Source organism: Ictidomys tridecemlineatus, chromosome 4, assembly GCF_052094955.1.
Source record: "Ictidomys tridecemlineatus isolate mIctTri1 chromosome 4, mIctTri1.hap1, whole genome shotgun sequence".
NCBI classification, from domain to species: domain Eukaryota; kingdom Metazoa; phylum Chordata; class Mammalia; order Rodentia; family Sciuridae; genus Ictidomys; species Ictidomys tridecemlineatus.
The window spans coordinates 12191020-12263108 of NC_135480.1; the positions used below are offsets into that span (position 1 = coordinate 12191020).

At 39.3% G+C, this 72089-nt stretch overlaps 3 protein-coding genes across 3 annotated transcripts; all 3 read right to left on the reverse strand.

Moving 5' to 3' along the window:
• Window positions 1-2097: 2097 nt before the first annotated feature.
• Ms4a1 (membrane spanning 4-domains A1) lies at window positions 2098-13884 on the reverse strand. The gene is made up of 7 exons (XM_005331643.5): window positions 13723-13884; window positions 8192-8357; window positions 7641-7760; window positions 6324-6380; window positions 4486-4722; window positions 3663-3764; window positions 2098-2791 (listed from the first exon to the last, which is right to left on the reverse strand). The coding sequence occupies exons 2-7, from the start codon at window positions 8339-8341 to the stop codon at window positions 2570-2572; spliced, it is 888 nt and encodes a 295-aa protein (XP_005331700.1). The 5' UTR covers window positions 8342-8357; window positions 13723-13884; the 3' UTR covers window positions 2098-2569.
• A 4707-nt stretch (window positions 13885-18591) lies between these two features.
• On the reverse strand, window positions 18592-36365 carry Ms4a5 (membrane spanning 4-domains A5). Its single transcript, XM_005331644.3, has 5 exons — window positions 36213-36365; window positions 31611-31739; window positions 30127-30183; window positions 28977-29129; window positions 18592-18693 (listed from the first exon to the last, which is right to left on the reverse strand). Exons 1-5 carry the CDS (start codon window positions 36363-36365, stop codon window positions 18592-18594), a joined length of 594 nt encoding a protein of 197 aa, XP_005331701.1.
• A 3871-nt stretch (window positions 36366-40236) lies between these two features.
• Window positions 40237-58807, reverse strand: Ms4a14 (membrane spanning 4-domains A14). Its single transcript, XM_040284278.2, has 6 exons — window positions 58670-58807; window positions 56727-56855; window positions 52875-52928; window positions 50354-50503; window positions 45555-45653; window positions 40237-42090 (listed from the first exon to the last, which is right to left on the reverse strand). The coding sequence occupies exons 1-6, from the start codon at window positions 58805-58807 to the stop codon at window positions 40237-40239; spliced, it is 2424 nt and encodes an 807-aa protein (XP_040140212.2).
• Between the last annotated feature and the right edge of the window lie 13282 nt (window positions 58808-72089).

Below are 72089 nucleotides of genomic sequence, written 5' to 3' on the forward strand. Positions count from 1 at the left end.
TATAGTGAACTAGTAGAATATTGAATTAATCTTGATTGACTCTTGAATATTAAGTTGCAATTTAAAAATGATGCTTGTGAGAATAAAGAAAATTATGACAGATTGTTGCACATAAAAAGTAGATTATACTGTAACTACTAAAGTGATTGTAACTTGCCTAAATTGTGTAGAACTATGAACTATGCTGATCAGCCACTTAGTTTACTAGGGACTATCTTGGTTTTAACATTGAAAATCCTACATCCTAGGAAATCCTTCAGGCCTGGATAAACTGGGATGGATGATTACCTTATTGTGAATAAGGATTATTAAAAAAACAAGGAAAATTGAAAGGATGTAAGTCAATCTCCTAATCAGTGGGTGCAATTTATTTTTGAAATGTTTTATGGTTGTAAAATTCTTTATACAAAAGAAAAATGGAAAGGAAAAACTAAAGCTATAGAATACATCTTTCACTTTGGGACAAAGCCTATTTTCTATTGGCCAGTGTCATTTGGTTCCATATTGATGAAAGGACTAATTAGGAAGAAGGTTATGGCAATAATTTTCATTCTTCTTTTGGACCTTGATGGTGTCTTATAAGGAGTTATGTGAATTCAGTAAAAACAATTACTTGAGATCATAAAAATGAGCAAAATAAAATTCCTAAGTAAACCATGGGTTTGGAGAGGGGTCCTCATGTATATTTCAGAAGTGGGGAAAATAAGAAATAAAATCTTGTGTTTTTTTGAGTTTTTTTTCTGATTTCATTATTGTTTTCAATAGGTCTGCCACTGCCATTCTCTTTTCTTTAATCAACGCAGGAACGATGGTCATGTATTCTGGTCGTGCTGTGATTGCTGAGAGTGAGCCATACATTATTAACAACAGTCCACGAAGATATTACTCAGGATTTACAAATGTACTGTCACAAATACTAATGACCTGACCCCTCACCATTCCAGCTCAGATTGAGTGCATGTGAATATGATGAACTGCCGTGGTCTGACATTTCAAGATTAAAGAAGGATGGGGAGACACTCACCTGAGAATCACCTACTTCAGACAAGAACACAAAGCTTTATTCACTTACAGCTAATTTTGAAAACTTAGCCTAGAAAAATGGTTAATCTCCCTTTTTAAAATTGTAATTACAGGAAATATCTTCCACAGATAGTCCTTAACAAAGTGGAAATATCGCAGGAAATGAAAATTACCTTGTCCCATACACCTACCACATTTGGAACTGGTAGATTACAGCTTTAGGTTGAAGGATGATCTCAATGTCTTCCTAGGTTAACATTCTTCCTAGGTAAGGTCTTGGTATCTCTGAACATGAACAGGAATTGAAAAGCAGGATGGCTTTTGCCTGAGACTTGGCACTTTAATTATGCTGTTTTCACACCTGGTCTTCTTCCTGAGGATGTCTATGATACTTAGTGTCTGCATTATATAGTCTGCCAGCTAATTAAATACTCATGCCATAACTAGTTTTATGACTGTTGTGAATTTCTAAGGTTTTTATCCAAAGGGGTAAACTCTGATTCTGACTCTCTTTGTAACTCTCCTAACATCTTCTGGTCAGAGTAGCTTCTTGATAACAACTGATGACATGGCTCTGGTAATTTATGCAGACACTGCAGTCTGGTTGCTATGAACATCACCAGGATTTGAATATGAAGATCTGTGAATGAAACAAGGTTCTCAGGATTGCTAGCTGTGACTGTGACAGGTATGTGTTCACCTCTTTGAATTACTTATAAAATAGGGATAAGCATTCTTTCTTGAACATAGATAATTAAATGAAATTATTTTATGAAACAGTCACCTGTAAAGCATTCTATAAATACATGTTTTGACTATTACCTGAGATTTGAGTACTCATGGTATTTTCTCTAATCATTCTTTCTTCTTTTGCCTATAGGTTAAAAGGAGGGAGACAACGTAACCGAGGGTCAGAGTAGGAGTTGGGGAACTTTAAGAGACATGTTCAAATATAAGCTGTACCATTTGGACAATTAAGGGACTGGGTAGTGACCACTTAGAACTTCCCTAATGGAATGCTGATTCTCCAAGAATGTGTCATGGCGTCAGCCCTGTGAGATATTGATGGATTGATTCTTTATTGCGTATCGTTATCATTTTATTTCCCTTAAAACAAAAGGAACTTCAACAAAAATGTAGATGGGGAAGGAGTTAAAGATAGCTTAAAGGAATGGCATGGGTCAGTCATGGACCTTTTCTACCAGATGCTGAGTCGTCCTGTTGCTAATGGAAGAAACAACCACAAAGCACTACTACTGAAAAGCCTAGCCAAGGGAAAATCTAGTGGGAAATCATGTTCTGCAGCACTTATTCTGCTTTTTTCCAATGTATGAAAGTTTCTCCAAACAAGAAATAGGACATCACAATCTGTTACAATTCCCACATTTGCTGAATGCGCTTGAGATGGGGCTGTGGTTATTCCATGCAAAGACCAGATGGAAACATGGAGAACCAGTTCAGAGTGCCTCAAGAAATGGGGTAACTATGTCTCTTAGAAGCTAAATACTAATGCTTAAAAGAGGCAGCAAAACCCACAAGAAATAGTTTAAGGAAAGCTATCATTTTCTATTGGTGGGGATTCCTGATCATGGGGAGGTTCTGGAAAATTTATTTCTGTTTCTTCTCCTCCTTCTTCTTCTTGGACTGGAATAATTTCAATGTCTTCTTCATTCTTTGTTTGAGAAGGAACTTCAGTTAGCTCAACCACTTCTTCTTTTATTTCAATTGTCTGTTCTTTCTTGTCTTCAGCTGACAGAAGAACCACCTTCTAGAACACAAACAGATTTTTCTTGACCTTTACCATTGGCACCTCTCTCAAACACCTTTATACATATTTCTCAAAAGCCTTCAAGTTTTTAGGCTACTTATATTGCTTACTATATGCCTCCCAACACCAGGATTAATTTCCCAAGTGGTGAAATCCTTATCAAGTCACTTATCAAAACTGACGTCTGAGTAAATCCCCTGGGCTGCAGGCATTTGCCACTGTGCCTGGCATGATCACCTAGCAGGGGAAAGGAACACTGCAGTAATAGAGGATTCAGACCCTGGTTCTAATTTGCTCTTAGTGGTTACAGTCCTGACAGAGCAATTTTCTCTCTCTGATCCTATTTTCCAAAACTACACAATAAAGGGATTAATAATGATTTCTAAGTGCTGTTCCAAATCTAATGGGTTGTGGTCCAAAGCAGCTGTTACTAGATCTATCACTGGGATATTCATATTTCCCAACTTTGAGCCTCTTTGGACCTACCTACAATTTTGGAAGAGAAACTGGGAGAAATGGGTGGGAGCAAGAGAGGATTACTGAGAAATGGAATCAAAGAACTAGTGATTTAACCTTCAACCATCATTAAACATCAGGTATGGAGTCATGACAGCAAGTGGAAGAAAAGGTTAGAGAGAAGGTTCACATATTATAGAACTATCCCTTCTGTCTGGCTATAGACATATTTCTAATTTCAAAGACAGTTTTCTTCATTGCTAGTAGCTAGAAATACAGCAAGACCATTTTTTTTTTTTTGGTGTGTGTGAAGTTCCCAGTTCCAAAGTCTCATTGGATCATATTAACCACATATGATCCTTTGTAGATGTGAATTTTTGAGAGGGGCGTTGTGGACAGAGTGGCTCCTACTTACAGCTTGGGGCCTGGAGCAGGTTCTTTTCCACTCATTCTCAACAATGCCGGCAGTCACAAGTTTCTGGAAGAAGGCAAAGATCAGTAACACTGACAAAACGCCCTGAAAAACAATGGAAGAATGAAGGTGAGGATGTAATAATGGCACAGAGAGTATGTTTGGTGTTCTGTGAATGACTGATAACTAAAATCAAATAAATGATTAAAAGATCTGTTCTTTAGCTAAGTAATGACTCCCTGGGAAAACCATTAGTATGGAAGACAGTGACTTTATAACCTGAACCCTTAATGCAACTTCAGGCATATAGCAGATGGTTAATGCATGTTGCTGACAGAAGAACTGTCAGCTGAATAATCAGTTTTAGGTATGAAATAGTAAGTGCCGAGTCCTAAATTTAAACTGTATTCAGCTTTCGGTGCAACCCTCCACAATTGAGGGATGAACATTTTTTTCCCCTCAAACTCTGATATCTTAGGAATTTCTTCCATGTTTATATTAATGATCATGATAAACATTAACACCACAAATGATATTAATAATTAATATTGAAACACTTAGCACTCTTTATATTCTATACACTGTTCTAAGTGCTTTGCATATATTAACTCATTTATTCCTAAAAAACAAACAAAGAAAACACTGTAAAATGACTGCTGTCACTATCCTCATCTTACAGTTGAAACTGAGGCAGAGTATAAGTAAAATTCTTGCCAAAGCCACATTTTCAAAAAGTAGCAGACTTAGACATTATGGATCTGAAGTTTATAATTGGAATAAAAATGACATATTTCTTCTCTGGAGAGAAATCTAATTTCACACTTACCAAGAACATGGATTGTATGCTGTAACAGTATTTTGTGGATGGAGAGTTTTCCTCAGAGGGTTTAGTGGGTTTACAGTTGTATATGTCAATATACGACACAGGAGTTTTAATAATATTCAGACTCTCCATTTTTAAGAAATGTGAAATCGTAATATTGAGTATGTCCATGATCACAAGAATTATTCCAGAAATGGCAGCAAAGAGGCTCAATGAGTTCATTATTACTTTCGCTTGGACCTAAAACAGACAAACAGATCCATTAACTATGTTTGACTTCCATTTGGGAATTATCAGTGAGGAATCCCAGATGTCATTTCTCTGACTCACAAATTACGACACCTAAAGTCACCAGAGTTCTTCTCTAAATGGTTTTTAGCCTCTTTGTCTCTCTAAATAAAATCTACATTGTATATATGTAAAGAGAAAACTCAAGTATCTTGTTCCTTTTTTCAGTCTTCTCCATCTCATTTGATGATATGACCATCCATTCAGTTTACCAAGCCAAACACCTAGGAATGATCCTTGGTTCCTGTATTGCATAACCTTACACTTATTTTACTGCCACCCTCCTACTAGGCATTTGATTAAGTATTTGTTGAATAAATGAAGATGAATGACACCCAGATGATTATCTCTCTGCATAAGGAGGCATAGGAGAGAGATTTTTGCATTACACTTAAGTATGGTACTGTGGGTATAGGTTTGGAAGGAGCGGATAGCACCCTCCAGGACTGTGGTGTCAAAGAGAAGCAAGAAGTAGCAGCAGCAGCTATGACACCACTGCCTACTCCCTGTTGACATAGGATTCAATCCACCCTGGTCAACCATCTTTCAAGATACAGCTAGGGCTGGTGTCTCTGGGTAGTATAGGTGAGAGACTGTCAGTGTGGATGTCCTGCCTTTCAGGGATGGTACAAGTTTGAAACAGGAAGATATATGTGACAAGTGCCACAGTGGCATGGGATTATTGATGATGACTTTACAACACACACATTCTATCCCTGGCCATGTGATCTACAGAGGGCTACTCAGTGGGACTGGCTGCATTTGGATAATAGAATAATTGTTCTCCCCAAACGGAGTTTGTTAGACCACTTCTAGAGGGGACCCATCTCAGTTCACGCAACCCCTCACTGACTTTACAAGTGACTTGGCTTAGTAAGTGCAAGTGTTGGGAGAGGATTTTTTGAGAGGAAACTGGCTGTGAGCTCCTCATCACCCATCCAGAATCAGGTGCTCCACAGGGCAGAGTCTTCCTGGGTGTGAATTTGTAGGTGTTATATGAACAAGAGCACATGGAAGCTCTTAGCTTCTAAAACACTGTCACATGTTACTCCATCTCATCCTCATACTGATTTCCCCTAGTAGACACAGGAATGGTAACCGTTTCCTATGGTACCATCTCCATCTAGTAGGTGACAACTCAAGAGGTTCAAAGAGAAACAGACTTGCTCAAGATTATAACTTAAGATTCTAACTGAGCTAGAGCATGAATCAGTCACAGTGTTGATGACACAATGGTCCTCAGTGCTGGTCTAGAAGAAATGGCATGGCTTTCAGAAAGGTCTGTTATTTTCACACCGCACTTAATGCTGACTAGATTGTAAGCACAGTCTTCATAGCTCTGCCTTTAGCTGTGCTTCTAAGGACATGCATAAAGTAGATCTCACTTTCAGGTTTTGCAGGAATGAAATGACAGCCAGCATTGTGGAGGATCCTTTGCTTTTGAGAGTGGAGAGTCTGTGATTCCAAAGCTCTTTAAAGGTCCTTCCTTGTTTTCAACTGAGAAAACAGCTATTTCTCTGATGTGTGGGAAGGAAGGACAGATGGTTACTTGCCAGACTGTTCCTGGAGGTTTTCTCTGCTGCTGCCAGGAGCGATCCAGAGGTAATATACTATAAGAAGAGAGGTGGGGAGGTGGGTGGGGGGAAGGGGGAGGGGGTGGGAGAGTTGGGAAAAGGGGGAGAGAGGGAGATCACATTTTAACATTGAGAACTGGTTGTAAAGAAGTCATGAACATTTCCAGCCATTTTCTCTGAACCATTAACCCATTTTAATCAAGTGCATTTGTTTATCTTCAGTCATATTTCTTCCTTATTCAGGTTGGCCTGTGTTCAATCCATGTTATTCAACCACCTGGGAGTGTGTAACTTGGACTATAGTAAGGGCAAAGAAAACCCACATTTTCTTGTCAATCAGCACCCCAAGCAGATAGACATGCCTTAGTTTGTTCCATCAAATTGAAATAAAAAGCAGCAGCAACAGTAACACCACTACTCATTATTGGTGTAGATTGTAGTCAGCCCCAGACCACCGTCTTTCAAGCTACAGTTAGGGCTGACGTCCCTGTGCAGCACAGGTGAGAGGGTATCAGTGTGAAGACAAAGTTTGAGGAGTTTTCTTTTCTTTGTGAGAATGTTCTTTGGGGCCACAGTGGTTCCATGAGGTGTGAATGGACAGAGAAGGAAGAGATGAATGTGAAGGCACTTCATTAAAATGTCAGCGGCCCCGGGAAAGAACCAGGGTTGTTTCTCATCTTCCTTTCCTGATGTTCATGCTGCAAATCAGTGGGAAGCTCTTATTCTAACTCATTTCTATTTGTTCTGAAATTCTCAACTCTGGTCTCACAGTGGCAGCCAGGAAAAGTGCCCTGGGGAAATAAACATCATGGATGTCCCATGCCATTCTCAGATGGGATTTCAGGTTTGGAAAACCTGCAAATGATACAGCCCAAGGGAAAGTTGCTGAGCTCATAAAGGGAAATTTATTTGGGTTGGGACTAATTTCACCAGGGGCCATAGTAAGTAAACAGTTATAAGGAAGAAGAGCAGATGGGCGGACATGCTGCCTCTGGTTTCCTAAACACCAAACATCGAGTGCCTCCTCACCTCCAGAATCGACTGGGGAGGCCCAGCTTGGAACACTCTTTCTTCCCAGTGTGGGTCACACAGAGCATCTTTTTCTGAACTCATCTGAAGCATGAGCACTAACCCTCAACCCTGGGAGCTGCGCTCCCTCTGTTTAGCCAACCTCTCTTCCCACCGAACCAATAATCTATTTCCTGCCCATGCACTTTCCTCAGTACACAAATGGTCTACATTTTTTTTAGTACTTTTTTCACCATTTTACAAGGGGTCATTATATTTTTCACTCACCAGAATGCCACCCCAGAGGGGGTACCACACTGTCACACAGATGGGAGCATAGACCCCCGTGGGGATCAGCAGCAGCCCTCCCAGGGCCATGTGGAAGAGCCCATTCATGATCTGGACAGCCTGGGAGAGAAGAGGAGGAGGACGGCGGATGAAATCATCACTGTTGGTCGGCAAGGGCAGGTGGGAAGCCTTGGCACTAACTAGGAACCCTGCCACTTGCCGATAGGAAGAAGCAGTGGTGCCAAGGATTTTGCCTTTTTCTTCTTCAGATACATTTTTCCCATCATTAGAGGACATTTCCAGGAAACAAGCATTCTAGCAATAGACTGAGATGAAGGGCCCTCAAAACTACATACTTCTAAAGCAATGGTGACATCAGACCCCCTACGGTGACCCGGTTGATAAAACTTCTTTGGCACATCCCTGAATGGACCTGCTGTGTCACATAGGGAGCATGCCAGGTCGGATGACACCCCTTCACTTTGGACTGAATCCCACACATGGCCTGCAGCATCTGCTCTAGGATTTGGAGTGTAGGGTGACTGACTTACCCCCAAGGCCTTAGATTCCCTCATGAAGAAGCTTTGGGTGGGGCCCGCCAGCGGCAGCGTCCCCTTGAGGTTTACTTTTGGAGCAGGTTGCATGGAGATAGGGCCCTTGGTAGGGAAAGTTCCACTCAAGGAATTTCTGGGTGTTGTCATTTTGTTCTCAAAACTCCTAAAATTAAAAACAGTAATAAAATAAGAAGAGCGAAGACAAGGTCTCTGATAATCTCCTGTCACGCATCTGAACACTTCTCTCGGCCTTCCCTCTGTGTGGCTTTGAGGGTGGGCAGCACTCCTCCCTGCTGGCCTGGGGTCTGAGGCAAGACCTGCTACTGGGTTCTGAGAACCATCTGCAGGGGCTCTTGGGACACACCGGCCTAGGAGTCTCTGCCAGCATTCTTTCTCCACCACCTGGCTTGGGGCATACTTTACCTTAAAAGAAAGCTCCATGCATGTCTGTTCACATGTCCCAGTTGTCTTCCTTCTTCCTAGTGCTGGGGTTCAACCCCAGGCCCTGTGCATGCGAGGCCAGGCACCACGACCACGCTACACCCCAGCCCCATCCACGACTCGTTTGTCTCTCAGTCCTGGATGCCTTTATTTATGCTTCACTATTGGAAAATGTACTTTATATTGACTTCTGTTGCTTAGTTTCCCCTGCACATTGCAACAGGCCAGAGAACCCAGTCCTTAGAATCTGGAGGGGGCTCTAACTCTGTGACCTTGAGTAGGTCATGTCAGGAAGGTTCTGTGATGCTGCATGCGAGACTGCCACCTCCTGAGTCTGATTGCCTGGGTTTACATACTAATCCACCTGTTTGCTCTGAGGTGTTGAACAGGTCCTTTAAATTCTCGGGGCCTCAGGTTCTTCAACTATAAAATGGGATCGATAATAATTGTTGTTTTATAGATTGCTGTAAGACTCAAATAGGTGCTTTTGCATGCAGATGTAGCTCAGATGTCATCTCTTCAGAGAAGCCTTCCCTGAACCTTCCACCTACAGTGCATACTCCTCTTTCACTCTCTCCCTCACAACATCGTGTTTTATTTGCTTCTTGGCATTTATCCTTGAGGGAGATTAGCTGTATTGTGTATCTCTTCCCCAGAAGGTAAGATCCAACAAAGTAGAGATTTTTTTTTTCTGTCTTGGTCAGTATCTATAATAATGCTTGAACTTAACACCAGGCACTGTGTCTCCTTTTTGCAGCTATGAAATGGCGGCTCAGAAAATTAATCAATTTTCCTGAGGTCCTTTGGCAAGTATGGAATGAGCTGGAGGTTACTATGGTCCTCTCCAAAGGAGTGACATTAGGGAGATAAAGTATAGAGGTCATCAATTGTTTGGACCAAAGGAGATGATTTGACTCTCATTGTTTACATTTCTCCTTGTTTGTCAGCTGCTTGATGAAAACTGTGTCTGTATTATTGGTGAGGTAATGTCTATAATGGCTATAATGGCTAACAGCAGCAGTGACCACGTATGGGTAGATGTTTTATTTTTCTCCTAAATAGTATATCACTAGGGCAACTCTATTTCTACAAATTCTTCAACAAATATTACTATAAAATAGCATCATATAAAAAAGCATGACCATATATATATATACATAAAACTAGAACCAGTCCACCTATTCCTAAGAATATTGTAGATTCTCATAGCTTTGCCTTATCATTAAAATAATTATACTTAATGACTTCCATAGTATCCAACTCACAGTAATGCCAAAAGGTCAGCTGGTAGATTAGCAGGAGCTACTAACTAAACTTGATCAAAATGTGTTGAAAATAGGATTTTATTTTTACAGGTACTATAATCAGCACTGATACTAAAATGAAGACTCAGTTGATCATGCACTACCCTATTTTATTACAGCAACTTCTGCAAATGTCTTCTGGTTTTTGAAGGTGCTGCCATTTCCATGTCTATTCACTAGAGATCTTACAGCCAGTGCAGGTCTGGTTTGCATAATGACTTTTAGGTCCACTAACTCCATCATGTACTGAGAAGTTCAAAGCCACCTGACTTCCTCTGCCACTCAGAATAGCTTTGCATTTTTATCCTTTCTGCCCGCCTGGGTGCTTGTCTCTGAGGATGCACATTCTGACTTTTTCCCCTCTGTGCCCTTCTGTCCATCTCCTTCTACTAGGATGTTTGCTTTTCCAAAAAATGGGTTCTTCCTTGCACCCACAGTGTCTTGCTCCATTTGTGGCCTTACGCTGCAGAAACAGGTTCACCTCTGTTGCCTGTCACTGTTGTGATGATCTCTGTATAAATTTAGGACATTAGCTACCTTGCTCATTTTCAAACTATTGCTTTGAGAACATAAGATAATTTGCAATCCATAAGGTACCAAATATTCAAAAACCATTTGTTATTACCAGATTGTTCTTATGACTAAAATGGGCTACCCTGCCCCCAGTCCCAAAGTTCCCTTTCTTAAGTGGGCCAATGTCCCAGCCATGACCCTTTATCTCCCTTTCCTTTACCCCTGCTTATTCAATCTTTGCACTCTGCTCTCTTCTTCCTGCTTCCTCACCACTTACTCCTCAGCGATTTGTGACTAGTTTCTGTTGGAGTCACTCTGCTGAAACTTCTCTGTTTAAAAAAAAAATGTGTGGCAAAGTCAATGTTCCTTCTAAGCAACATGCCTCAGATCACTTTAATTCCCCTACTTCCCAGGTTTCAAAAGTTGGAGCCAAATTTTACTCCATCTCTTTTATTTTCCTTTTCAACCAATGGCCAAATCATGCCATTTCTCCCTCTGCAAGTTATTTTGCATATGGACCTTTTTTCTATATTCAAATATTCTATGAGTTTGGTTCTCATTTAGCAGAAAATTCTTTTGTGTGTGTGTGTGCTCTGTAGATTGAACCCAGGGCCGCATGTAGGGCTGGTGCTCTACCACTGAGTCACATCCCAATCATTTCCTGTTTTTTTTTTTTTTACTTTTATGTAAGATGCAACAATCTGCAAAATACAACAGAGTATATTCAAGATTTAAGTAAAAAATTACCTATTTTATCTCTTTTTAATTTTTTTTTCAGGCAATAAACCCTGAATCTTTTTTTAAAAAGTTTGTTCTTAATACTTACACATGACAATAGAATGCATTTTGTTACATCATACATAAATGGAGTATAATTTCTCATTCTTCTGGTTGTACATGATGTAGAATCACACCAGTTGTGTAGTCATATATGTACATAGGGTACATGTCAGATTCGTTCTACATTATATATCTTTCTACCTCCATATTCCTTCCCTTCCCTTCACTCCCCTCTACCTAATGCAAAGTAACTCTATTGTTCCCTAGCTACATGTCCCTTATTGTGAATTATCATCCACATATCAGAGACATTCTCAGGAAAGGAAACAATCAATAATGCGAAGAGAGAGCCTACAGAATGGGAGAAAATCTTTAATACATGCACCTCAGATAGAGCATTAATCTCCAGTATATATAAAGAACACAAAAAAACAAATAACGGAATCAATAAATGGGCTAAGGAACTGAACTGACATTTCACAGAAGAAAAAATGTGATCGATCAACAAATATATTTAAAAAATTTTCAACATCTCTAGCAACTAGAGAAATGCAAATCAAAACTACTCTAAGATTTCATCTCACTCCAGTCAGAATGGCAATTATCAAGAATATAAGCAACAATAAATGTTGTCAAGGATGTGGGGGGAAAGGTACACTCATACATTGCTGGTGGGACTGAAAATTGGTGCAACCACTTTGGAAAGTAGTATGGAGATTCCTCAGAAAACTTGGAATGGAACTACCATTTGACCCAGCTATCCCACTCCTTAGTTTATACCCAAAGGACTTTAAATCAGCAAACTACAGTGATGCAGCCACATCAATGTTTATAGAAGCTCAACTCAAAAGAGCTAAATTATGGAACCTCAACAGATGAATGGATAAAGACAATGTGGTACATATACACAATGGAATATTATTCACCCTTAAAGGAGAATGAAATGATGGCATTTGCAAGTAAATGGATGGAGCTGGAGAATATCATGCTTAGCGAAATAAGCCCATCTAAAAAACTGAAGGCCAAATGTTTTTTTCTGATATGCAGATGCTAATCATTTTCTTTTCTAATCTATTCTTTAGAGGCTCCTAGATCAAATTCTCTAAATCTCTGCTCAATTCATGCTTTTCCTGAGCTTCAACTCTTGCTGACCTGTTATTGCTAACTAGAGAAACCCTCTCCAGGCCTCTCCAGAGCTTTACAGATCAGCTGCAAGGACTTCCAAAGCTCATGTGCACACCAGAGCCACGGGTCTGGACATGTCTTCTGCCTTCTGAGGATATTCTCCATTTTGAAATGCTTCTCCCTCCCTCCCTCCCTCTTCAAGTTCTTTCAAACTCTGCCGTAGACAGTCACACCCCCCGAGACTATTGCTTTTTCTCTGCACCTGATTGCAAGAACTTCCCCCTTCAGAGCCCACAGCTCTTAGCATTTGTCACGTCTCACTCAATACTTTCATCCTAATATTTATTCTAACTCCTCTAATGGAGTGTGAATTCCTTACGGGAATTATCTCTCCTACCAGGATCACACAGGGAACCTGCTTCTTGCATATTGTGAACTCAGTGAAGTTTAAACTGAACATCAAATTCAGTTACTTCCTCTGAGCAGGTTTGCAAAAGTTCAGGATGCAAGCTCAAAAGGTGACTAGTGAGATCAAGTCATTTTAAGGGATATCAGGAAAGGAAATTCTCTCTCTCTCTCTCTCTCTCTCTCTCTCTCTCTCTCTCACACACACACACACACACACACACACACACACACACACCCTTCCAGGAAACCATTATGACATTGTTAAAATTATTACTTGCTGCTGTCAATAGAGCTTCCTCCTGTCTCTAGGGCCCACTCCTAATCCCGGCTTCTTAGGTTATAGATTGGAGGTGGGATTTTGTAGTCAACATCTCCTGCAGAAATGTTAGCTGAGGAGGTTTAACATCACCAAAGTGTACTAATATTTAACAATATATCTTTGAAGACAAAAGCATTTAAAGCAAAATTCATGGAGATATTTTCATAGGACTGTGATTGATCATTTTCTTATTTGGTAGCAGGCAGTCCTAAACACTTCTGTATTTTAGTTTATCCAGTCATTATAATGTGAGGAGTATTTCTCTTGGCCCCATTTTACGGATGAGGAAGCCAAGGCACATAGAGGTTTAGCAACTGGCTTAAGGTAGAAGGCTTGCACGAGGCAGAGCTCCAGCTTAAACCCCGCAGGTTAGAAGCCATGCTTTAAGGTACATGCTCCAATATGCCACTTTTGTAGAGTGACTCTGAGTTGATTGCCCATGGTAGTTCTGAAGAGAGAGAGAGAGAGTAGCTAAGGGTGTGGGCGAGCAGCAAGCCTTGAAGTCAACCTGGCTTAAATCAAGATGCCATGACGAAGTCTGACAAGAGAAGCCCTGGAGTTAAAACAGAATCTCTACTCTTTAAGATCATCTTATGCCCCTCCCATAGTCACTTTATCAAGGGAAACGGGTTTCTTACCTGGCTCTTCAGGGCTCAAGGGCTGATGTGAATGCTTGCCGCTGGGTTCAATCCTTGCTTTGATTTCTCGAGAATCGAGGCCTGGGGGTGGTACTTCCCATAGAAATCAGGTGACAGGAAATCAGTAGCTTCTGCTACCTTGAGTTTTGCTCCAATTATTTAGGTTTGATATAAACTGACCAGAGCCAAAGGAGATACAAAAAAAAGTTTCTGCTTCACCAGGAGGTTTCACTTCCCGAAAAACACCCCAGGGGACCGCCTGGTACCCTTCATGGTACCTCAATTAGAAGAGCTTTTGCAGTCCCCACCCTGTGAGCAGGTGTGGACGGTGGGTCCCTAGGGAAAGAAGGGCTCTAGAAATTCTCCAAAGATGGGCTTTAGGGCTGCCTTTTGCCCTCATGTTTCACTTTTATCAGTGAGTAGGTGGGGAGGAGGTATCCATGCGGAGAATTAAGAATTATTGAGCACGTACACTTGGGAGTGCTGTACTTTTGTTTCCCAAACACTGGCCTCATTTGCTCACGCTGAGGGTGTTTGCAGACGCTATATGTCTTGTATCAAATTTAGCAGAAATGGCCTAAGAGTCTAATTTGGTGCCCAGAAGCTTAAGTCCATATTTGGGGATATAAATTGAAACAGTACTTTTTGCACGGATCTGGCTTTTTTCAGGACGATGCATGGCCATCAAGCTTGGTGCTAGATCAAATGGAGAAATGGTGGAAATTGGTGGCACCAGGAAAGTCATTTGGGAGATGAATCAAGGGAAGATTTGCTTAAAGGTATTATCACCCCTCGTATCCATATATAATCTTTATGTTCATAAGTTGGATTTTTAGTCACCCTTGAATGTCTGTGTGTATGGCTTTATTTCATGAGAAACACAGAGCTAGAGTTAGCTAATTATTCATTTAACCTAAGGGGTTGAAATATGGCAGCTGTTGAGTAGTTTTAGGTTAATACCTCTGTCCATTCTTCTTCTGCCTCTCTTTTCTTTAAGATGGTTAGAACATAGGGTAAGATTCCAAGTGGGTCTGTGCATATCGGCTGGTGATAGGAATGATAATTACATAATGTCTGAATCTGTTTTGAGGCTGCTGTAACCGAATACCTGAGACTATGAGGTAGTAACTGTAACCTATGAGGAACAGAGATTTATTTCTTACAGTTTAGGAGGCTGGAAAGTCCAAGGTCAAGGGCCCTATATCATCTGACAAGGGCCTTTGGTCTGTGTTATTTCCTGGTAGAAGGCATCAGGGCAGGGGTGGGTGCATGCATGTGAGAGAGAGTGTGGAAAGGGGCTGAACTCATCCTTTTATCAGGAACCTACACCTGTAATAACTAACCCATTCCCATGATCATGGCATTAATCCATCCATGAGGGCTGAGCCCTTGCAACCGAATCACCTCTGGAAGGTCCCACCTCTGAACACTGTTGCACTGAGGATTAATCTTCCCACACACGAACTTTGGAGGACACATTCAGATCGCAGCATGTGGGGTCCGAATTGTGGATGATCCTGAGGCTTAAGGTTGGAGTCCAGGATGGCCGGCTGGTTAGAGGTGTGTGTCTTCATTTTAGTGAGTGTGCGGTCAGGGTCAGGAAGTGGCCAATGTGTGGCCTCAAAGAGGTTTGAGTTTAGTTTGTGCAACCCAGTCTTTGGCATTTTTTTTTTCCCCCTCTGATTAAGCGCTTTTCTTTCCCCATTGGTCTTGGGTTGTTTGTTGTTTTGATCTTCGTGGCCAATGAGAAAACAGATGGCTGTATGGGTGGTGCATCCTAAATGAACTTGAATTAATTTTATACAAATAAAAAAACCTTTCATTTTTCCATTGCTAGTTTGGATGGATGGCCCTTTCAGTGTTTGAGTGTGTTGAAATTCTCACTTACACTCAGGGCTTATCAATAGCATCTTCTTGGATCTGTCAGTTTCTTCTTCCCTTTGAATGTTTGAGGATATTTTGCTGCTATGTAATATTCTATTACACATTTAAAAGTATTTCTTTGAATTAGCCTCTTGTCATTACCTACCAGTCTTCTCATTTCTAAAAAAAAAAAATCGACATCATGAAGTTAACTTAAAAATGACACCAATTTTATTTAGTGTTTGCCTGATATGAATTTTTCTTTTATTTATTCCCCTATGTCCTATTACTTGTGTCCTTTCCTTACTCAGCCCTTGGTCTTGTCCATGTCCCTTGAAAGCAGGGATAGTTTTTCTATTGTGTGATGAGACTAACAGCTCTCCTGTTAGTCTCCAACCGATATTAAGAAGTAACAATACTACCAACTTCTCAGCAAGGCCTGGGCATCCAGGAGTATCTGCTGTTGGAAGGTTTTTATTTCAGAAATGAGGCAAAATATCTAACTGAAAATAGAATTTGGTTACAGATCATAAAATCCCAATGTTGTGCTTATAATTATAATTCGTACTAAGGAAAGTATAAATTCAAGTATTTAAGAGCTTTATAGTTCTTTTGTCCTGTAGGACTACTTTATATTGTTCACAGTAAATAACATTAATTGAATACCAACTTATATGCCAAGCACTTCCCATGGAAAAGTATCATAACATGTATTGTAGAGATTCTGTTTAATAATTGCAGAAACTATAGTTCAGGAAAAGAGAAAAACTGGCCCCAAATCACAGTTAGTATATCACCCAATAATTGATGTTTTAAGAGCAAGATAATCACAATTATGTGTTTAAAAAAACCTACTATTAGCCAGGTGTGGTAGGGCACGCCTGTAATCCCAGTAGTCAGGAGGCTGAGACAGGAGGATGGTGAGTTCAAAGCCAGCCTCAGCAACAGTGAGACACTAGGCAACTCAGTGAGACCCTGTCTCTAAATAAAATACAAAATAGGGCTGAGGATGTGGCTCAGTGGTTGAGTGCCCCTGAGTTCAATCCCCAGCACCAAAAAACAAAACAAAACAAAAACATTACTATTTATGAAGCGATTTTTTAAGTTCTAGATACTGATAAAAATCACTTCACATATTTCATTTAGGGGTCACAGCAAACTCACTAGGTAGACATTATTATTACTGTATATTATTCTAGGAATTTAAAGCCCATAAAGTTTAAATAGCTGGTTCAAGTCACAGTTTTATGGAGCAAAACCAATATTTAAATCTAGGTCTGACTTAAAAACCATTATCTTTACCTACCAGGGGTTCAACCTTAAATATTTCTCACACCTCACCCATCTGAACATCACTCAGTTGCCAAAATATTTTTTATCAGATCCTCACTCCTGGAAATTTTTTAAAAAATGGACCGTTTTTTCCTCCTGCCATTTCCCTGTCCTTCACCTTCATACCCATACCTATAGACACAAGCCTGCTAATTTATTTTCTTTGAGTATGCTAAATTTTTTTGTTTGCTCAAAGCCCATGTGAGCATAAGATAATGGGATTTGGAGTTAGGCAATCTTGATTCAAATCCTGGTTCTAAATCATACTCCCTTTGTGATCTCAGAAAGTTAGCTACTTAGAATGTGGGTTTCACGTCCCTGACAAAGGCACAGCTAGCTCAGAGGGCTGTCAGGACAATCGAGATGGCACAGGCAGATCCCTAATGTCCAGAAGATATTGTCAGCAGAAGGCAATGATTCCGGAAGTGTAGTCTGGGAATTTCCTGGGGTCCTCAAGACACTTTTAGGGGGCCCATGAGCTCAAAGCTATTTTCATGTCAATACTAGAACTTATTTCCATTGTTCACAGGATTGCAATAGGGCACCCCATAGGCTCCAGAACCCATACATCAGAGTATGCAAAAGCCACGATGAGAATCCAGTTGCCTTCCATTGTGCCAGAGTAAAGCAATAGTTTCCAAATTTTGCTCTGCATTGCAAATCCTTTGTAAATCTTTTTTTAAAAAAAGACTGATGCCTGGCTCTCACCACATTCAGATCCAGTTGGCTTGTGTTTGCATTTGGTGAACAGGAATTTATGAAAGTTCCTCAGATGATTTGAATATTCAGTTGAGTCTAGGAACCAGTGCATTAAAGAGCTTACTGAAAACAGAAATCAATATCATCCTCCCTACTAATTATTTTATTTTGAAAAGTATACTTTAGGAAAAATTTTATTTGTACTAATGTGTAAAGACTCCTTTATAATTTTTAATAAAGTGATCCTGAGACCAAAAACCTTAGCAGAGATTGGTTTACAGATTAAGACCTCTACACTCTGCAGCCAGACTACCACTGAAAGCTTTGTGACTTTGAGAAAATTACATACTTTTTCTGTTCTTCAGCTTCCTTGTTTGGGTATAATATTAAAATTGACTTCTTTTGTGAGACAAAATGAGCAACGGGTGAAGCATGCTAAGTTCTAGCATGAAGCCTGGAGCAACACAGTGGCTCGATAAATATTTATTTTCTTTGTTTTTATCGTTCCCATTCTAGTTGGTCAGCTTACTGCACAGATGATCTTTCAGCATCCACATATGTTTTGTGGGCCAAACCGTTTTTGCCTCTAACTCATCTTCCCGCAAAACAGAGTAGGAATCACGGGACAGAACCTTAGAGAAACTGGCAGATTTTTCTGAATCAGAAAAGTGAGAGAACTTGGTCACCCTGACCTGGGGCTTTGGTTTGAACCTTGGCTTGTCCTGGGGCAACAGCACTCTGCTGTCCTGTAGGTGAAAGAATGCACGAAGGACAGCTGAAGGCACCGAGGTGTGGACAGGGGAGATGCCCTGGCCAAGAGGCAGGTAGTGTTTGAGTGCCAACGGGTCCTCACCCCCACCCTCCCTGTGAGTCACAGAGTTGGCAGCCTGAAGATTTTATGTTCCTTTGGGGCAGAGCTCATCTCTCAGAAATATCGCAACACATTTTATTCTCACAGTGCTAGAAACGACAGTCCTAAAAGTCATGATCTTCTTCTGAGTGGAATCCACAAACTGAGATAGGCAGAGAAATGAGTAATTCGATAACGTTGAGGATCATCAACATGGTGAATATTCCCTGAAACACAGAAGATAAAGAAGAGTCATCGTATTAGCATATTATTTTTTTCTGATTAGAATGAGGCAGTGATGCCTATGTAATAACCTTCCCCCCCACCCATTTCTCAAGTATTTCTCATGCTCTGGAATCAAGTCAGCAGAGAATACCGAGAGCATACAGTTATTTCATCATAGCATAACACAGGATAGCATAAATCATACATTTTCTAAATTATGCATGGGCAATACTCAATTTCATAAATATGTCAAATACAAAAATATATCCAAAAAGTGATCTATTAAAGGAGAAAAAAAGAAGGTGGTAGAGATAGAAAAAGGAATAAAAAAACAAAAAGCCTTAACCCAGTCAGTGAATTAATACCCTGATAGGAATTAACTGAGTGGTAATTGAAGGTGGGTAGGGTGTGGCTAGAAGAGGTGGATATTGGGGAGCATGGCTTAGGGGTATATATCTTGTAGCAAGCGGAAATTTCTCTCTGCTTCCTGATCATCATGTGAGCCACTTCCTGCCAAGGTCTCGGCTTGGCACCAGAATCACGAGCCACCACACACCTTTGTAGGTTCAAACAGCAATTCTTTATTCCAGCTCTCACACCGCCTCCACACAGGTCCAGGGGCAATCGCGTTCTCCTGTCTGCCGCACAATTCACCTACTCCACGAGGCTCTCTCCAAATCCCATGAGGCTCTCTCCAAATCCCATTTTAATCTCACGAGAACTCAATGGGAACAAGCAGCAGGAACACCCTAATCCCAGCAATAATCTTCAACTTCCAACTTCCCTAAAACCCATTATCTTAAACTGGCAACGCCTTAAACTCAAGGAGCCGGTTACTTCCTCAAACCTGATCAGCTCTAAACCTGGATCTGCCTTGGTCCTTGAGCAAGGTCACCTTATTAAAGCATGCATGCAATGTCCCATCGAATGTCCTCTAAGCAGCATGGGGTACGCTTGGCAAGAAAATTTCGATGCGTCATTCCTACTTGGTAATGGCCCTCAGCAACTTCCCTCTGCCACACTCTTCTGCCATGATCCTCACCTTGAACCCTGAGGAATGGAGCCGCTGTCTCTCTGAGACCTCTGAGACTGGGAACCCCCAGATTAACTTTTCCTACTCTATAATTGTGCTGGTTGGGTCTTTTAGTCACAGCAAGTAAGTGCATGACTAAGAGGGACACACACTTTGTCATAGCCCAGAGGCTGGACACAGGGGCTGTGCCAGCCAAGGTGTGATGTCTTCTGGGAGCTGAATCTTACACTGAAATTTTTGCAAAGGTTAATACAATAACATTCTGTTCCTCAACCAGGTTTTTCTACTGCATTTTTAAATGACTATTTTAGAGCCACATGTTTTTAATGGCCAGATAATGTACAAAACCCATAATCACTTGCTGTGGAGGTGAATATCAGAGTTAAAAGGTATATGCATCTTTCATAAGAGTAATCGCTGTCTCCTCTCTTTCTAAAAGGGTATAAACATCTTATATTTCTATTGCTGATACATAAGATCATCCTATTCACCATGTCTCTGCCAGTAATAATTGTGGTATCTTGTTAATTATTTCTAGGCTAATGAATGTAAATATTAGTCCATTGTTAATACATTTGTCATTTCCCTGATTACTAGAGAATTTGAGTTGCTTTTGTATAAACTCCTTCCCTTTTTAATAATGTTTTTTACTTTTTTCTTGAGTTATATGCACTCTGTACATAAAAATATAAAACTGTTATCTGCTTTAAAAATATTTTCTAATATTTTTAGCATCAGAGTTTACACATAAAGAAGTACATCCTATCTATCTATCTATCTATCTATCTATCTATCTATCTATCTATCTATCTATCTATCTATCTATCATCTGTTTGCTTCCTATATCAAGATACAGCACATAGCCATCACTCCAGTAAGGTCTCTGTTTTCTCCCTGTCAATCCTCCGACATCACCTAGAGGATCCTCTCCTCTGAATTTCTGAGATCATTTATTAAATTTGCCTGTTCACTTTTGTATCTGAAATTGTGTGTTTAACATAATGGATTGAGCGGATAGGAAAAGGAAAGGCAGTGGAATGAATCTGACAAAATTTTTCCATGAACATGTATGAATCCACCACCAGGTACAGCCACAAGAATGGGCTCCTAACTAGAATAAGACATATTCCATGCTTGAATAATTACTTCAAAATGGATTCTACTGTCATGGTTCTAAAAAGAACCAATAAAAAACCATAAGGGATTGAAATTCATCCGTGTTGATCCATGTATCAGTCAGCCATTCTTTTTTCTTGCTGAGAGATACTCTGTTATTTGAATAATCACCACTTGTTGAGCTCCTTTGCTGTTGATGGACATTTGAATTGCTCCTGTTTTCACCATGATGAACAGAGTTGCTGTGAATATTCTCATGTGTGAGACATAAAATAGGTGTATTTTACCTTGTTAAAAACCGCTAAATAGTTTTCCAAGGTGAACACCTCATTTTGCCCCCCACCAAAAATATGTAAGACTTCCAGCTGCTTCACATTCCTTCTGACACTTGGTATTGCCAATATTTTTAATTAAGATCATTCCAATGTATGCATCTCACTGTGATTTTAATTCGTGCTTCTCTGAGGACTAATGGCATTGAACACACTTTCACATGCTCACTAACCATCTGTCTATCTTCTTTCTGATGTGCTTGTGAAAGCCTTTCTCATTTAAACTTTTTGCCAGTTTATTACTAATTTTCAAGTGTATTCCACATATGGGTCATTTGATAGATATACATATTGGGAAAAATTACCCCCACTGTGTGCTTTGATTTCCACTCTCTTAATGATGACTTTGATGAAGTTTTAGTTTGTTTGCTCCTTTTACTTAAAATAATTTTTTAAAAAAGCATTCCTATTTATTTATTTATTCTTGTTAGTTTCTTTCATGCTCTGAGTACCTCCAGTCATGAAAATGTTCTCCTAAATTCTCTCTCCCAGTCTAGAAGCTTTATAGTTTACTGTTTCACATTTAGGTGTATTACTGATAAATTTTTGAATGTGAAATCAACTGTAATTCTGGTTTTGACTGAGTAGCCCGTGATGAATTCTCACGTTCATCACTCAGTTTGGTTCCTCATCTTTTATTTCGGATGTCTACACAAGGTTAATAAAAGAGAACTTCCTATAATCGTCTTATTCTTAGCAATGTCCTTGTCATATTTTAGTGTCAAAGATTGTGACAGCACCATTTAAGTGCTTGTTCAAGTTACTGTTACTCCTTTTCTAAATATTTGAAAGAACTAATCTGCTCCTGGATTGATTTTCTTTTTCTTTCTTTTTTTGGGTGAAAGTTTTAAATTATAGATTTGAATCTTTATTAAAGAATTTTCAGATGTTCTCTTTTCTCCTTTGCTGTGACAGGTGGGTTTGACATAATTTGGGTTGTTGGGCTTTTATAAGGCATTTGTGAATTTCGTCTGCAGCGTCAGATTATTTTTATAATATTGTTCATGATGACCTTGCTTCCTATCAGCCTGGCTTCTGATTTGGTATCCTGTAAATCTTAGGAGTCAGCAAATACCTCAAGGAGAAAAGTGGTAGAGAACACTGGCTTTGTGTGGACAATTCTTGACATGAGCCTTGCTCCTCAGATCCTAGTCACTGTGGTTTCCTTCATCTCCATTCCAACAGCCAGGTGTTTTTAATATGCTAATCAGTTTAAAAGTGGTTGTGCCTGTAATCCCAGTGATTCTTGCAAGGCTGAGATAAGAGGATCTAAAGTTTGAGGCCAGCCTCAGCCATTTAGCAAGACCCTAAGAAATTTAGCAAGATTCTGTCTCAAAATAAAAAAATGAAAAAGAGGCTGGGGATGTGGTTTAGTGGTAAAGCATCCTAGGATTCCATCCCTAGTACCAAAACAAAACAAAACAAACAAACAAACAAACAAAAAACACCTCTCCTAAGAGAGGTGTCCTGATACTACTCTATCATAACCAGAAGTGGAGAAAAGGAAATAAATTACATATTTTTAGCACTTTCCAAAAAACATTGTTGACTGTTTTGATCTTTACTAGTATGTGCACGATTTCTTTTCTCTCTTTTTCACTAATGTATGCTCTTGCTTTTGAGGGGTGGGGTGGAGGGGAGGAGCAATTTTCTGTCTTTTTTCTAATTCTCAATGGTTGGACCATAAATTTTTACATGTTTCCTATTTTATAGTATCTAGCTTTCGAGGTACTATGAATTGCCTCAATAGTGGTGCTTCTCTCTTGCCCACAAGTTTTTGATCTTTCCCTTTACAGCATTGTCATATTTATTTCCATTATGATTTTTTCCCTGGCTCCTACATCATTTGGAAGCATCTTAAAACATAGTCAATAGGGGTTTTGAGGTTATTATTATTGCTCAAGGTTTATTGCATAGAACATACACTGTTTGGCTTCAACTCTGGTGTTAATCTAGAATGATTTTATTTTTTAATGTGTGCTTATTTTCCTTTTGTTGTATGTTCTACAAAAATGTGCATTATGTTGAGTATAGTATTCTAAGTATATTAGGTCTACGTTTCTTTTGTTGTTTGTTTGTTTGTTTGTTTTGTTACTGGGTGCTTCCTTATGACTGAGCTATATCCCCAGCCCCTACCTATCCCTTTTTAAAAAACACTAAGTTCTCACTAAGTTTCATAGGACCTCACTAAGTTGCTAAGGCTGGCCTTGAACTTGCAATCCTCCTGCCTCAGCTTCCCCAGTTGCTGGGATTACAGGTGTGTGCCAATGTACTCACTGAGGTTCTTACTTTTGATGATACTGTATACTTTAAAACATACTTAGCTCACCAAAGTCTAAAGTTTATAAAACCTTCATTCTCCGCTCAGATAACACTATTATATTTACCTTTAGCAAATATAAATAGAAGAAATGCCATTTGCCCCTTACTCTACTTATATATTAGTATTTTCTGTTATTTTAAACATGTCCTTACAGTTTAATCTTAGTAGTAAGTATTACTACTTTCTATAAGCAATATCCAGTTACATTTGTTCACATATTCATGGCATTTCTTGATCTTAGTTCCTTCTTGCATCTGGTGCTGGTTTTTATTTTTTCCTATTTGGAGTTCATTCTGTTTTGTGTGTGTGGTGTTGGGATTGAACCCAGGCAAGCTCTCTCCCAACTGAGCCATATCCTCAGCCTGAGAGTTTATTCCTTATTATTCCTTTTATGCCTAAATAGGTCTTCAGGAGGTCGATTCAATTTTTTTTTTCTATCTCTGAGATTCTTTCTCTCTTTTTCTCAACTACATTCTTACAAGAATGGACAACAATGGGTGAGTGGTTGAAGGTTGTTTTTCTCAGCACACTGATGTCATTCTGCTGTCTCCTGACCCCTGTTGTCACTTGTTAGAAGTCAGCTGACACAGGAGTCACTTGACAATCTAGCTGTGTCTTCTTTTTCCACTTTGTAATTTCCATTGTCTTTTAATTTTTTTTCATTTTGGTTAAGATCACTGAGAACTGAACAGAAAGCATGAATTTAAAAACAACCGTACTATGAACCAGCAAATTTACAAAATGCACCAAAGCATGATGTGTGTAACCAGGTATCAGTTCCAGGTTTTATTTGAAGTCTTTTTAGGAGTAAAGATAAGGCAACAGTTTTTCCATGTCAATTCATGTTTTCCAAGAATAACACCATCCACTGGCCTTGTATACTCCCGAGTTTGTAAATTCTAACCAGTTTTTAACCAGGTCTAGCGTTACTCTTCCTGAAAACTTCTTTATGAATAGATTCAGTTGATGAAACCCTGCAAGTACCCGCTCTACTTTCCCCTGTTGAGCCCAAGACCCTACGTTCTTGTCTTCTTCCGCATATTTAATAAACCCAGCTTTGAACTGCTGTAGATTTCCCTGGTGGTCTGTGGGTGGGTGCTTGGTGGCTGTGGAGGCCTCAGGGAGGTCTAGCCAAGACCCCTCACCATTAGGGTCCTGCTCCTGGAGCTCATTTAGCACCTGTTCCACGGAAGCCCCTTGAGTTTCCCTGTTGGGACTTGCATGTCTATGCTGATGTGGCAAGTTCAGCACTTTCTGTCACTCAGGGTTTGTCCCCCCTGCCTCCCGCCCCCAGGAATCACATCTCCCGGAAGTTCTTCACCGTCTTCTCAGAGCTGTTCTTGTTTCGTTTTGACTCATGAAGGTCTGCTAAACCATTGCCTCTACCCATCCTTTCTGTCTATGCCTTTGTGTATCTGAAAGAATAAGTTCCTGGGGCAGGAGTCAATTTTATGATGCTGTTTTCTTAGCCAGGCACAAGGACCAATAAGTAAAATGCCTCCCAAACCAATATTCTTTCTAAAAGAAATAATGAGGCTATGCATTAAAACCTTACAGAAACTTTCCTCAGTCTTCTCTGTGTTTAAGAAATTGACTTTAGGAAAGACTCTTTTTTCCCACATTCCACCTCTGAGGAGCTGCTGATTTCTCCATCAGCAGGCATGGGACAATTTTTCAAGGTCCTCACAATATTTAATGTCTTCCTATTTTCTTGTTAATCCTTGACTAAATCCATAGAAACTTTGCATTATACCATGTCTCAATGCATGATTCGACTCTACCCTGTTCTGTTAACACTGATTCGCATAATACATTTGTCAGTGTTTTCCGCTAATGGTTATGAACCATCTTCCTTTGCCTGTCATCTAATCTAATAAATCTTGGTGATGTTAGGCAAGAAACTGGCTCTTTTGCATCAGAGGAAGACTGCACTGAGCCTTCATGGATGAGTTCCTACTTACAAAGACACCACCATCACTACCACCACCACCTCGGTGAAACATATTTAAAAACTAAATGAAATAAAGAGATATCTCAGGTTCATGGTTTAAGAAGTACAGCAACTTGTTATGCTAAGATGCTAATAACCCTCAAAATTGTCTAAAAATTCAACACAACCTCTTAAAAAAATTTCATCTGAAATTTTCTTTTGACAGAAATTGACAGGATGAGCCTAAAACTCATATAAAAATCAGGGACTCATAATAGTCAAAAATAATCCTGAGAAGGAAGAGTGAAGTTGTAGAACTTGTACTCTGTGTTTTCAGAACTTATTGCAAAGCTATGGGGATAGAGGCCCTGTGGTTCCGACGTAGGGTAGGCTATAGAGTGATAGAATGGAATTTAGAGCCCAGACATCAGCCCTTTCAGTCATGCTGTATTGATATTCATCAGTGTGGCTTGGAATAGAATAGGTTAAACAAGTCTTTTTAGCAAATGGTGCTTAGATGACATACAGAAGAATGAAACTGATCCCTTTCCTCACACCACACACACACACACACACACACACACACACACACACACACACACACACACAACTCAAAGGACAAATGGAAGACCTAAACCAATAAAAACCTTAGAAGAGGGTATAAGAGTACATCTTTGGTCAGGCAATGATTTCTTAGATACAACACAAAAAGCACAAGCAAGAAAAAAACAAATGAGTTAATTCCATGAAGATTAGTAACTTGTTGAAAAGACTGAACTTTAATGTATGCAAGTTAAAAAAATGGTATATTTCAGGTTATTGGGTGATTCTAGAATGTAGATGACTCTAGAATATAGACTGTGGCAAAGTCATCTAATTGTATGACAAGCAGATGAAATAAGCTCACTGAAGGGGTGAGGGAGAAAAAAAGGTGTTTAGCAGAGTTTTGTGGGAAGCTGAAGAAGTCCATTAGCATGAATGTAAAGGTGCTGCTCATCGTCACTGTGTCCAGCATGGAGATGCCGGTCAACAATTCTGACACCACTCTGCATTTACAGAACATAATCGAAAAAAATAAGTGCACAGCTGGAGGATGGTGGGAGACAGGTTTCCCACTGCTGGGAGGTAGTTTCCCAATAACCAGTTCAGAAGCTAAAATGATCCACACGGTAATGCATCGTTATGAACTCATGTCCAGCTCAATATAAATAGTTATGAGCACATTAAGAAATATTTATAGATATGTGAATAAGTTGGGTTAATGCAGAGGTATTTCTTATCCGTCAGCTGAGAGGGTCTGTCTAAGAAACAATGGTACTTGGGTAAAACAAGCATATCTAGTACCTGATCTTGGTTTCTAGTACCGTTTATTGACAGAATAAATGTGGGCTCCTCTGGATGAATGAGTGCTTCTAAGGCCTTGTGCAGGGAATATACAAGAAGAACCTAGAGAATCTTGTAGTGCCTGAAACTATGGAAATGTTAAAACAAATAAATCCCTTCACAAAATAGGGGAATGTACAAGGATCACAGGATCCAAAGAGTTCACAGTGGCTCAAATTTTCTTAATTTGCACAATATTAAATTATAACTCAAAGTATTAAATAAACACTCATACAAGTCCATAATGATACAAATACACAATTGAGTGAATACATAAATAAATGGGAGAGAATAGGCAAATCTGTAATTTATAAAGATTTCAAACAATATATGTAGACCCTCTGCTCTCAAGAACTTGGTACTTAACCCCCTACTCTTATTGGTGTTTGGACATAGTGATTTCACAGTATAGAAAGAGAGAAAATAGTCACTTGGTATACAAATATGTTCATTTTAGGAAAATTCTTTAAGATCTACATATTTCAGTTTTAAAAGATGGTAAGATGTCGAGTGCTTCAACATTAGGTGAAGGTGAGCTTTTTAAACTTAAGCATCCTGGTTATTCCCTTGGTATAGAAGTCTGTGAAGCATTACGTGGGTCTAAATTAGCAAACGCCAGAATCGTTTTGGCTTAGTTTATTTGGCACGTTAAAGATGAAACAACACTCTGGAGATTCCAGCTCCCTTATTTTTCCTTCTAGTTACTATCTTCTCCAAGATAAAAAAAAAAAAAATCACCTATCTTTTGAAAACAACTGGCCTTCTTGTTGCTTTGAAATTTTCTCTGCCCTTGTTGTTTACATTTTCATTATGTGTCCAGAATTCACTAGGCTTCTGGGACTTGTGGGTTAATCATTTTATTGGTTCCAAAAATATTCTGTCATTATTTCCTCTTTCTGTCCTCTGTCTGTAATTCTTGCCTTGCCCCCTTGATGACTGACTACCGGAAGTTAAAATCCCAGCTGGAGTGGGAATGGGAAGAGGCTGACAGGGCATTTGATCTATGGCTATAAGTTCCTTACGTACATTATGCAGTAAGATTTCTCTGCCATGATGGGACAGGGTACTTTGTTATGTCCTTTTATCCTTGATTGGAGAAGAGTGTAGAATTCCATCCAGAGCTTAGCTCAACATGGAGAAGGTCTCTTCCAGGTATTTCTACCTCATGTGGACTTTGGGCCTCTGCTTGTGCTGGGAATCAGATTCCAGATGGGCAGTGTTGACAAACCAGCCAGAAAACATGGCAGCTTTGGTGCCCTTTAACATACCATGGCTACAGAACTCACCCTGCAGTTCCAGCTGACTTTTGATTTTTTAATATCTTTAAGATGGTTTTCGTTTGGCTTTTTTTTTTTGATTTAGCATTTTTGTTTTAAAGAAGAGTTGATACTAATAGCCCAATCCACCATTACCTGAACCAGTCTCCCTATTTTCTGTTCTCTGCCCTGATGTCTGTAGTTGAAGTGCATCCACCAGCTCAGTATTCTTAGACTCTGCTATGTGAAATATCTAACTTCTCTTAGGACCTCCTTTAGGTAGCTTTTAGTGTCTTCAGCAGTTTTTTTGGTGGGTACCGTGAGTTGATTCCAGTGCCCCATATATGCTAAATGCTTCACTCCATCAGGGACCTACATCTCTGTCCCTCTTCACCATTTTTTGATGTGGTGACTACCTTTTTATCTTCAGGTGGATTCACACCTTTTACATTCCTTTACACTAACTTTAGTGGTATTTTGGGAAGAGCAGAAATAAGTGCCCGTTTTCAATCTACCATGCTCCATCAGAAGCCTAACCTAAGTTACTAAAGCCAAATCAAAAATCAGAAGGACAATTTGGCTTAAAATTCTAATGTACTTCTAGGACTATGAACTGAAACCAAACTGCTGTGCCTGAATTTTTCTTTTAGTATATCACTTTTAGTACATCGCTCACTTGTCTCAATGTTTTACCTCTTTTCCACCCGTGTGAATTCCTAAAGGTGGGTGTTGTAATGTATTTATTGTTCTGTTCCATAATGCGTCATAGAATGTTTTATCAAATATTATGGATTTCCTGAATGTTTATGAGTAAAAGACAAGACATGTGTATCCACAGTATTATCTAGATGGTGCTAATTAAGTGTTAAGAAATCTTTTTTTTTTTTTACTCTAAAATTGCAGCATACTTACAACCAAGAGCGCAGTAATTTCACCGCACCGAATGCCTTCTGGAGAATAGCCACAAATGTAGTTTCGATCTAGAAGGAAACCAAATGTGAGGAGAATGATTCCAGCTGCTGCTGCCACGGCACTAAGAAAATTCATTACCCGGCTCACTTTCGCCTGAAATAGAATCAGAGCAAAACACAATGACTTAGGCCCGGCCTGTGCTATAGTCAAAGCAATGAGAGGGTGGCTGGAGAGCAGGATTCTAGTCAGTGTCACAGTGTCACAAGCTAGCTTCATTTCTTTGGGATTCAGCCCTCATCCACAGAATAAGAGGATCCAGTGAATTTTTAGTACATTCCTCCTCCTCCTCACATTCTGCACCCACGATGATTTCCATTTGAATGGGGAGGGGTGCACCTGGGACACAGGGCTTTGTGGGGTCGCTGTGTTCCACTGCATTTAGACCTCAGGGTCCACTAGCATTTTCACTTCAAGACTCTTGTGTCAAACTGAACATTGCATTTCTCTGCAATTTTTATTTCTAGCCACAAACTTATAGGAGATATTCTTTTTTACATATTTACATTTACTCCTATTAATAAGTCAATAAGTGGTTCAGAAAAATCATTTATTGGCTTATAATCAATATCTAATATCTCTGAATCTTTGGGTAGACCTATTCTAGTTATAATGAATCGATAAGTTATGATTTCACATTCTTTAGCAACACTTTTGATTTCTAGATTCTATTTCTGACTTAATTAGGTTTCCTACAGTATGTCTTTCCTGTGGGTCAAATAAGTGTCTGTCAGAGTGTCTGGCGTGCAGTAGGCACTAAATATCCAGAAAGACTGAGTGATGGACTAGCAGGAATATGGAGATGCATTCTACCACTAAGGGACTGAGGAAATTGAACCAGTTGCTTAACATTTCTGTGCCTCAGCGTCTTCACATGTAGAATAAGAATTCGGCTTGGTGACCCAGAAAACACTATTCTGGCACTCCGAGCTTACGATGTCCACGAAAGTAGAAAGCAAATGCCATTTTGTGGTATGAGTACTTGGCCGTTTGTGGAATTATGGTCACCTAGGGATTTTCAAAACTCACTTTCAAGGCTAGGATGAATAATTTCAAAGTTGTAAGTTTTTAATCAAGGGGAAACATCACTCACCATGGATTCGGTGGTTTTCCTTTTTAACGCAATGAGAAAGGCTCCAGACGTAATGAACTGTGGGAGAGAATGAGTATCTTAATGGGGGCCATGGTTAGCTGACGTGGAAGAGTCCCCACGCCATGGGTGTCCACACATTCCCTTTGCATCCTCCTCCTGAGTTCACATGGTCTTCCCAGGCCTGAGAAGGGGAAGCTGTCTGGATGACTGTCCACACAGGACAAAGGACAAAAACACGGCACTGGACATTGGCTCCGGGCTTCGCTACTTATTTGAGCATGAGATTTTCTTTTAACCTTACGGGACATTAAGCTTTCTCACTCATCTTCCTTTTACGGCTATTGTGTGGACTCAGCTTTGCTGTCATGACACACTAGGTGTCACATCCACTTATCACCAATAAGATCCGATTCCATCTTTCTTACAACCTAATCTTGGGGTTGGTAGCTAATATGCTGTTAATTCTGAACAACAACAATAAAAAATCCCAAGAATTTTCATGAAGGTGAGCCAAATATGATAGCATTATTGTCCAGTGGAAACTTCCCATCCCATTACAGCCCACCCAAGTTTAAGTTTCTAGCCTCCTTGCTGGCATTTCTCCACCCCTCTCCCTGCACGCTCACCCTCTGTGCTAAACTCTTGCAGAACATAGAATACACAACGCTCCCCACACCTCCAGCCTTTTGTATTTATTTCCCCCTTGGCATGCAACAAGACACTCCTATCCCTTGCTCCGGATGCCCTGGATATATCTTCATCATCCTTTAAAACTCAGACTGGAAGTGGCTCTGGACAATGTCCCTTACGCTTTTAGATGCTTTTCCTATGACCTCTGTCATCACTCATCACTCCATGGTAATTTGTCTGACTCTCCACTCAGCTGGGACCTTGAGATTGGGGACTGCCTGTATGAGCAACCCCTAGACTCCACCCATTCTCTGGTGCTAAATTAGATGCTAAAGTAACGTTTATTGAATGTGGTTAAATAGGTCCTCCATGCTCCCCTCTCTGCCTCTCCATTTCTCTAAGGAGGAAGTTGTTCCTTTGCCTCTATTTACTTGACTTCCTACACCTGTGTGAGATCATTTATTCATACTACTTTCATGTGATCCGTGGACAAGTTTTCTCCCTGGCCTGGCCTGGGAGCCCTTTGAAGGACTCTCATTGTACTAAGTTTTGGATCCTTGTCTTGCTCTATGGATCTAGATTATATTAGCAACAAATTTTGAATAAATCAATGAACAAATAAACAACTACAAGGCCCAAAGAAATTTTCCCAGAGGAATTTCAAGACTTCAAGCTGGGAAAACAGTCATTCTGGTAATTTAATGGGGAAGTAATTTCACAAAGGCTGATTTTTTTTTCTTGGTCATACTTTTCAAAGCCCACCATACTCCTGAATGTAGTTTATTTCATAACTAGGAATTCCCCGCCATCCTGGGTGGCATGGCTTCAAATTGAACTTGATTGATGATACTCACCAAAGCAGAGCCCCAAAATGGGAATCCTGAAAGAAGTATAAAAGGAAACCTTGGGTAAGGAGGTACCAAGGTGAAAAGAAAAATAATTCCAAAAAAAAAGTTTACAATTCCAATCAGGATCTGAGTAGCCTGTAAATGAGGGAAAAATCATAGTGAGAAAAAAAAAACAAAAGTGATGGGATTCCTTTCTGCTTACATCTTCTTTTGATTAAAAAGATTTGGCAGTTTACCTTCTTTTATGAAAAATAAAAGAATAGTCAAAGTCCCTTTATGATGCTCACAGGTATGTGCTTAATTCCTCTGTGATATTTGTCAATCGGGAAAATGATCTAAGCCAATGTTCCTGAAAATGTGATCTATGGATGGCAATCTCGGCATCTCTTGTGAGCCAGAAAGGCAAAGTATCAGTCTTCTCCTGTACTTATCAGAATCCCCAGGAGGAAACCAAGAAACCTGTGTCTTCATAAGCTGTCCAACTCCTTAGCACATATGAGTGAATGTTGGAGGAGCACTCAATTCTAAACTGCAGCACCAGCCTGTTTCAGGGAGAAGTGGACTGTCAGAAAACCCCTGCCTATGACCCATGCTCAGCCTGCTGAAGTACTGTCCCCCTCCCAGGGCTAAAGCTCTCTTGGACTCTGTATATTTTGTTCTGTTTTCCCTCCTGTGCCACACTTGTGATGCAATGCAGCACCAAGCAGCAGCCTGACAAGTGTTAGGGAAGACCGCGAAAGTGACATAAAGAACAGAAACTATGGCATAAAGAACAGGAGTCTATGCCCTCTGCCCTCTTTTACTTTCAGTCCACCTTCTCAGACTGAGTGATCTCACTTGCTGCCATAGCAACTATCACTTTTAGTAGAGCCCTAAGTGAGAATATTTTCATGAAGCCTGGACCCACACTTTTTAAAATCAGGGCTTTACAGCCATACACAGTAGTTGGGTTCATCCTGACAAACTCGTCCCTGAATGGACTTAGACTTCAGTTCATGGTGTCTCCATTTCCCTCCCCCTTCTCTCTCCCCTTTCTTGTTCCTTTTCCTCTACTAGAATTCTTTTCCACTCATCTATTAATTTATGTTTGGTTCTTTTTACTTATGCATCAAGATGAAATTCCCTGTGGTATATTTATATGTGCACATATTAAGATTTTTAAAGAATTCATTCTTCATTGCCTCTCCTTTCCCATCCCTCCACTCTGCTTCTCCATTTCCTTCTACATTACTTATCTGCCCTTTATCTTTATGTCATCTCCCTTCCCCTTTCCTTTATTTTACTCTAGCTTCTGCATATCAGAGAAAACGTGCAACCTTTGAATTTCTGAGTTTGGCTAATTTTCCTTTAGCATGATATTCTCCACTTTCTTCCATTTACTGGTAAGTGCCATAATTTCATTCTTTGTTATGGCTGACTAGAACTCCATTGTATATGTATACCACAATTTCTTAATTCGTTCATTTATTGACAAGGACCTGGGTTGATTCCATAATTTAGCTATTGTGAATTGTGCTGTTATAAACATTGAGGTGGCTGTGTCACCACAGTATGCCAATTTCGGATCTTTTGGAAAGATATGAAGGAGTGGGATAGCTGAGTCACCATGGTAGTTCCATCCCTAGTTTTTGAGAAATCTTCATCCTCCTTTCCAGAGTGGTTGCAGTAATCTGCAGTCCTAAAAGCAATGTACAAGTGTACCTTTTCCCCCACGATACTGCCAGCACTTATTGTTTTTATTCTTGATCACTGACATTCTGGCTGGAGAGATGAAATTTTAGTGCAGTTTTGATTTGCATTTCCCTGGTTGATAGAGATATTGAATTTTCTTTTTTTAATTTATTAGCAGTTTGTGCTTCTTCTTTTGCAAAGTTTCTTAAAAAGTTTAGTTTTTTGCCCAGTTATTGATTGGGTTATTTGGTTTGTTTTTTGGTGTTAAGTTTTTTGAGTTCTTTATATATTCTGCCCATATTAATCCCCTGTTAGAGGAGTTGCTGGCCAAGATTTTCTCCCATTCTGTAGGCTCTCTCTTCACACTCTTAATCATTTTCTTTGCTCTGCAGAAGCTTTGGTAAGTTTTAAAAAATATTGGGTAAAGAGAACCCCAGCCCTTTTATTCCACTTTTGGGAGTGAGCTCTTTTAGGAGGACATATTCTGACTTCTTAAGATCGTAAGTATTATAGAGGCAAATACTGCTCTGACTATAGGAATCTGGGAAATTCAATCACCTCAATAGCCACCACTCATTCAACTCAATTATTAGGATTTTCTAACTGGCTTTCCTGCACCTATCTTCTTTTTCCACGTTTTGAGTCAGTGCTAAAGTAAAATTCCAAAACAACTCCAAATTATATTACTCTTCAGAATTGTTTGAATAGTAACTCCTGAATCCTGTGGGCATTAGATTCACTCAGAGAAATGTTTTAAAGATAACAGATTTCTAGTATTCTTCCTCCTCAAAAATGTGGGTCAGTGGTTCCACATTGAGGCATAGGAACTTGTTAAATACTTTATGAAATAAGCACTTTTAGTAGTTTCAGTAATTTTATAGGTTGGAAACTAATTGTCTATATTATCAAATCTCATAAAGAGGGAACATATAATTATTGAATATTGGGTCTTCAAAGTACCTTCATGGTTGCTTTTGAATTTTTTTTTATTATTTTTTAAGTATTATTTCATGTCCAGCACAGTGGCTCATGCCGGTTATCACAGCAGGTTGTGAGGCTGAGGCAGGAAGATGGTGAGTTCAAAGCCAGCCTCGACAACTTAGCAAGGCCCTAAGCAATTCAGCAATTGTCTCCAAATAAAATATGAAATAAAGAGCTGGGGATGTGGCTCAGTGGTAAGCGTCTATGAGGTCAATCCCTGGTATCAAAATACACAAATATGTTATCTCATGATTTTTATTGTGGCACATGACATTTACCATATTTAGCATTTCATTTAAATCAATAGACTTGATATTTTAGAAAAGTTTTAGGTTCCAGGAAAATTGATTACAAACTTAAGAAGTTTCCTACATCTCTTCTTCTTCCTCTTCCTGCCTCTTCCCCTTCATCCCAGCATTTCCTACCACCACCATCTCATATCATGGAGGGACATCTGATACGGCTGATGAACCGACATGGACACTTCATCAACTATAGTCCATAGAGATCACATTAGACCTCATTTTATGTTGCACGTTCTGCGAGTTCTGGCAAAAGTCTACCATTGTAGTGTTACAATTTTATACAGAATCATTTTCTTGACCTTAAAATCCTCTGAGCTACCCTATTCATCCCTTTCTGTCTCCCTAGAACCTCTGGCTGGCACTGACTGATCTTTTCATCATCTCATAGTTTTGTCTTTTCCAGAATGCCTTATAGTTGGAATCATACAATAGGTAGCCTTTATAAACTGTCCTCCTTCACTGAACCCTAGTGTTTACAGTTTCCCTGTGTCTCTTCTTGTCTGGACAGCTCATTTCTTTTACCAATGAATACTATTGCATGATGTGGATATCCTGTGGTTTTTATTTGTCCATGATGGTTGCTTCCTATTTTTTAATCTTCTTGAGTCTTTGAAGCCTTGATTGACCTCTCCCAGCTCTCTTTTGCCATTCCTAACCTGCTACCATATGCATTTATTTAGGATGTGTTTCCCATTTAGACTGTCCTGCCTCCTTCCTCTCTTTTTATTTCCACTTGTTGAAATTCCATCACTTCTTTAGAGTTCATGTTAAGTGCCAAAATTGCCATAAAATTGTCTTGTCCTTTTAGTTGGAAGTAACTATTCTCTATCTGACCCGCCATCACTACCACCATTTATAGCTCCTATTAGATGCTCCATTGAAAAGTAATTTGAATTGTTTAGCAAAATTTTGGATTTCATTATATTTGAATAGATGCTAAAGCAGTTTACATTGATGGTTCTCTTCTTCATTTTACTTGACCATCTTTTTCCACTTTTCTATTATATTTTTTCTGAAAAATTAATTTCTATTTTTTTTTTATTCTTGGAGGATGAGGCCTGAGAGGACAAATGTTTTCAGATATGGACAAATTATAATCTCAAATATAACCGAATCCCCACATTATCCTAAAGAGGGATTGGTTAAAAAAAAGAAAATTAATATTTATGGCATGGGTTAGCTGGATGAATGGAGAGATGAGTATTAATAGTATTAAGAGGATATTCTGCAACAGCTGTATGCAAATATACATGTCATTTTCATGCCAGGCTTTGAATTCTGATTTTTGATCAGAAAAAATATAAAACTGGGAAAATTGCAATAATCCAAGACATAAGACTCTGTCCTGTTGACTTTTTGTTGATTTTCTTTCCCATTTTTTCCTCTCAGAAATCAACTAGAAAAATTTAATAGTTGGTCAGTATGGAGAATGTGAATGTCAAGAGCCTAGGGCCCTGACTTATTCATCGTACATTCTCCTCTTTGCAGCATCTCATGCATATTGGTATGGAAATGTAATCCATACTCTCTGAATTGAGTGGAAATAAAATTTGGAATTGACTCCTACCTTAAAACATGTGCCACCAGATGTTTCTTTCTATTCTTTCCCTCTGCCCCTTTAGTAGAATTCACACAGAGAGGCAAGTCTTACCCCTAAGATCTTCAGTTTTGAAGTGAGTAATTTCTGCAAGAGGTTTTGAGATGCGTAGGCGGTGGCTGAGAGGACATTTTCGTGATATTCTGGTTGGTTGATCTCTGGAGGAAATACCAGAAACACAGGACTGTGCGTATCCCTTGAGTTCATGATGGTACTGTTGGTGTTTTCAAATGAAAAAAAAAAATTTTTTTTAGTTGGTCTTTCAGTCTAGACCATGTTCTTTTCCTGTTCCAGGCCTGTCTGGAGCGCTGGCATTGTCTACTTGGGTTTGGAATTATAGAATCATAAGAGTCACAGAGTCATAGAATCTCAGGACTGGGCAAGATCCCAAGAAAGTCAGAAAGTAAGCTGCCCAGGACTGTGGATCCGAGGAACTCACTAGTATTCTTGATTTGATCACAAACACATTGTCCCCATGGAAAAGTCATATCCCCCTATGCTGAGCTCAGCTTCCTCATGTTTCTCTAGACCAGATCAGACTAGATGACCCATAAAGACATCTTAGTTCCCAACTAAATGGCGACTAGAAAAAATTTCTCATTTTGTATACTCATGCAGGTGGAGGACCAAGCCTCTTAGGCTATAGATCTAATTAGCCAATTTTGGAAGCACACATAGCATCCTTGTAGCCTATCACTGTTTTTCTTTTCTTTTACTCACCTGATTTTTAGTAGCTTTCCCTGGGTAAAAGTCTACCCCAAACCTAGTGGCTTCTAACAACTCCTGTTGTTACTTCATTGACACTTCTGTGAGCCATAGTTGGTTCTTCTGGTCCTGTTCAAACTCGGCTCATCCCTACCAACTTCTCTCACACTTGAGTGGTCAACTGGTGGAGTGTCCAGAGTTGGATGAATTAGGATGTCCTTGGTCATGTGTCAGACAGTCGGCAGACTCCTGGTTCTCTTCCAATTCACAGATGCTTTTCATCTGAGTCATATGTTAGTGTTCCCTGGGCCTACACAACTGTGTAGATAGTCCAGGTTTAAATATAAGGACATAGACTCCATGTCTGTGTGGAAGGATCTGCATGTCAAATTGCAGGGATGTGGATAAAATAAAAGAATTCATGTCTTTTTTTTTTTTTTTTACATTTTGTCTTGTCACCTCTGGTATTTTCCATAGAGATCAGAATTTTATTTGAATTTCCTACTGTCACCAATGTGATCAACTTCTATGCACTTACCAGTGAGAACATTTGTAAACACTGCTCATTCCCTTAAAATGTCTTTTCTTTGGATTTACCCTTCACTCATTCAATTTTCCATGGACATAGAATCCTCATGGTGACCGTCTTTCATAAAACTACCTGATGCTAGGTTAGTATTCTCTGAGTTTAGCAAACTCTCCTCCAAAACACTTCATAAGGTATTATTTTACCCTTTCTACCCATGGCTTAGCTGTACTCTGTGTTATGGGCCAGGCTCTATGGGCAATGACCAAACAGACTCCATTTTACCCTGAGACTCTATGTTATGTAAGGAAAACTTCTCCTATGGGAAAACCCATCTTTGTACCCACTAATTGTTACCTACCATAGCATACTTGGCAACATAAAATGGCAATTTTTATACAATGTAAAATTGTTCTCTCTTTGGTTCCCATTTTTCTTGGAGAATGTACCCTGTCAGAGATTGGTTGTCTACACATTAGTAACCATTCTCTAATTTGCCCTTAACTAGGGTCATCTTGACCTACTTCCCTTCTGCATGTTTGCTGCTATGCCACCCCGGAAAGTCCCATGGGAAATGCCAATGTATCCATTGCATTGTTTTGCTAACTGCACGATTCTGCTTCTGTACTCCTGCTTGCTTACAGGTATGCCAATCCTGATGTGGTTTTTGCCTTTAAATACCCTAAAATGTTGATGCCCCAGACTGTTTTCTGCAGAGACAACTTGGTCCTGTAGGAAGCAGTCCTGGCCGGTCGAAATAAATACTCTTTAATTTGGACAAAAGTGGGACTTGGGGTGTTTTCTGAGACACTTGCCCCACAACATTTTGGACGTTTTCTGGTTTATTTTCCCCCCTCCCTAAGCATGATGACTAGAATAGCATTCTCATAGTATCTGACAAATGAAGAAAGATGGCTTATTTATTATGTTTTAATTCATACAGGCCAATTCTGGTGATACAGTAAGACTCAAATTTGGGAGTTAAAAAAAAATTCTAGACACAATTCCAAGTCCTTTTATTTTCTAGTTATAGTATTTAGGCTAAGTTATCTATGAACTTGCATATTGATATTAACTTATGTATATATTACCTGTTAAATTTCTTATATGGAATAATAATTGTCTTGTAAGGTTATTCTGAGTGAATGATAAAGTACTTGGACTATAGTAGATGCTAAATAAATTCTACTAAAATAAAAATAAAACAATAAGTATTATTTCTATTATTACCATTCTAATCCTAGTGGCCAAATACTTCATTTTTCTTTATACTTCCAAAGTTCATTTGGGTTGGTTTCTTTTATCAGCTACAGGTATTTCCAGGAACTTAACTCTAAGAACATTGAAAATATCGCTATGCCAGCCTAGAAGCTATTTTACCCCATTTTTCTATTTGGGATTGATTGTGAAACTCTATAGGCTTCTGCTAATGAAACCCTAGATGTGTTTATAAATGGTTGACATAAATTTGTTTACTATTTATCTTTATTCCTAAATCCTTAGATTCCTTCTTATTTTCCAACTTTCCAAAACCCACTCTTTATATGGGTATTACTCTACTCTGAAGATGGTTTATGGAAAAGTGTCAAATATCTTTGTATTTCTTTTTTTAAAAACGTTCCCAAATCAAGGTTTTATTTCAAGCTTCTTACTACCAGCTATTCTAGGGAAGTTATGATGTCCCAAATGATCAGACCACAGTCTCTGATTCACAGTCAACCGAATTAGTCTTCCTCGTAGTTCCAAGAAAGGCTCTTTGTATTCTTTCTCTCCTATCTTAATGCAGCTGGAGTTCAGTTTTTTAAAGTTTCTCATCTTTCTCTGTTTTGCAAAAGATCTCCCCTTTAAAAAGATCCATCTCCATACTGAAGAGTTCTGGAGGAACAACTGTCACTTGCTTAGGAGTCCCCAAATCCTCTAGGTTTTTTTTTTCTTTTAATTTAAATTACAAATAAATCTAGATCTTCTCCTCCGAATGATAATGACACAACCTGGCAAATCCCTGGATATTTCCAGATATTTATTGGAAAGGGCAGGTAGATCCGAGAGGAGGAAAGAGGAAAAATATGGAGGATAATTGATGGCTTTTGATAACATAATCTCTTCACAGAAATGAAATCATGTTGGGCTGAGAAACTAGGAGTGAATACAGGTGTAGGAAAGGGACCTAGAGCAACACTTAGCACATTACAGGTGATTGCACTTTATCACAGCTGTACCTCTGCCCTTCCCTTCCCCCTACCTTCCTGTCTCTAGGTGTGTGTTGTTCACCCCCCTCCACGCATCCTGTCTTTATTGTCACCTTCCATCTGGTTGAACACTGAGTCAACCTAGGTACTATATCCTTGACACAAGTTCGGGGAAGGAGAATAAATGGGAGACGTGGAAATACCAAAACAGGAAGGATGGGGGTGAGTTTTATTCCTGACTCTTCTGATTCTTGAACACCTCTAGGTCCTGAAAACTTCTAGTTGACTTTCTGACTCTCTCTAGGACACAAAGGAGGAAGCCAAAAAATGTTGGCTCCGCAGGAAAGTCGTCTATGAAGTGTTAAGTTCTAAAATGAATTGGTGATTATCAATTGAAACACTAAATATTTAGACAACAAAAGTTGACACGCGATTTATTCCTTCACTCCCAGAAAATTCCGATATAGTATTAACATGTCATTTGTTGTCATTTTGTTCTAATAAGAATGAATTCTTTGGAGTTTTCTGTGTGCTCTTCATCTTCTGGTGAGCGAATTAGATGGCGACCACAGTTGAGAACATAGGAAAGACTCTGTTGTTCTCCTTCATTTAGCTTCTCTTGTTGGGGGCAGTGTGATAGTTGGGTAGATTCTGCCTGTTAGTCAGACTCTTCAGATTGCGGTTGTTCTTTTGACCAACATGAGCTAGAAGTTATATTCACATCTTTGTATGAGTTTGAGCTAGCTGAAGCATAATGCTCTACCTCTTGTTCTGAATCTATGTTGGACAAATAGTTTAAATCTGTGTCTTGCTCTAAACTGTGGCTAGAAGAAGGTTGGAAATCTGGGTTCATTTCTTCTAGTTGCAAATTCGTTGGCTTCCCTTCTTTGGTGTCTTTCATTGGCTTATCTTCTTCTAGTGCAACTTTGGATTGAGCCTCTTTTTGGTCTTTTCCTTGAAATTGCCTGCTTAGGTTATATTGGGCTGGAGTGCCCTGGGATGGGATTTTCTGGCACAGACCTTTCTGCTTTAGAGATTGTTTCTCTAAAATCTCTAGGGTCTTCTGGTGTAGGGCATGCTGCTTTTCTGATTGCCAGTCTCGTGCGATCCAATCTTTGTTTCTCCTCCCTTGACCTCTCCGGTCTTCAGATTGCTGGTTAAAGTTTTGCCAATTCTGTTTTCCACATTGCAGAGATGGCTTTGGGAGGAATTGCCCATCTTTGTGTTCCTGGCTTGAGGTGTCCGAATCTTGGTACATCTGCTTTAAAGGTTTCCTTATTTGAACTTGCGGGGTATTGGCTTGCCTATTTTGAGATTGTTCCTTTGGGGATTCTTCCTCTTGAACCTGCTGATCTTCAGCTTGTTTGACTTGAGTTTGTTTCTTAGGGATTTGCTCCATAGACACCTGCTGTCCTTTATCTTCTGTATGTTTGGATTGTTCCTTCGGGAATGGCTTCCCTTTTGTCTGAAGATGTTCAGCTGACTCCTCGGAGAATTGTCCTGTGGTTTGGGTATATTTAGCTTGCTTTTTTAGAGACTGCCTCCTTGCAGATAGCCAGGCTTTGATTTTCTGGTCTAGGGATTTCCGTTTTAGAGACTGCCCACCTTTGCTTTGTAGGTCTAAAGAATATCTCCTTGGGGATTGCTTGCTTTTTCCTGGCAGTTCTAAGGAAAATCTTTTTCGGTGGTGCTTCCTATCTCTGGGTTTATGGAATGAGAAAAAGTGTCTTGGGTGTTGGTCCTGAGATTTCCATTCCCGGGTCTGTTCCATGACTTCTGCTCGAATGTCTCTATATAGCATTTCTAAAGATTGCTGGCGTTGAGGTTCAAGATCTTGGGATGGCTGTTTTATCTTAGAGGACCTTATGGAGTAGGATGGGGTGGCCTGTGCTGACAGAGCATTGTAGACCGTGTCTTGCGATGTTGTTTGTGTGGATGCTATCTCTTGGAAAATTGTGTCTTGGGATGGTCTTTCTTCAGTGAGCACATCTTGAGAGGGCATGTCTTCAAATGTCAGATCGAAAGATTGGCTGATATGCGATGGTGGGGTTGCATATAGCATAACTGGCTCAGGAGGGGCTTCTATTAGTACAGCCTGAGATGGCAAGTCATCAGCAGGCAAAGCTTGGAATGTTTGCATGGGCGGGGCTAGAAAATCTTTGGTGGGTAAGGCTTTTTTCTGAGGTAACTGAGTTTCTGTTTGGGTGGATTGTGTCATAACATATTGCATGTCTTGATCATTCAGATTATCTTCCTCTGGAATAGGTGCAGAAGATGTGCTCTTACTACCCTTACACTTATTACATGTTGGCAACATGCAATGGTGGACTAAAGGACTTTTTAAAACCCTTAACTTGAAGAAAGAATAGCCTCCAATGAAAACAGTTTGTCTGTTTAATGTCCTATCAGTCCTAGGAGATTCTTCTTGAAGCTCAAATTGTAATACAGTATTTTCTTCTGGGTCAAGTTGTTCACTATTTGGAGTAACATCTGAAGGTAAGAAAAACACAACCTATAAAACCAAGGGGAGTTGGCAGCATTAGTAAGACAGAATCATCTTTGGTGTTATTTTATTTTGGCATTCTAAATTATCTTTCATCTCTGACTTAAGATGTTAGGTTGGAAATTACATCTGAACGAGGAGTCATCAAACAAATACCCACCCACCTTTACCATCAACTTATTAGTATGGTTTTGGACAGTGATAACCCCTTATTATCTCAAATACTGAACCAGGCCATTTGACTAAGATTGCTTCAAATATTTTCCCCCATCCTTGATATTACCAACTTCTAAGACATTTTAAATCACCTCGTCAATATTCACATATAAAGATTTAATCTATAAAGATTTATTGGTCATATGGATGAACTAAATGCTTATCCATCAAAATGACTAAATGTGAGTTTTGCCCTTCAGGTGCTCACAGTTGTAGGTAGAACAACATATAAGTAGATAACAATAAAACCATTCAGCAACTGCTATTATAGAAATAGACACTTGGTGCTTTATGAGAACATAGAAGATGACCTCATTCTGAGAGAATAAGTGCATGCTTTATAGAAGAAGTGATATTTAATCCACATCTTGACAGATGAGTAGAGATTCCTCAAGCAACAGATAAAGTAAGACAGGAGACGAAATCCAGAAAGTAGAAATAATGAAAACAGAAGGTTGGGACAGAGCATGGTGTGATGGAATGTGGGAGGCAGGTAGATATTGTCCCATGGTGTACTAGGCTAGAGAATTAGGATTTGTATATATGTTGTCTGTATATACATTGCTCTTGTTGAGAGATCTATTGGAGTTTTTTAAACAGCTATGTGACACCGCCTGATACAGCCTTTGATCAGTGCTTCCCATTGTTTTCCGAGATGATATGCTGCGACTGCTTATGATGATGATGGAATTGTCATTGCAACCTAGCCTGCTGATTTTTATCAGCCCATTCCCATTCTGAGATTGTTCATGGAGTCAGAATTGACTTCTTGTTCTATGAAGAAGTGATTGGAGCTCAGTGATTAAATGAGTTACGTTGGCCTAGTTGGTTAATGGTAGACCAAGAATGAGAATTGATACATTCTCTTACTCTATACATTCCTAGTACCCATCCTCCCAATTTGTTTTCTACATTTTTATTTTATCTCTATTAGCACACTACTTATATGAGGATACATGGGATTTCTGTATTTTTATTAATCTTCACCTAGATTTTTGTTTAATTTGCTGAAAGAAAGTTTTGGAGACATGAACTATAATATCCCATGTATTCAAGCACTTAAGTGTTATGATTTAAAATTGACTCATTCTTAACTAAGTGATGATCAAAGCACTAGAGGAAGTTCTAAAGTCATTTCAAGTCATCATTATAACATCCCTAGGAGGTTATTATCTTTATTTCCCAAGACTAGTGACACACAGTTGTAAACCCACACATGGCAGCAATGGACTGAAGAGAGAAACCAGAAAGAAACCACTGCAAATATGACCAATTCATTTTCAAAAAGAACGCCAAAATCATTCCATGGAGGAAAAAGATAGTCTTTTTTAACAAACAGTGCTGGGAAAACTGGACATCTACAAGCAAAAGAATGAATTAAACAGACAACATGCATAAAAATTAACTCCAAATGAATCAAAGACTAAACTTAGGAGTGAAACTTATAAAATTCAAAGAAGAAAAACTTGGGAGAAATATTCATGATTTTGGATTTGGCAATGATCTCATGGATATGACACCAACACTATGAACACAAGAATAGATAAATCATATTTTGTGAAAATCAATAATTTTTGTGCATCAGAGATTACTGTCAAGAAAGTAAAAAATAGTCAGGTGTGGTGGTGCATGCCTATAATCCCAGTGTCTTGGAAGGCTGAGGCAGGAGGATTATGAGTTCAAAGCCAGCCTCATCAAGGTGCTAAGCAACCTCAGGGCGACCCTGACTCTAAATAAAATACAAAATAGGTCCGGGGATGTGGCTCAGTGGCCAAGTGCCCCAAAGTTCAATTCCCAGTATCAAAATAAAAATAAAAATAAAAAGGCTAGAAAATGAGGTAAAATATTTAAAAATCAGGGCTGGGGTTGTTGCCTGGTAAAGCACTTGCCTAGCACGTGCAAGGCCCTGGGTTCAATCCTCAGCACCACATTAAAAAAAATAGAATAAAGATATTGCATTCAACTACAACTAAAAAAAATTTAAAATATAGAAAAAATGAAAATCATATATCTAATAAGGGATTTATAGTAAGAACACATGAAGAACAATACCATTCAATAACAACAAAAGCAAACAACTCAATGAAAAAATGGAAAATTTGCTATGAGATTTTTCTCCAAAGAAAATCTGTACACAGTCAATAAACATATGAAAATTTGCTTTAAATCACAAGTTATTAAGGACATGAAAATCAAAACCACAGTGAGATACTACTTTACACCCATTAGGATGGCTATTATAAAGACAAACAGAAAATAACAGTGTTGGTGAAATTAGGAGTGACTGGAATCCTTGTGTACTGCTTATGGGAATGTAAAATGGAACAACCACTGTGGGAAATAGTTGAGCACTTTCTCAAAAGTTTAAACATAGAGCTACCATATGACCCAGCAATTCTATTCTTAGGTCTATCTCCAAAGCATGGAGTTAGGCTGATATTTGTACACTAATGTTCATAGCACATTATTTACATCAGGAAAAATGTGTCTTTCAACAGATGAATGGCTGAACAAAATTTGGCCGAAAGGATTGCATTGCCTTGATTGTGATGGCAGCAACACAGGTGTATACAGTTTGTCAAAGATCACTGAATAATCCTTGTAGATTCTACTGCCATGGAGTTGATTAAAAAAAAAAAAAACAGAAAAAAATCCTGCCAAACACAGAGCCTGGACTGGTATTTATAACTTAGAGAGTGGGCTGTGGAGCTGAATCCCGGAGCCAGACTCTTGAAGTTCTGTGATCCTGGAGAGGTTATTTAACCTCTTGGTACCTTGGTTCCTTCAAATGTTAAGGTGTTCTCATGGTGTTAGTAAAATTAAGTTGATGCCCAGTGATTACGATAATGACTGACATATTAAACATTTAGTCAATATGATGATGATGATAAATGGTAATGCTATTGATATTTTTTTCCACTTCTTCTCTGGCGAGAGAATGGTCTCATACCTTCTTATTACCACGTGTAAGCTTTCTGTATCCCAGTAATATGGGATCTCATGAAGTCTGACATTTCAGATGTTTTGGCAGGAAGATAAGGAACTGTGTATGAGCGGAAATGACAGAATAGCAGATAGGGAAAGCAGAGCCGTCCTCAAGGTGGGGAGCCTTTCAATCCTAAGGTTGTCCCTCACTGATCTTCCCAAATTTACAAGTTTCAGTTCAGCATCTGAGCTCTACTCTGCTCACCAGTAGACCAGAAGTCACCTTAGAGTGTCCCCACAGGACTCTGTTTGCACAACAACATTAAACGCACCTCATCTGAACTTGTCCATAACTTGCTTCTGAAGGATGCGATAGTCACAGAGATGCCAAGCTCTGCCATGGTGATAATTAATAAGATTGACAAAATTCCCTGCAAATAAGGAGGAGAAATGAATGGCAATTGGAATGAAAGCTGTATCATTTGAAAGATTTAAGTCCAGAATCTCTTACACCCTCTATAAACAAGTTTTGGTAAACTCATATTTTGGATGGTCTTGTAGCCATTAGATATTACATATTTTTCATATCTTTCTGATAAGGCAGTGGTAACAAATTCCAGTACCTATGGGGACCAGGATACCATTTTGAGCAAAACAGGAAGGGAGATGATAGGGAGTAATGGTATTCATAGAAGGCATCCATTACTCCATTCCAGCCAATTGTTGCCATGTGGAAATCTGGGCACTGTGACACATGATTTTTTTTAACTTTCTTAAGGAAGCTCTATATACACACTTTTAGAAGTAAAATGATTTTCCAGTTATTTGTTCACCAGTGTCAGTCACAAAAAACATATCTGCAAGCTGAGTATGCTCAAAAATCAACATTTTACACACTTCCCTTTAAGGGAATGTTTAGATTGAGAGGCAGCATGGTGGAGTATGGCATCAAAAAGTTTAATCTCTTGAGAAAGAAAAAGCTGGGTACAACTGGGTGCAAGGTTACACTTCCCCTTGGGCAAGTGACTGAACCTCTCTGAATCTTGGTATCCTTGCAATATATCCCCAATGCTTAGATATTCACTATTTATAAAATTCAAATGGATGAAGATCCTACTGTATACAATTTTTTTGGTATGTGGTGCTAGGGATTTAACCCAGGATCTCATTGCATGCTAGACAAGCATTCTACCACTGAGCTACATCCCTAGCCCCCTACTGCATATAAGTTATTGGATTCAGTGAGGGATTACGAGAGATTTGATTCTGGTTTTATGAAACGTGCATAATTGTAAAGGAGGCAAATGGTAATAAATAATTAGATAATTGCTTGAGTAAATTGCAGTGGGTTCTATGAGAAGTATGGTGGGTCATACACGGTTATAAGGGAATATGTGGCCGGGTCTGAGAGTGGAGGTGTGGTAAAGAAGGGCTTCTTTAAATAAATGATGACTGAACTGAGATTTAAGTGTGAAGGTGAGTTTATTAGGTAGATAGAACAGGGTGAACACTAGACTGGAACCATTCAAAGCAGGAAGAAGGTGGTCTTATGATCCTGGGTGAGTGAGATTACAGGAAGTGGCTGGTGTGTGCAGCAAGAAATTACAGAATAGCAGATAGGAGATATATATATATATATATATATATATATATATATATATATATATATATATATATATATAATTTTTTTAATGCAGGCGCAATGCAATCTAAGTCTTTGGGAAAATGTATGATTGTTCTGTGACCTTAAAATTAGTCAAAAATTAATTCTTCCAGAGGGAAGTGGGGAGAGGAAAGAATAGGAGAGAAAATGGAATGATTCTATCATAACTTTCCTATGTACATATATGAATGCACTACAGTGAATCTCTACATCATGAATAACCACAAGACTGGGATCCTAATTAGAATAAGATGCATTCCATTTTTGTATAAATAAGTTAAATTATACTCAACTATCATTTATAACTAAAAAGAACAAAAAATAAAAATTAAAGAGAAAAAAACAGGAAAAAATTAAATTCTTGATGTTGATATTAAATGTAAAGACATTATAATGTAACTTTTTTTGTAATGTAAAACTAGTATTTAGTTCACTGTAAGTTAAAACATTAAAATCTATGAATTACAGTGTTTTAAAAAATGTAAATAATTTATCAAGAGTAGTTTAAACACTATTTGCCTTCATTTTACTTATAATAAACAGTGAGCATCTTTCCTACGCCTTGGCATAGGAACCCCAAATTTTTATCAGTTTTGCTTTCAAGGTCTTGTTGTATCTCTGAGGGTTTGATGTGAAGGTTTTTACTGGCATCACTTCCTCTGAGGGGTATGTTCATCTTTTGTTACAACCACTTTTATCATTTATGCCAATAGGTTCGCCTTCACTAAATTCCTCTGGCTTTTCTAGAACTGCCTCTTGAACAGCAGCAGTATCATAATTCCTTCCCAGCCCACTCTATCTTCTAGAACACTGCATTTGAATCCTCCAGAATTTTCTGGACAGTAGAAATGCCTGTATCTTAGAATCTGGGTGTAAATTTCATAGCAGTGCCTTTATCTGAACTTGTAGCTTCACCAAATAGATTAATATCAATCAATTCATGCGGACTTCTGAAATAATGAAACCAGTCTTTACTGGAAGTAAAAACCTCATTTTCAGTTTCATTGTAATTACCACTTTCTTTCAGTGCAACAGCTAACCCCAGTGTTTGGGTCTGAATGCTAGTTAGCCAAACTGGGATCTGTTTTTGATTCGTCTTCAATTTTGGCTGTCAATGGCTTCCTGTTCCTAGCACAATTTAAATTAAGGTGTGGAAGCAACTAACTATACCTTCAATATCGTTCCCACTGTAGCTTCCTGCAGGCCTAGATCTCAACTGTCTCTGCTTTGCAGTTGCCACTTTCGAATCTTCTAATGACATCCAGTTTCACTTCCAGCGTTATCAATTTTCATTTCTTTGTGCTCTGCTATCTTTGTTGACCAATTTCTTCTTTGGAGTATCCATTTCTATAAACTGTCAAATGAGTTTAGTCTCTGGGAGACAAGAAGGCACTAAAACTGTGCACTTTGCTCTCTGTGAATGAACTAAATAAATTTTCAGTGACCAATCACCATCAGCCTTTGAAAGAAGCAAAGTGGCTGATCACTGATCATGATGCACATCCTTTATTTGCAAAATAATTCATGAACTAAAGAGCTAGCAGCAAAATTCATATAACTATTTTCAGTTACTACTATGGTAACTAAAATTTTAACCACTTACTATGGTAACTGATACTTGTGCATATTAACACTACCTGTACCTAAAAAGAAAAAAAAAATCATTATTTCCCAAATGTCAACATTTAATCCTTTATTGAGAACTATTAAGTTTTGTCCTGGACCAAATAAAAACAAAGCTTCTCTCAAAGAGTGCTAGTTTCAAGACCAAATTACTTGACAACGATAGAAAAATGTTTTACGAAGAACAAATTAGAATTTACAGATGGTCCAAAAATATTCTTTTGAGAATTGTGACTCCTCTTTTCATTTCAATAATGTTGAAGTCTTCAAAGAGTGAAGTTCTTATTACATATAAATCTTCAAATATGTCCAATGATGTGCTCTAAGAAAAACAACCTTTAATTTTAGTCTTTCCCTGAATATTTAGAATAATTATCTTCCAAGATCCACGTCTTTTCCCATTATCTCTGAAAGTCAATTCCTTGATATGAATCTTTTTGGCTGGAATCTCCTTTCCTCGATTCCCTCAGGGTAGCAAAGTACCTTTCAGACAAGGGTTCTTAGAATTAGGAGTCGGAGCATGCGCACTTCGCTCAAGCGCCTCTGGAATCTCCTTTTGAACGCCAGCAGCTCCTACCTTCTCTCTGAATCACAGAGCCGCAGTCCCATCAGCGTGTCTCAGATTCTCCTTAATTTGGGCTCCTCCTCTCTGCTTGGCATTCTCAGAATGGGCCTCACACAAGTCGTGATGGCCCCGGATTGATCCCAAGTAGGAGAACCGGGAGGAAAGCAATCCAGTGACAGCTAAACCCACTAGGCCAAGATCTTGCATTCAGTAATGGATGACTTTTTCTTTCCTTCCTTAGGGGGGAAGATAACTTCCAATGGCATGACTCCACTTGCATCCTTAACATTCTAAGTCCCAAACCTTCACGTTGCAGCTGGTGGAGATAAGATGAACTCTCAGGACTTACGTGAGAAACTGCAGGAAAAGGCCTATTGGAATCTTGACATGGTTAAAAATTTAATTCCATTAATTATTTATGAGGTAGATATTTAAAATTGTATCTCTGTTTCTTAGTAAGGATATATCTCATTTGCCTTATTAAATAAAATTCTTGCAAATTATATAAAACCATGTATATCCTAACACTCTTCAAACACCCCACTTTTTAAACTGCTTTCTGTTTTTATTGTTCACTTAGGAAAATTTTTTCATCATTTTTGTTCTATATTGATGATGAAAAAGTAAATCTTTTAAAAAGGCAAAATTGAATCCAATTGATGTTAAATGATACTTGTAATACCTAAAATGATTGACCATTGGCACTGCACTAGGTTCTATTTTAAGTAATCTTCATAACAATTCCATACTGTAGGCATTATTATCTTCATTTTCCACATGAGAAACACTGAGACTCAGAGAGAATAAACGTTTTAGATCAAGGTCATAGGCGTACATGAAATAAAGCCACAGTTAAAAATCCAGAGACATTTGATCATGAATCATCTTAACCGTCATCCCACAGTGTGGGATGGGTCAGTTGACCATTGCTCTCAAAGGTCAGTTCAAGTGTTGGCACTGTTTCAATTATTGTGATAAAAATTAGTGCATCAGCCCAGTTTGGTGGAGCATGCCTGTAATCCCAGGTTGAGGTTGAGGTTGGAGGATCGAAAATTCAAAGCCAGCCTCAGCAAAAGTGAGGTGCTAAGCAACTCAGTGAGACCCTGTCTCTAAATAAAATGCAAAATAGGGCTGGGGATGTGGCTCAATGGTGGAGTGCCCCTGAGTTCAATCTTTGGTACCCCATAACCTCCAAAAAATAAATAGATAAAATCAATGCATGGTTGCATCATGGACTCAGCTAAGATGGAACAGTCCTCATTCAAAATGAGATCACTTACAATGAAAAATGTTTTACCGAGGACACATGATCCATCAAGAGAAAGCATCTGGCAGAACTTGTGTTGGTGTGTGAAGCTGATGAGGATGAGAGCAATCCCGGCCACTGCCACCGCGGAACTGATGACATTCATGGTAACGATACCTGGGATCTGGAAAGCAGTTTAAAAAGTAACAAAATAAATAAAAACCCAATCAAACCACAAACACCTTGGAAGAAACTCTTGGTGGTTTTCACTTTCTAGACACTTCTCAGAGATGAATTACTCTAGCAGGTCAGGGTGATAGGAAAGGTTGATAAGATAAATTCTGATTTATCAAAGTCAGAAGATGAATCAATTTTAGAATCAGCCAAGAATATATTCTATGTTTATGTTGAAGAAAATGGTCATTTTATTGCAGTAAACCATCATTCATAATCTCTGAGTGGTGTAGTGTGTTAGAAAATATCTCAACTTGGAAATTAGACTTGATTTTGGATCCTCATTTTGTAAGAACCTTGTATGAATTACTTAGTCTCTTGGAATTTCAATTTCTACCTTTGAAAATGAGAATTACATTGCCTACCTTTAGGGTAGTATGCATTTATTCATTTATTTCATAACTATTTAGTGTGATCCAAATATGTGTCAGGCTGCAGAGATCAAAAGATCATGGGGCTTACATGGAAATCTCCACAAGATTCAAACATGACCCACTAAGTCACTAACATATATTTGAAGATGGTTTGAACTGGGATTTAAAGATGTCCTTTGTTGATCTCAGTGTCGGATATGGAAGGCATACAAAGTTCAGATTGTCTCACTCAATTGCTTTTATTCAAGCCCATTATTTTTGGAGAGGGAGGAGGAGATATACATGTACGTTTGAGTTCCTTCAAAAGAAAGGGGTGCATCTTATTCTTTTCTTCAAACCCACTTTCAGCTCTGATCTTGTCCCTTTAAAGGCCAAAACAAAACTTTCATTTTAAATGTGGCAGATATTTCCTGTGTCTGTATTCATAGCATTGTGTGTGTCTGCTGTGGTGGTAAATGCTGATACACTTATACATCATGCCCTTCCTGGGACTTAGTGTGGCAAGATTTGAAAGCATACTTATGACTTAATGTCTACTAAGCCATTTTTATTGCAAGTAAACTTTTTTTTATTTTGGTAGAAAATGCAAAGGGGCATACAGATATGCCATCTCTCCCAAATTTCATTTCTCCATTCTCTCCAGGCTCTGTTTGGCTCCCATATGATAGTTCATAGACTGAGGTCTCTGGATATGCAAACCCTTATGTGTATTGTGCTTTGTAAAGAGCATACCCCAGTTCGAGTCTCATCTGATCCTTATTACAGGTTTGCAGTGTAAGGTGCTGCATCTCTCATTCCCATTTTACAGATGAATGAGATTCAGAATTAAGTGATTGTGAGTAATCTCACTGTTTGAAGAGCCAGGTCCTCTGATGCCCCCTATGCCCTGCCATCTGCATAGCTCTCCTTGAGTCAGCCATAAGTTTACCTTCACCTTAATATATTTCTCAGCTCTGGAAATAAGTCAAGACTGAGAGAAGAGAACAGCACGTGGAACTTCAGTGCATGGCTAGTGTTTATTTCCACAGGAAGAGATGGGGGTGTTCATCCCCTTAGGACTTCTCTATGGCCTATAACTATTCCCATAGGAAGTTGGTGGAGAACCACAAGAACAGAGAGAAGAGGGCTGTAAGCGAAGCCCACATCTCCAGGACTTTAAATCAGATCAGAGTGGTTAGAGGGGAAGAAGAGGAAAATTCAGTATCAGCATGCCTTTAACTAAATCCGAGTTAACCCTAAACAAACAAACAAAAACAGAACAAAAACAACCCTAGAAGTTGGTACTTTTCCTTTCAAGCTGACACAGCCATGGGTGGGGTGCCTCGATTCAGTCCTAGAATCATGCAGCATCCATGTCCAGACCCTTACCTCTGGACCCTGGGCAATCCTGAAGGAAAAGTCTCTGTTCGTATAGGAGGTGGAGTTGGGGTTGGAAAGCAGGAATTACTGGGTTCCTTGGTTGGTTTGGTTGGAGAAAGGTTTCTAAATCTTGGTGCTGTAGAATTTTTAGTCCTTTTTTTTTTTTTTTTTTTTTTGACATGGGAGGCTTCCTAGGCATTTTGGGGACACGCAGACACTAACCCTGGCTTCTACCTCCTAGATGCCAATGGCACCCCTACCCGGTTTGGACAACCCAAAATGTCTTCAGACATTGTGAAATATTTCCTGGGGGTGGAGAAAGGACAAAATTACTCCAAGTTTAATAACCATTTAGTTACATGGGTATAAAATGATTTCTATTAATCAACATTTTGAGTTTACTTGACCAGAGAAATGTTAGCCAGTATACGAATGTGGGACTAAGAGGTGGCACTGACAAATAGGAATGATGGAAATCGCAAGTTTGATGTATAAATATCTTCCTGAGACACATCTCAATACTGGAAATATTTACAAGAAAGAAGCAAATGGAAGATAAATTACATAGAAATCACAAAAGTGACTTACCTCCGTATTTTTTAATTTCTCATTGATTACTGTGGCGCTTCCTGTAAGAAAAAACTGTCAAGAAGACAGGAGACAAAAGTTAACAGGTGATGTATCTGACAACCTTACAATACAATTTCCTTTGGATTTACCAACTATTTGTCTGTGAATCTCCCAGACAGTACAGTCTCTCCACCTGAGTGTTAAGGAGATGGGGGATAGGTACCAATGTAAGCGTAATCCATGGTGGACTTGCTCAGTACCCACACAGGCTCTCGGCCAGTACGATCTGGAAGAAGCAGGCTCAGAAGACACCACACAGATATTTGGCTCAGCTGGTCTCAGAAAAGAAAGGAATTCCTGGACTTTGGGCCTGGAAGAGGGGAGGAGAGGCTATGTGTGTTCTGAGTAGCAAAGGAGATTTTCTCAGAAAAGACCTCCTATAATTGCTGTTATGGGGACTGAAACCTAGTATAATCAACCCAGCCACTTTTTTAATTTTCAGAAGCATGAAGAGTCTAGAACCACCCAGGAAAAGTGAGAACTCTGCCGCCCAAGGTGGAGACCCTTATTGTTTTAATGCTCAGAGGATGAGAACCTCCTCTGTGGGAATTAACATTGGCCTGTGAGATTACCTGGATCTTAGAGTCCAAGGACCATGAGATAAGAAAATCACCTTGGTGCCTTCCTCTGCTTCACCCCCATCCCAATATGATCACCAAGAGCTGTCAGCTTTGCCTCCAAGTTCTCCTCCAAGCTGTCTGTCTTTATCTCCTCTGCTGTTCAGCTAGTTCAGGGTACCATCTTCCCTTGCTGAGTTACCGCAACCTCCACTTAACTGATTCTCCCAGGTTTGCTGTTATTGTTCTTGAATTCATTTCCCATTAAGAAAACACAATAATATCTGCAAATGTCGCTGCCCTTTCAGAATAACCAGTGGATTTTCCTTCTTCTACATATTGAAGTTTCCATTCTTAACCTGACCACAAGAGCGGTCGCAGCCTGACTCCAGCTTCTGTGTGGCCTCAGTTGGGCTGGACAACCATGGACTCTTGGTCTTCTTTTGGGTGATTTCCTGACCTCGAGCTCTCAGGTCATGCTTTTTTGTTACCCGGGAACACTTTTCTTCAATGTGTGGACAGCGCCTGGTATCCCCAGGCCAGATAATTTCTCCATTAAAACCTCCCCTAGCTCCTGGGAATTCTCTTAGAGCATTGAGCACAAATGTTAATAACCTATGCCACCTTTCTAACCTTTGCACTACGAAGAAGACAGTTATGTGTTCAGAAAACATTTTTTTTTTCCCTTGCAGGGTGGATATTTAAAGGACAGCAGGCCAAAACCCCATTGCAATTCATGTGTGCAGATTATACGGAGTCTCACGGAATTCTGTTGTGCAATGGGGAAGTGGGGAGCTAGTCCCTTTGATTTTCTGCAGTGGGGCATGTGTGGTTTGAAAAGCATGCCCAACATGATATTGTTTGTGTTGGGAAAGTGAGAACATGACCAGTCATTTCTGAAATGCCAATGACAGAAAAGGCATGTTGTGTTTATGCTTATCAGAACTAGACAAGGGTGCCAAGAACATTCACTGTAGAAAGGATAGCCTATTCAACAAATGGCTGGCAAAACTGGAAATCTATATGTAGCAAAATGAAATTAAACCTCTCTCACCCTGCACAAAAATCAACTCGAGGTGAATCAAAGACTTAGGCACTAGAACAGAGACCCTGTGGCTAATAGAAGAAAACATAGGCCCAAATCTTTATCTTGTTGGCCTAGGATCTGACTTCCTGAAGAAGACTCCTAAAATGCAAGAAGTAAAGCAAGAACCAATAAATGAGATGGATTCAAATTAAAAAGCTTCTTTCCAGCAAAGGAAACAACTAATAACATGAGGAGAGAGCCTACAGATTGGGAGAAAGTCTTTACCACATGCACCTCTGATAAAGCATTAAACCCTAGGATAAATAAAGAACTCAAAAAACACCAAAACCATGGGCTGGGGATGTGGCTCAAGTGGTAGCCTGGCATGCGTGTGGCCAGGGTTCCATTCTCAGCACCACATACCAACAAAGATGTGCCCGCCGAAAACTAAAAAATAAATATTAAAAAAAACTCTCTCTCTCTCTCTCTCTCTCTCTCTCTCTCTCTCTCTCTCTCTCTCAAAAACAAAACAAAACAAAACACCAAAACCACAAATAACCCAATTCATCAATAAATGGGCTAAGGAACTGAACAGACACTTCACTGAAGAAATACAATTGGTCAACAAATATATGAAAAAGTGTTCAACATCTCTGGCAATTAGAAAAATGCAATCAAAAGTACTCTAAGATTTCATCTCACTCCTGTCAGAACAGCAATCATCAAGAATACAGGCAACAATAAATTTTGGTGAGGATGTGGTGAAAAAGGTACACTCATACATTACTGGTGGGACTGAAAATTGGGGCGACCACTATGGAAAGCAGTATGGAGATTCCTCAGAAAATTGGGAATGGAACCACCATTTGACCCAGACATTCCACTCCTTGGTTTATACTCAAGGGATTTAAAAATAAGCATTTTATAGTAATGCATCCACATGAAAGTTCACAGGAGCTCAATTCACAGTAGCTAGACTATGGAACCAAACTAGGTATCCCTCAGTAGATGAATGGATAAAGGAAATGTAGTATATTTGCTCAATGAAATATTACTCAGCTTTCAAGAAGAGTGAAATTATGGCATTTGCCAGTAAATGGTTGGAGTTGGAGAACATCATGCTAAGTGAAATAAACCAATCCCACAAAACCAAAGGCTGAATATTTTCTCTCATGTGGATGCTAATTCACAATAAGTCGGGGGGAGGCACTAGGGAAGAATAGTGTTACCTTAGATTAGGTAGAAGAAAGTGATGGGAGGGGAGGAGAGGGGATGTGGGGATAGGAAAGATAGTAGAATGAAACAGACATTATTACTATATGTATATATGTGACTGCATGACCAATATGATTCTGCAACACCTACACTCAGAAAAATGAGAAATTATATCCCATCTACGTATGATATATCAACGTGTATAAATGTATTCTACTGTCATGTATAACTAATTAAAACAAATAAAAATATTTTAAAAAGAGAGAGCATGGTTTTCCAATAGACACTGGTCTCGTTTTTTCCTTATTCCATCTGTACATTGACTGATTCATTTAGTCATTCATTCATGTATGCATATTTTGCCTTAAGCAACATTCTAGATTCTGAGAATATAACAAGAAGTGAAATGGACAATGGTCTTGCTCTCTTGTGAACTTCTATCCCAGTGTCAAAGCTCTAGTGGTTCTATCTTTAACCATGTGGTGCAAGATTGGGAACCACAGCTGTGGAGATTGGTTAGAGGTAGCTATAATATACTCAGAATATTATTGATATCTCTATGATTACTTCCACGAGTATCATTCATAATGTTGTCTCTGGGGCCAAGAAGGAGGTTCAGCTCTAATAATCTTAAATTCTCCTTAAGCTCTGAGAGTCTGTGATTCTAAGAGCACCAGCTATAAATGTTTGGATTAGTACCTCATCTCAAACTGAGTTTCTCCATTTGCAAAGGAAAAAGTAAGATATTTTTTTCATTTAACTTCCTGGAAGTGAGGAGCAAATGATGTTATTATACACCCACGGGCTTTGGAAATGTAAGCAGTGAACACGGGGGTCGGGGTGGGGGGGTAATAATGGAAGCACAATGTCCAAATGGAGTCATTTTCTTTGTTGTGGGGGTAGGGAGGGGACATATATTTTTTTTTCTGAAATCCATTATCCTAGGACTTGAATAACTTCAAGTCATTCTTTATAACCATTTCTCCAAAGATCCTAATCCACAGTACTCACAATAAATGCTCCCCAGAACGGATATCCCGAGAGGAAAATGAGGGGGAAGATTTTAGATAAACTGATGTAACCAAATAGAAGTACAGTTCCAAGGCCCACCATGATCAGAGCAAGCAAGATCTGGATACCCTGCGAAGAGAAAAGGGACCTGAGGTTACCAGTGCCCCGCCCCTCTGGTCTGTCCCTGAGCCACGGTGCACTCCCCTCCTCCGAATACCTTTCTCTGTAATTGCCCCCCCCACTCTCAGGTGCCCAGGAGGCTCAGCTCAATCATCCCCACCGCCCCCGTCATTCTTGCCTGAGTCCTTCGGAGGAATCAAATCCATCACTGTCTCCTTTATTAGTTCCTGCATTCCCTGGTAGCACAAACTTCTCTCCTCTCAGACAGATTGGAGCACACGTCTGACCAAAGCTACACTGAGCACTCTTTGAGGACAGGGACTTCAAACTGTTTACTTTAAGCATTCTCCCATCTGTAGCAGGAGAGCGTATGGTTTTCCTTACCATCTGCCCTTTCACATCTTTCCACACATTAAATACAGTGACCTCGTGGTATCCATGGGGCATTGGCTCCAGGACACCTGAGACACCATCATGCCAAGACGCTCAGGTCCCTGACGTAAAGTATGTAGCGTTTTGCAGATAACCTGCACCCTCCTCCTGTGTACCTTCGTCATCTCTAGGTTACTTAGGAATGCTGTACACACAGTTGTCATGCTGTATGGTTTAGGGGACAGCAAGAAAGAGAGTCCACCGGTTCAGCACAAGCGTGGTTTTCTTTTCAGAGTATTTTCAATCCCTGGCTGGCTGAATCTGTGATTGTGGGATCTGAAGGTATCAAAGGGCCATTTGTATATGCTTTTGGAGTTCAACTCATCCCTGTTTCCTGGAAGTTTGTGGAATGCACTGGGGTGATGTGGTGTCTTCTCGCCCCTTCATCCAGGGGCCTGGCTAGAGGTCATGATAACCCACTCAGCCTGTCAGGCACATGCAGAGAGATGGATACCATGGTGGTCTAAGAGGGGCAGTGGCTCCTCTTGGGGTCAAACTTCTCTGCTGCTATTTGTGGTTTTGTGCCCAGGCCATGCCTCTCTGGCAGCACACTTTAGTGACTTCCCTATTGGACAAGGATATGGCTAGGTATACAACTCTCCCCGGGTGTGTTTATGATGAAGATTTTTTTTTTCCTTGTGGGTATGTTTATCTATATCTCACTGTAGAGCTTTGAATATAGTTTTCAAAGGACTCCTGACACCTATACAAGCACAAAGGGAAGTCTAACCTCTCCTCTAATGGCTTCTTCACTGCCAGAGAGATGTCACCACCACACACTAAGGTCCCTTCCTCAAGGAATGTTTAGAAAAATTGCACTTATGTCCTGCTTCCCCTCTGCTAGGCTTCAAAGACCAGTACCAACTCCTCATGAAATAGCTCTAGAGGTGTTGTTAATTAAAGACCTGTTTCTCAGAGTTAAATAAACCCTCAAAAACATTTCTAAGACCTGAGACAAACTGTGTGTTTTGAAAGAGAAGTTTTATTTTGCATATGTATCAAAATATATTGGCTACATGTTGGTCCTCATGATGATGATCCAATTCTTTTTTCAAAATAATTAATTCACTAATTAGTTAATTTATTTTTTTTTCCACACTTATTTGCTTGGTGCATTATAGTTGCACGTAATGATAAGATTTGTTGTTAGGTACGTGTGCATAACATAACGATCTATTTTGGCCATCCAAATCCTTATACAAGCAAATGCCCTAGAAGCACTGCTCAAGACTCAACAAGAAGGATACACCAAGGTGAAGGATGAGGGAGGAAAGACAAAATAGAATGCACTCCCTCCTTGAAATCATCACACAATGATGCCTCTGCAGATGTACATGGAGAATGGACTCTTTTCTCTTCTTCAGGAAGACCCAGGATGGAAGAAAGCTTACCCCCAAGATTTTTGGCTCTCCCTTTAGGAAATCCAGCAGAGAGACATGAGGCCCGAAGGGAAGTGCTGCCAATACAGTTTCGTTTGGATGTACAGTGATGACATCGGCCCCTCTTTTCTCCTGGGATGACTCCCCCATGGTTCAGTGGTTGAACGCATTAAGAGATTGAGTGAACATTGCAGCCACACCTTCTCCACCGGTGTCACATGGGGTCCATAGTAAGGAGCCCTGGGAGACTACTGTGCCCAGATGCTAGAACCACGGAGGCTCAGTCTCTGAGTCATAGAATCTTAGGATTCTAGAACATAGCCAGCCCCATTATCTTCTTGGAGAAGGAAACAGTTTTTAAGAAAGCTTTTTCTCGGGTCAATTTGTTTATAAACACATAGTAACCTCAAAATAGATGCTTTATGCAAAAACAAGGGCTTGTACTTATATAAGTTCGTGACATGCAAAGGGACCTGTGGCATATCCACTGTGCTTCAGGCACCCAAGAGTTTGTTTTGTTTTTACCTGCATTAGTGTTTATTCTTCTAATAGTTCTACGGAGCTAACACTGAGAATAGAGAGGTTAAGTTGCTCAAGGCTACATACTAAGGGATAGTAAAAGGAGGCAAACTCTACTTCTCTGAGTCCAAAATCTATTGTTACTACCTTATCAGGCTTCCATCCCACTTTCAGTTGATAATTGTCTAATGGTCTAACCACATACTTCAGTTCTGAACTGTGACTCTATTTTTCCTGCTTTTATTGAGGTATAATTGACAAAAATTATACATGTTTATGGTGTATGGTGTGATGTTTTGACATACGCCTGCATTGCAGAACGGTCACCCTCAAGCTCATTCCCATAACCATCAACTGACATTGTTTTTTTTTTTTTTTCCTTGTGGTGAGAACATTTAAGATTTACTTTCTTTGCATTTTCAGGTTAAGTGAAAAATCACCAGTAAAAGAAGCTTCCAGATAGAGTTATCACTTTAATAGAGAATATTTTCACTTTTAGAAAGACTCGTAAAACTAATTTAAGTTCTTCCTGGGTAGTCTATACAAATGCTAATTGAAGCAACATAATGTATTTGAAAGTTTGCTTTCCCTGTCAGTTCTTTATGTTCCTATAACTGTTATGGTTTTAATGACTAAATCGTGAAAGAAAACGGTTTCACATAACCAAAAACAATATATACAAATATAATCTTAAGTATTCCTTAGCTGTGGCAATGGTAGATACCAAGATTTCTCAACCTTTGCACTGCTGCTCTTTGGAACCAATCATTCTCTATGGTAGAGAGTTGTTCTGGGTATTGTTAAGGCATAAACAGCATCCCTGGCCTCTACTCATTAGAAGCTAAAAATGCCCCAGTAGTAGCAACCCAAACTTTTCTCCAAACATTGTCAAAGTCTCTTAGAGACAAAATTCCTGCTATGTTTGCTATATAGAAATCTTTGAAGTATTTTCTCCGTAGTTTTTTCCTTCCCCTTGATGGAATATGTCTTTGCTTTCTACACCCAGATTTCAGAAAAGATAAGTATTACTCCATACATAATTTTTCTGCCCATGTTTATTCAGATAAACTTTAATTTGTGTTCTTAAGGTGCAGTGCAACATTTTAAACTAAAAAAAAAAAAGAAAATTGTGGGTCAACTTTATATTTGAAGTCTAAGTAGAATGAATAAACTGTCAAAATCACATGGAAAAGTGTACCCAGGAGGGGCTGTAGCCACCTTCTGCTACCAAGCCACGTGTTCCGGACCAGCCATGGTGCTTATTTGGTGATCAGAGAATTATCCTTTAAGCATTTTCTAACTTGACATGTTTATTTATTATTCACATATAGATATTTTACTTACATGTTAGGAAACTGGATGGGAGATTGAGTTGAATAATAGCATATAGGTATGTGTGTATATATAAATATACATATTCTTATAAGAATATAAGATGTTCTTGAAACTGAATGTAAGCATTCTTTAAAATGTATGCAAGAATTCTTTAAAAGAATATAAGAAATCCTTCAAACTGATGGGAAAGATCTGTCTTCCTGCAGAATACCTGGTTTGGAGGAATAAATTCTTGCTGTTAAGCAGTAAAAGCCTATAAATCTATCTTGGATACTCCAAAATGCACCTAATTTTAGGTCTTTGACTAGGTTTTGGTTTTCAGCTCTACCTGTTCCTCTGGTCTTTCAAGCCCCTTAAAGATGGGCCCTCTGCTATTTCAATCTGTAGGCTCAGATCAGAGGCAGGAGTTAAGTTATTTACGGAGAGGTGAAGTGGGGACGTCTTCATGGGACAGCTACAAGGACAATGCTGCTCTTTGGCTGAAATGGTGTTTTCTCCTGCTTTCTGACTGCACTAGACCACCCTTCCTTGAGTTTGATAAAGAGCATTACTTGGGCAAATGTGCCAACGATTAATACCCAGCTCCACTGCTCTAAATAAACTTACCTTTCTGCCTGTGCTACCATGTCACCCTCCCAACACCCTTGGGAGGTAGGTTCTGTCATCAGAGCCATTGAAAAACACGGAAGCCAAGAGGACATTACTGCTGGTAAGTGGGGGAGCCGAAACTGGAACATGGTTGAAAGGTGAACTTTTATTGTCTTCAGATTCCAGGAAATAACCCAGTGAGTCTTACATTTTTATTACTCTATGACTAATTTCGACGAATTCGGTGACCTAAAAACAACACAGTTTTTAACATTGGTGTGGCTTAGGAGTTGAGGCATGGCTTAGCTGGGTGGCTCTGCCAGGTACTAGCAGGCTGTATTTTCGTCTGGAGGCTTAATTGGGAAAAACCCACGTGCACAAAACATCTGGGTTTTTAGCAGGATTCGTTTCCTTATGGTAGGTGAGTAAGGGCCCTGGGTTGTTGCCTGGAAATTAGAGACTGTCCTCAGTCCTGAGGATGTCCTCAGTCCTTTGATCCTTCCACGTGGCTGCTTGCTTCAAGAGGCCAATAAGGAAATCATTCAAGTGAGAGTTGGCTAGGGGAGGGAAAGGACCCGACAGGCTGTGACAAGGATCTGAGCCTTTGTGATTCCGTTGCTATTTTGGTTTACCTTTTTGGGAAACCTGCATTTTCTTTTTAAAATCCAGAATCAGAACTCAGGGGTTCAGCGTATGTGTAGTTCTAATAAATGTATCAACCATCTGCTGTATCTTCTTGGACTTGGTTGAAACCATCCTTTCTTGCCATGAGCTCATTAGACCTTCCTGTTAATAGTTCTTGGCTAAGTGGTTTCCAAACCGAATGAGTTAGTGAGGTAGAGGAAGGCATCAAGAACGACTCGGAAATTTCTGATTTGAGAAACGGAGTAGATAGTCATGCCATTGGTGAAAGAAAACCTGGCTGGAGGAGGCCAATGGGTGGGGAAGGATTAACAATGAAATATGGGGGCTGGAGTGGTGGCTGAGTGGTAGAGCTCTCGCCTAGCCCACGTGAGGCCCTGGGTTCGATACTCAGCACCACATAAAAGTCATGAAAGAAAACGATCAAGTCACTTTTGTATTTGCAAATTGACAAATCAGAGCTGAAAAACCTCAGGAGGCTGTCGTGAGTGCCTTAGCGTATGTAGCTTATGGACGAGAGAGACTAGACACGCAATAACAAATCCATAAAATATGTCGAGTGTGAGGTGGTAGTAATTACTATGAAGAAAAATACGCAAGGGAAGGGAAAAGAAGGCTGCGATTTTTGTGTATGTGGGCGGGGGAATTTACATTGAGGGTGAAAGTTTGAACAAGACGAAAGAAGCAAGAAAGCAAGCGTGTAGTGGAAGTACTTGTTAAAAAGTCATCCCAGACCGACGGGCCTAAAAGTGTAAAATTCCTGAAGAAACAACATGCCGGCCACCATGTGGAAGCTGATGTGTTTACAATACAGGAGGCAAAGAGGAGGGTGGTCAGAGAGGAGCTGAGAGGTCAGATCCTGTGTGGACATGCAAGGACACCGGCTTTTATTTGGAATAAAGTAGAATGGAGTTAAGCATAGCAACGATGTGGTCTGATTTTAGATTTCTTAAAAAAATTCCTACTGTCTGCCATGCAGAGAGCAGACAGACGTATGGGTGCCCTGTCAGTCAATCGTGGCACTAATCCCAGTGGGAGAGTGTATCTGAGTCCTCAGGAAGAGGTGAGAAGCCATCAGACTCGGGGTGTGTTTTAAAATTAGGACCAGCAGGTTGTAAGGATGGGTTCACTAGAGTGTGGAAAGAAGTAGAGGGGTTAGGGATGACTCTGGGGATTTGGGGAGATGGCTTTTTACAAGGGATTTTACTATGAAGAAGGAGTGACAGGTTCAATGACTAGACAGTAGCCAGAAGGCGAAGGTAACTTTTTAAAAACTTTATTTGATTAGAACAGAAAAAAAAAAAAAGAGAGAACACACATTAGAAATCCACTCAAGAAAAATCACTGCAGTAACCCAGAAACTCTCAGGCCCCTTCCAATGGCTACCCCCAAAAGTAAGCCCTGCCCTGAATCTAACACCATATATTAGTTTTGCCTGCGTTGAGACTTTATGCATACGGAATCATGCAGTATGTACTCTTTTAATTGTAGACTTTTTCTTCCCCTCAAAATTATGCCGTGGAACTGATCTATAGAGCTGCGTGCACTTGAACTTTGTTCATTTGTGTCGCTATGTAGTATTTTATTGTCTGAACACATCACATGTTCTATTTGTTTATTCACTCTTTATGGATATGTGAGTAACTTTCATTTGGAGATTGTGGTGCATTCTATTGCTATGAACATTTTTGTGTTGGAAAACCTACATATGCATTTCTGTTGCACATTTCCCCATTGGATGGGACCCAAGGACTAGATCCAGGAAGCAATATTAGGAACTTATATATATATATATATATATTTTTTTTTAAATACATGACAATAGTGGAATGCATTATAATTCTTATTACACATATAGAGCACAATTTTCGTATCTCTGTATATAAAGTATGTTCATGCCAATTTATGCCATTATACATGTACTTTCTTTGCATTACAATTTTAATACACATATATACCACAATTTTTCATATCTCTGTATATAAGGTATGTTGACACCCAATTCAATTCTTCATACATGTACTTTGTAAAATGATGACCATCACCTTCCACCGGGAGGGAGAGCATGGGAGGATTAGATTAATATTAGGAACGATTTATGGGTTGTCATGTTGTTTTCCCCCATACAGTAATAAACTTGATGCTATTTGTATATTAAGTTGTTATTTTGTCTAGCACTTAGAGGTGGCAGAACATAACGATTAATTGTAGTTTTTAAATCCAGATATTTAAGAAGAATCATTTAATGAGACAGAAATGAGTCATATATTTTTAAAGCATTTAAGAAATATTCTTCAAATTCCTAATGTTTATATTTAAGCAATATGAATGTGAACATAATATAGAAATAGGGCCTGTATAGATAGTCACATGACTTAACTAACTCAGGCTAGCACAAGAGTACACATCTTCCCTTCTAATATATATATATTAGAATATATATATTATATATATAGAGAGAGAGAGATAAAAATATAAAACATATAAAATTTATAATATATACATATATTATAAAAGTATATATGAAATTATATATATGTATATATAAAAGACTTCCTGCCCAGTTGCCTAGAGAAGTTTATGAAGTTTATGGTCATTGTAGAAGACAGGCTAATATAAATTTACTGATTTGGGCTTTAGGAACATCATTTTCAGGAGAAAGGAAATGACTCATACTGAATGTATTTTTAAGTTTATTTCAGTACCTAGTCACAGAAAGTCTAATCTCACTGTGCCAGAAGGATTGGGTTTCTCTTTTCTTCTGAGGCCAAGAGTAACTCATATTCATGACCTTGAAGACCTCTCTTTGACGTGTTGAATATGACCTTGTGACTGAGGCAAAGAAATGCCCCCTAGAAAAGATAAAATTTATTAATAGCTTTTAAACTTTGATTTGGAGGGTTTTTTGGATATTTATTTATAATGCATTCTCCCTAAATTTTGCACAATAGTAAGTCTCCCCACTTTACCATAGTATGTAATGGAAACAATACAAATTCAAACAAATGGTACTCTCCAGTCTACTAATCATTTCACTGTTTTCTAATAGGATCACAACTAATCACAATTCATTCTCACTCCACAAAATCTTCCTTTTCTGCTGTAGCTTTTAGGCAGAAATGAAAGCATTTAAAAGTTATGATATCAAAAGATAATAGAAAGTAAGGAGAATCCCAGAAAAACAGAAACAGAACAGAGAAGTTCTAGTAAAATTTTATTGCATCAGCAAGGGAATCTGGCTGTGGAGACTCACTAGATAGGCCAATGGCATTGTTCAGCCCATCGTTTGTACGACTTATTCACCATAAACATTTTATCCAAATCTTGGTTGTTGGTTAAAATGAAGGGTTGGGTCAGGTGATTTGTAAAGGCAACTACCTTCATAGTAAATATTTCTCAACTCTACTGCCCTGAAGTCTTCAGCTGATCCCAGAAGAAACAAAGCAACCTCACGAAGCAGCCTACTCTTTGAACTCTTTCTTCACTATAAATGTTATCTTTTTTTTTTTCTATATGCATCTCATGATCAATGATCAACTCTCTCCTCCACCATCTTTTGGGTTTGAATCATCATAGCTCAAACTTGAAACCCAGCAGCTATCATGTGAGATGTCCCAGCCCAAGGTTGTTGGAGTAGACCTGTTTCCACCAGAAGGCAGAAGCATATGCCACTAGCAAAAGCTTCCTTCAGCACAGTGAAAGCGAGCATCACCAGAACGCCTTGCACATCAGGACATGAATGCCTGGTACCTGACACAGAGCCTTGTGCCAGATTGACAGGAGGCCAGGGATGAAGGCTCTAATGACTAAGACAATCAGGGACAGAGAAAGTTGCTTTCTCTTTCAGTGTCTTAACAGAGGAAGGGAAGTAAGGAGCGGCTGTTTCATCTGGAAACCTTGGCATCCCGCATAATGACAGAGTAGAGTGATCTGTCATTTATCTGTAGTCGTTTCCTCATTTCTTTTTCATCTTTGGTACCTTTTTATTCACAACGATATTTCTAGGTGTGGTTTGATTTTGTTTATGCAACAGTAGTCTCAGTCTGAAATCTCATGTCTTTCTTTAATTTTCAAAACATCTATCTTCAATAGACTAATTTTCATTTCTCACCATGCTATTTCGTTCTTTTTCAAATCCATTTGTCCTTTTTTTTCTTACTGTATGGTTATTTCATTTTTGGTTTTAATTACTTTTTGTATCTTTGATTATTTAAAACCTATTTTCATTATATCCATGTTCAGATTCTTGCATCGTCTCCAGTTCTCAGCCTACTGACTTGCACGTGTGTTCCACCTGCCACTGTTTTCATGTTTTGAGTTTTCTCTTATGCTTCTTGTGATGTTTTTATTACTAGATAATTTCAGTGTGTAGGTGGTGGTAGCCATGAGATTCTTGGATGTGTAAATGTCTTTTGAGTTGGGTTTATGGCATTCTGCTAGAACCTTAAGCATTTCACAGATCCAAGGGCGGTTTTTAAATTAATCCTTTTATTTGAAGTTCACCTATCTTATATGTGACTATGAATCTGCATACTCTACCTGCACAAGGCTTAGTGAGCTCACGGCAGGGTTTCAGGAAACCTCTTAGAATATTGCATAAAAATTTTCTCGTCTTATTTTTACAAAGTGGATAAATATTCAGTCTTAGCTTCCAACATTTTTGCAGGGTACTCAGTATCGGCTCCTATGAACCTAGCAAACCTAAAATTCTGTCCTGGGTATTCACACTCCCTGATCCTAACCCCCAACACCAATGCTGTTATACTGTCTCCTGGGCTTTACCTCTCCCTCTTTACCAGCCCTTCTAGACCCGAATATAGTAATTATGTATTTGAGGTTAAGGTTCAAGTTTTTTTTGACTAACTTTTTGTCTAACTTAATATATCATACACAGACATGCATTTGAAGAAATTAACACTGTATGGCTTCTCTAATCCCAAACTTACTGATGATTGGATGATAAGCCTCCCTAAGAGGTAAGGGCTTCCAACCCCAGGAAAGGGATCCAGAAGAGATCATCTCAAATCCAAGTAAAATTCAAGTTAAAAAGATTTCTGCTTCTAGTGAGGAAAATAACGCCTGTTCATTGTAGGAGGACTTTGAGAAGTAAGCCTTTTGAAGTTGGAAGCCTTGTGATTTGGAAAAGAGCATCGGGGGTGAGAGTCCCCATTGTCCTTTCTTGATTTCCTTCCTTGACCCTGTGTACTGCCTCCCCACATCATGCAGTCTGTTCTCAGGGCCTCTTTGCAACCATCTTTTTTTTTTTCCTGTCCCCGCAGACATTCAGGCCAATAGAACTAGAGACTGCTGAAAAAAGCAGAGATTATGCAAAGGAGAAAGGTGGAGGTTTCACACGACAGGACATTCAGTCTGAAACTACTTACTTTTAGACTGACACGGGCCAGGAGACCGTCCTTGACTTCATATATTAAATAGCAGTTCTCCCAATAAGGCAACACAGATAGTCATTCCTTTTGTGAATTGCCACATTGAAAGGCAGTCCCCAGGGCTGCCAGGCTGTGGCAAGTGAGGGGTAGGAGGCCTGCCCCAGCAACAACAGAACTCACTGCATTTGACCCCAGGCCGCTCATGTCCTCAAAGAGAAATTCTGCATGGGGCTCTCATCACAGAACCACGCTATTCTCCCTCTGTCTAGTGCGCTGCAGTGCTGTTTCCTTGGGTCTCTGACCTCCTCTAATCTGTGTCCTCCTGGTGGACACGGGCTGTGTTTTAGTCACCTCTGTATCCCCCTCACTGTGGGGTTTATCACGTGATGTAATTAGTAACTACTTGTTGAATGTGAGAATGCACAGATAATTCCCTGTAGGGAAATGGAACCCAGAGGCAGTGCTGCCTGGGCCACTGCCAAGGTCTCCCTCAGCTTTTCCGACCATCTCAGAATCATTCTATTGTCTCGAGGGCTCTTAGAATATGGCTTGGTCTTCCTTCTCTGGAAAACCCAGTCTGTGGCTTTAGAGAACTGGTAGAAGCTGGAGACCTGCCTACAGGAGGACCTGACATTTGGAAACTCTCCGTGGACAAACCGTTGACCTCCAATTGACAAGGAATAGTTTCCATACGGCAACCATCTTCCTTCAGTCTCTCTCAGGGGAGGACTTAGTCCCTGGGTCTCTCCATCCACTCACAAACAAAATAATGATCAGGCAACAGCCAATTTCCTCATAAATCATGGAGATGTACTAGGAGGGAGAAGTCTGTGCTCCTCTCAATAGAAACCTTTCCTTCTCCCCTGACACATACCCACGGCCGTGATTTAAGGGAAAGCCACTTCTGATTCAAGAAGACACTGTCTGGTTGGCCACCATGAGGACGTGTGGGTGGTACCTGAGACAATTCTGTACTTCTGATGATTGATATTGCAGTCTAAATGCAGAAGTAATGGGTGGAGTCTTAAAAAATTGATGGCATTGGATGGGGTCAGAATGTATCCTAATGAAATAGTCCAAAATATGGAAAATACCATTTGCATTTAAATGAGACTCTCACTGTTGTTTAAAATGGCATAAAATTTGAAAGAAAGTAAATGTTAAATAGTGGAAAAATACATATGTTTTAATATAGTGCATTACTAACACATGTCCATAAAGAGTAGAAAGTAATCTAGAAAGATGATCCACTTAGATCTGATCAGAAAAACAAACTACAAAAATATGTATTTGCTTTCATTGCCACCAAATTCATAAAATATGATCATAGTGGGGAAATGACATAATATATAAAGAACAAAGATTAGGTTACATATTAGTATATACAGAATATTTATTTATTTTCTATTTCATGTGTGTCTTATTTATTTGAGCTTTTATTTTCCAACTTTGCTACAATGAATTAAACTTATTTTGAAATAAAAAAATAATTACTAATAAAATAGAAGTAAGAAAAGTAAAAGTAAATATTCCAAAAATACCTATAGTTATTTTAGAGTGGTTGGATTATTATAATCAAAGTTGATTCTTTAGATATTTTTCTTTTTTTATTTTAGATATACATGACAGTAGAGTGTATTTTGACATATTATACAAACATGGAGTATAACTTCCCATTCTTGTATGTGGTACATGATGTGGAGTTACACTAGTCTTGTATTCATATATGAACATAGGAAGCGTATATCCAATTAATTCTACTGTCTTTCCTATTCCCATCCCCCCTTCCCTTCATTCCTCTTTGTCTGATTCAATGAACTTCTATTATTCCTCGCCCCTTATTTTGTGTTAGCATCCATATATCAGAGAGCAGCTTATCATTAGTTTTTTGGGGATTGGCTTATTTCACTTAGCATGATAGTCTCCAGTTTTATCCATTTACTGCCAAATGCCATAATTTTTTATAGCTGAGTAATATTCTATTGTGTGTGTGTGTGTGTGTGTGTGTGTGTGTGTGTGTATGATGTTTTCTTTACTCGTTCATCTGTGAAGTACACCTAGGTTGGCTCCATAGCTTAGCTATTGTGAATTGAGATCCTGTAAACATTTATGTGGCTGTGTCACTATAGTATGCTGATTTTAAGTCCTTTGGGTATATACTGCTTTAGTCAGCTTCTTTGCCACTGCTTCTAAAAAGCCCAACCGGAACAATTATAGAGGAGAAAAAGTTTATTTGAAGGCTCACAGTTTCAGAGGTCTCAACCATAGACAGCAGGCTTCATTCCTTGGGACTCCAGGTGAGGCAGGACATCATGGTAGAAGAGTGTGGTGGAGGGAAGCATCTCACATGGTGATCAGGAGGCAAAGACGTCTCCACTTGCCAAATACAAATATATACCCCAAAGCCACACCAGAATCCCCACCTCCTCCATCTACACACTACCACTTCAATTACCACTCAGTTAATCCTTATCAGGGATTAATTAACTGATTGGGTTAAATCTCTTATCACCCAATCATTTCTTCTCTGAATCTTCTTGCAATGTCTCACATGTGAGCTCTTGGGAAACACCTCACATCCAAACTATAAAATATGCCAAGGAATGAGATAGCTGGGTCAAATGGTGGTTCCATTCTTAGTTTTGTGAGGAATCATCACACTGCTTTCCATAGTGGTTGCACCAATTTGCAGTCCCACCAGCACTGTATGAGTGTACCTTTTCCCCAACATCCCCGACAACGTTTATTGTTACTTGTATTCTTGATAATTGCCATTCCAACTGGAGTGAGATAAATTCTCAATATAGTTTTAATTTACATTTCTCTAATTGCTAGAGATATTGAATATTGTTTCATATATTTGTTGATTGACTGTAGTTCTTCTTCTGTGAAGTGCCTGTTCAGTTCCTTTGCCCATTTATTGACTGGGTTATTTGTTTTTTGGGTGTTAAGGTTTTTTTCAGTTCTTTATATATTGTGGAGATTAATGCTCTCTATCTGAGGTGCAGGTGACAAGTATTTTCTCTGTTTACATTTTTGATTGTTTCCTTTGCAGTGAAGAAGATTTTAGTTGATTCCATCCCATTTATTGATTCTTGATTTTACTTCTTGTGCTTTAGGAGTCTTGTGAAGGGATTTGATTCCTAAGCCAACATGGTGGATAGTTGGATCTACTTTTTTTTCTAGTAGGCACAATGTCTCTGGTTCTAAGGCCTAAGTCCTTGATCCAGTTGAGTTTTATGCAGAGCGAGAGACAGGGGTTTAATTTCCAGTTTTCCCAGAACCATTTGTTGAGGAGGCTATATTTTCTCCAATGTATGCTTTTTGCACCTTTGTCTAATGTGAGATAACTGTATTTATGTGAGTTTATCTCTGTGCCTTCTATTCTGTACCATTGGTTTTGTGTCAATACACTGACATTTTGTTACTGTAGCTCTGTAGTATAATTTAAGGACTGGTATTGTTATGCCTCCTACTTCACTTTTCTCACTAAGGATTGATTTGGCTATTCTGGGCCTCTTATTTTTTCAAATGAATTCTATGACTATTTATGAAAATCACTTGAATTTATTAGTTCCAAGTTTCTGATGTATAAAATGGATCTAACGATGTCTAAGTGGTAGGTTTTAAGGATGAGAGCTACCATGATCTAGTTTCTGGAATTTAGCTTGAGTTTAATAATGTTTATATTATTAATTAAGCCAATATGAGCAAAGGAAGCATTGTGTATGGGACAGGACAAGCTCTCTATGTAAGAAAGGAAAGTGGAGTAGTATTTACCCAACATTTTATTGGAAAGAAAATGAAGGTGAGGGTAGAGGGCTGAGCAGTGCAGGTCTAGCATAAAGGTACAGCCCTGGGAGACACCGGGTGGGAATGTACTGCGGTGAAGCAGAGATGCAGGAGGTAATGAAAGGAAGCTGGAAGTTGGGGGTACAGGAGGGAAAATGAGGTGGTTACACTTAGGGCTAGAAAGCAAGTTCTATGCAGATGGTTCGTCTCTCACCTGTGCTGCTCCCAGAAGTGTTTGCAATTTTCTCCCCGTGGCATGTTTCTTACTCACATGGATGGACTGTGCCAAGCATGCTGGCTTTCCAGTGCTCCCCTGAGCCCTGCCTTTGATTTTGATCCTACGGAACAGGCTATACTTGGTATAACTGAGAAACGCCTTCCTGTTCCTGCAATCTCTGATCCCAGGGAGCTGGATGCCTACAGGTCAGACCTATCCAAGATCATGGCCCTTTCCCACATCACCAGCACAGTGCCAAGAGACCCCCAAACTACAGTGACCACTGACAGCTTCTTTCCAAAGCTCATCATCATCCCCAAGACAGGGGAAGCTGGGCACACCAAATGAAAACGGCCTCAAGAGTGGCCTGCAAACAGAAGCCCATCTCACCCGCAGGAATGACATTGTGAAGGCGCCTAGAGGACAGACACAAGGTGGGTCTGGGAAAATATCTCACTTTTTTTCTGGCTGACCCCAGGGTAATCAGGACACAGAATGGAGCTTTCTGAGAAGACGACACACTCCTAAGGCCTCTCTGTAAACTAATTAAAGCCACTAAGTCTTTTCCACTGGAACATCACCCAACAAATAAGTTCTCTTCTAATGGGATTTTTTATTTAATCCTAGGACTTTACTCTTCCTGAGAGGATGAGAATCCGATTCCCTTGCTCACTGTTACGAAACACATAACCGCCTCCAGAGTTACCATCTAAACTGAGGTACCTACCTGATCATTCAGCTGGCTCCTGTGTGTTGTGGCCAGTGGGCCAGCTCGCTGACCTCTGAGGAGCTCTGTCAGAGTCTCCCACTGGCTCTTCCTCCGAGAACAATCTCACGGCTCAGCTTTCCAGTTGTTGAGACTTCCTGTCCCTTCCTCAGATGAGTATTTAGGATCACGCAGGATATGAATTTTGATGTAGTTATAGATGGTTGATATGTGAAAAATGACTCT

Bases quoted from the DNA above. Each gene is read 5' to 3' on its own strand.
- Ms4a14 (XM_040284278.2), bottom strand. From the start codon at position 58,807: ATGGGGGAGTCATCCCAGGAGAAAAGAGGGGCCGATGTCATCACTGTA. The intron at 45,654-50,353 runs GTAAGTGATCTC...CCTTATTTGCAG, and splicing joins TCGGTAAAACATTTTTCATT to GGAATTTTGTCAATCTTATT. The intron at 42,091-45,554 runs GTGCGTTTAATG...TTGGTTTTATAG, and splicing joins TATGGACAAGTTCAGATGAG to GTTGTGTTTTTCTTACCTTC.
- Ms4a1 (XM_005331643.5), bottom strand. From the start codon at position 8,341: ATGACAACACCCAGAAATTCCTTGAGTGGAACTTTCCCTACCAAGGGC. The intron at 6,381-7,640 runs GTGAGTGAAAAA...CTCTTCTTATAG, and splicing joins CCCTCTGGGGTGGCATTCTG to TATATTACCTCTGGATCGCT. The intron at 3,765-4,485 runs GTAAGTGTGAAA...ATTGTTTTTCAG, and splicing joins GCATACAATCCATGTTCTTG to GGCGTTTTGTCAGTGTTACT.
- Ms4a5 (XM_005331644.3), bottom strand. From the start codon at position 36,365: ATGAACTCAAGGGATACGCACAGTCCTGTGTTTCTGGTATTTCCTCCA. The intron at 31,740-36,212 runs GTAAGACTTGCC...CCTCATTTACAG, and splicing joins CAAAACTGAAGATCTTAGGG to GCTACTCAGATCCTGATTGG. The intron at 29,130-30,126 runs GTGAGTGATGTT...ATTCTATTTCAG, and splicing joins GGAAAACCACCGAATCCATG to GCGAAAGTGAGCCGGGTAAT.